Below are 72,089 nucleotides of genomic sequence, written 5' to 3'. Positions count from 1 at the left end.
TTATTTCTTCACCTCTTTAAAAATACAGCCGAAGGCGGCCATCCAGTGCTCTGGGTGCCTTGTCCATAGATTAAAGATCACAACCATAAACAAAGGCTACTCATATATGGGTCCACCTCAGCCCACACCTGCCTCAGCAGCTGGGAGGTGCTTTCCCACTTGGGCAGACAGGCGAGCTAGCATGCTAAAACCAGCAGTGTGGCCACTGCAGCTAAGGCTAGCCGCCAGAATAGAGATCCAGCGAGCCCAGGTGGGTTTGTACTCAGGCGGCGAGCCCCAGCTTCCGCACGCCACCCCCAGCTACATTGCTATTGGTCGCACTTTAGCTGGAGAACAGCTAGCATGCACCTGTCCACCCAAGCCGGGACGCACGCTCCCTGCTGCAGTGTAGACGTACCCAAAGTTGTTAGGAAACCAGGGAAGAAACTGTGTCTCATTATAAAAACGCCACAAAAGCAAGCAAAAGGCAATGGGATTTATCCTGGGGCCGATACGGTTGAAAGATTTCTCCAGTGCTAAAGAAAACGTCACCCTTTCAAGCCAGTGAGCTGGGAAGCCGATGGCATCGTGGTGGGGACAAGACTCCCAGCAAGGCCAACACAGATTAATTTCCCCTTTCCTTTGCGCCCCTTTCCCTCCCCTCCTCAATTCACTCAGGCGGCCCCTAGAATAGCTGGGGCGATGCTCTGAATTCAGTCTGGCCACAATTAGGCTGGGAGAGCCTCTTTCAAAGGCAGCGTGACAGGCTGCCCCAGGAACGGAGCTTAAGGGGGACAGAACCCTTTTTGTGAAAATGTAAAACAGTTTGGAACCAGGAAAGGAGGCTGAGGGTTGGTGCAGATTTATCCGCTCACACCAGACATACAGTACCACCCATCTCTGCATATGAATCACAATAACAGGCTTATCTGCAGCAAAGTTGAGACAAGGCCGCCTTTGTGAGAGTGGAAAGCCACTGCTGCAAAGTTATTACATTGCAGATATACCAGCCTTTTCCTTTTTCTTTTTGGCGGTGGGGGGGGAGCACCGAAATAGCAGCACCTAGACTGAAAATAAGGGCCCAGAGCCAGTGCTGGGGTAACCCCATGCTATCGCAGATGGAGTTACGCGGAGGATGACCATGGCCCAAATGGGGTGTTTTTGTTCCCGACTTGGGAACAGACGGGAAGAGGCGCTTGACATTCCTGGTTCACAATGACGTGGCCAGCCTCCGAAGAGATGCACATGGAAGCAGAACTGCCACTTCTGTCCACAACCCCTGTTCCCACCAAGACCCTGCAGCATGCTGGAGCCACTTCCAAATGCTCAGCGGGTGCTCCAGGGCCCCCAATCTCTCCCCCCGCACCGAAGCGCCTATTGGAGAGGCATGTCAGAGCTTCTGTTGAATCTCTAATGTCCCTCCTTGCCTTCCCACACGCAAGGCAGAGGAGCATTAGCGCTCCAGCAAGCTGCCCGGGAGCAAATTAGGCCAAGTTCCTTTTGGCAACAGGAAACCTTTTTACTTCTAATTACTTTAATCTTCCCCCTTCTTCCCCCCGCTTCAGAGAATCCAGCATTTCACTTCAAGTGACTCACAAAGGCAGCCACTGGGCCCTCTGGGCACATCAATTCCTCAATCTATTATTTTTGATTCAAAAACCGTGCAAATGAGGCAGTGGGTTTCCAATCAGGCCTGGCCGTGAGCTAATTGCCTTTAAGAAGGGAAACCTGAATATGCTAATAGAGGCAATAACGAAGCGACGATGCCCCCGGAATGAAAGCCAGCCCCTCGGCTCAACAATCCGCTGACTTTGAGACCCATCAATTAACAACAAGGAGGACAATTTATTAATGCGCTTTCCCCACACACGTACACCGCCCTTTGCACCTAATTACAGTTTGATACAAGAATATCCAAGGTCTGGGTGGGGGAACGATCCCCCTGCCCCAGATATTTGCTGCTTGAAGGAACATGGTCCATGCTCCGGAGCTTGGCCAGCACAAAGCACCTCCTGCTGTCTCCAGAGCAAGGAGTGGATGGGCCAGGGCCTGGTGCCTTTAGCTCTGAGGTCCCTGGTTTGAATCTGGTTCAATAGCAGTCAAGCCTGAAGGTGTGCATGAAATGGAGCAGCCGGGTCTGAGACTAGCTCCTAGTGGGCAAATGTCTGTATGGCACCCAAAACCCACCACTGGAAACCGAACTCTCCCCTACAGGGGTTGCCCATCCAGCGTATGGCTGAGGTACATGAAGAGGGGCTGGTGGGATAGGGGAAGAGAGCCCAAGGTTACAGTATAAATCCTGGTTCTGCTGCAAGAAACAGAGAGAGTCAAAACGTTTCCCTTGCTCACTTTGGTCTTGCAAACAGCAGGATTTAGCCCAGTACAGACACATCCCTCCTGGATGCAGAGTTAAGCGAGTTTGGTCCGCAGTGTCCACAAGTCAATGACCCCAGCGGAGGTCATGACCCGGAAGCTGCTTCTAATAACTGACTGTTCAGAGAGCGCAGGCAGGGGGTGTGGGCCAGAAAGCAACCAGTTTTCCTTTGCCAGCTATTTACCTTTAAGACCTGGAGGGATTTGGAGTGACAAAGAGGACAGAATCCTGACTCAGAGCCAATATTAACATTGCCATTTGGAGTAATTTCCACTTGAATCAGTTCTCCGAGGCCCGGTTATTAACCTTAGATAAGAGCCAAGCCGATTTCTGACACCGGCACAGCCACTTCGGATTTTCAAAAAGTTAATTGGTGTCATCTGCCAAACACAACAGCACAGCCTAAAGCGATTATCCCAGAGGAGGGAGATGAGCGGAGAGAGCACATTAGCCGGCAGCTCCAGCAGACCTGGGTTTGGACGCTGGTTTGTGTGGGATTGTCTCAGATCCTGTTTGTGTTCACGGTGAGAGCAGTTTGGCTTTACTGGCTGACACGCCGAGGACTGGGAGAGCAAGGGACGCTGCAGGTCAGTATTGAGGGGCGCTAGCAGAGGGGTGTGCAGGAAGAGAAGTCATACAGGTTTGGGTGTAGTGATGGAGTTGTAGGTTGGGGGGACCCCTCCGGCTAGGACTGAAATAGGGCGGTCAGGCATGAGGCGCATTGGCGTGACCGAGTGAGATCCCAAGACCAGGACTGGAGGAGCTGGGTGGGTTCCAAGGAGTGGAAGCACAAAGGGTTCGCACACGGAAACCAGGATGCAATGGCACAGCTGTGTGGAGTAACCGTGTCCACCATCTGCCCATGGTCTGCCCGGCTCTGTAGTTAGCCCCTCATTTCAATAAGCGCTGAAGCCCCAAAGCATTTGCAGAGTTGGATCCAATGGAGGGCCAGATCCCAATCTCATTTCTGCAGGTGAGTGAATCTGCTGAAGTCAGTGGGGTCAGTCTGGATTGTCACCCACGTGAATGAGATCAGAATGTGTCCCAGGGACACGCTGCAGAGACTGAACCTCGAAACAGTCACTGAAAGGGGAGATAAAGGGGTCACCCCCACTCCATGTGGTTGGGTACAACCCTTTCAAAGTGATCCTCATCTCCTTTGAGACATAACCTACCCCCCTTCATTCAACATTTGATTTACATTAAGATCATGCTAATTTTTATGACCCAGGCTGTGTAATTATGGGCAGTTCAACGCCCTGCAGGTTTGTAAGTGACTAACACAAGATTTTCCCTCTGAACCCAATACTTTGGAAAATCCAGTACGGCTGGCTGATTCCTCCTCCAACTCCGAACGCCACAGGCCTATGAGCCAAGCCCGCAAGGGCTGCCTTTTAATCTCAGGTTGTGAAGACAAGGAAGCCTTTATTCCCAAACGGCAGCATGGGTTCAGTGCTTTGTCTCTGGAGAGCACAGGGGATAGTCAATAGTAATAACATTTAACTCCTTTGGGAGGATTACGGTGTTTTCTTTCCAAGGCCGGAAGTCATGCTCATTTCCATAGAGTTGTTAAGGCCAGAGGGTTACTGGTGAATGCACATAACAGCATATGACTATGTATAGTGGGATATAAGAGACAATTAAAGGGGGCGTTTCTTTTCTTCTTAGAAGACATTAACTAAGTGGAAAGGTGACAGCCCTAGAGACTGGAGTCCTCGGTTTATCCATCCTAACCATGTGCCTCATTCCTGGTGTGGGGAAAACTCCGACGGGGCAGTAGGGGACATATCCCATCCATTCCCTGGGCTCTTTGTTGACCCTGCCAGTCAATTTGTGCCTATTTGAGTATGGTTTTCTGTGACATGCATACCTAGTTCTGGAAGGAACTGGACTGCAATCCAGCAGCTCATTTCACGCAAGCCCCCAGCCGTTCACATATTCCAAGGCATGAAGGGACCACTGTGACCATCTAGTCTGACCTCCTGTATAGCTCAGGCCAGAGACCTGCCCCACAATAACCCCTAGAGCAGATCTTCCAGAAAAACATCCCATCTTGATTTAAAAATTGTCAGTGATGGAGAAGAATCCACCATGACCCTTGCTTGGTAAATTGTTCCAATGGTTAATGACTAAGGCTGTGAGTCTGTCACGGAGGTCATGGAAGTCATGGATTCTGTGACTTCTGCAGCGGCCAGTGCAGCTGGCCACTGCTGGGACAGTCTCAGGCCACTGTGCCCCAACCCCAGCAACAGCAGGAGTTTGGGTGTGGAAGGGGGCTCAGGGCTGGGGTAGGGGATTGGAGAATGGGAGGGGGTGAGGGCTCCAGGCAGCACTTACCCCAAGGGGCTCCCCGGAAGTGGCGACATGTCCCTCGGCTCCTAGGCGGAGGCGTGGCCAGGCGGCTCTGTGCACTGCCTCCGCCCACAGGCACTGCCCCCCTGCCCACAGTTCCCATTGGCTGCTGTTACCAACCAATGGGAGCTGCAGAGCTGGCGCTCAGGGCGAGAACAGTGTGCGGAACCCCCCAGGCTGCGCCTCCACCTAGGAGCTGACGGACATGCTGGCTGCTTCCAGGACCAGTGCACAGAGCCAGGTAGGGAACCTGCCAGCCCTACCAAACTCCACCTCCCAGCAGCAGTGGGAGTCCCAGGCCGCACACCACCACCCCCCAGAGCACCCGCAGCACCCTCAGGCCGCCTTCCCCAGAGCACACACAGTGCCCCTGGGCAGCCGCCTACCCCCAGAGCACCCAAGATTTAGTCAGGGGTATATAGTACAAGTCATGGACAGGTCACGGGCTGTGAATTTTTGTTTAGTGCCCGTGACCTGTCCATGACTTTTACTAAAAATACCTGTGACTAAAACATAGCCTTATTAATGACACTCACTGTTAAAAATTTATATCTTATTTCCAGTCTGAATTTGTCTAGCTTCAACATCCAGCCATTGGATCATGTTATCCTTTCTCTGCTAGACTGAAGAGGCCATTATTAAATATTTGTTCCCTAGGTAGGTACGTACAGAGTATGATCAAGTCACCCTTTAACACGGAGGTTACGCTAATTAGATTGAGCTCTGGACCTCTATCAGAATCAGGCAGGTTTTCTAATCCTTCAGTCATTCTCGTGGCTCTTCTCTGAACCCTCTCTCCAGCCATCAGAGGGGACCTGCTTCAGGGGATGCTCTTTCAATCCCACACCGCCTGTTGGCTTGATACATTAGCTCCCCTCAATACCGGCTGGAGATAGATGCCTGTTCCACCTTGCAGGGCACTGAATCCTCCCACCTCCTCAGCCTTGTGCTATTTAGTATTGTAGGTAGGAAAGAAGAATCCAATTTATAGTCAGAAAGAGCCACCCTTTACAAGAGAGTTCTGATCCTGAATGGTGCTGTGTGCCCTCAACAACCACGGAAGCCAGGGGGAGATAAAGGCCCAGATCCTCAAAGGTATTTAGTTGCCTAATTCTCACTGGTTTCAACAGAAGTTAGGTGACTAAACATTTTTGAGGATGAGGGTCTAAGTCACTCAGGGTATGTCGACACATAACCCACGCACCTTCTGGGTGTGGTGTTCTGTCCCATTTAGCGGCACTGAGACCACTTAGAAACAGATTAATGACTAGAGAATTATGCACTAAACTCCAGAGGCCCCAGATTCAATCCCGCCTGCTGACGACCGCAGTCTGTCGGTATTACATACACAGCAAAGAAAAACCCACAGCTGGTCCGCGCCGTCTAGAACTATCGTAATACAATGAATCAATACAGTGAGAATGCCACTTAACTAGTGAGATCATTAAGAAAGTCAACCTAATACTTAGCCTGCAGCATTTCACTTCGTTAATTTAAAGATATTCTAAAAGTTACAGTAATGAAAAAGCAGCCAAACCCATTTTTTCCAGGAAAGCTGGTGTGATACACGAAACAGCTCAATTCATTCTTGTAAATAACAAAAGATTGGTTTACGGAACATGGTTTGTCAGCAAAACTACCATCATCTGCTTTCTGTACAAGGAGAAACCATGGAATGAAATATAAAAAAGAGCAGAGAAGATCATTCTTATGAGGGCATCATGGAAAACTTTTCATTCTGGTATTTTGGTGTCCAGATACCACGGTGATGGCCACACTAGAAGTAAGTAACATCGTTAATTCACATCGATGACTGGGAGGAACCCCAAGAGTGACTGTATGTTACACGTGTAGCCAGTACGTTTAGCCCATTGTGGATCCATTCTGGATGAACCTACTTAAGAAGAGTCAATCATAATTTTTTCCCCTCTGAAACCTTTTTAGCATTAAAAAGTGACCTTTAGAGAAAATTCATTTCTTTCCAAGGTTTCCAACAAATCAAACAATTTTCCGTTTTCAAATTTTTTCCTCCCTCTCCCTTTTCCTGACTTTGTCACTGAAAGAGGAACGGTGTGGAGGGGGAGAAGAAAGGCGGGGAGAGGTAAAAACAAAAAACCTAACCAATGGAAAAACCTAAGGTTTGGGTTTTTTAATTGAAAACTTACCGGGTTTGGCCAGACTTACAGTGAAGCACGTGCTTAACTCGAAGCACATATTTAAACATTTTGCTGGGCTGCGGAATGGTCAGCTCCAGCACAGCGAGGCTGATGTATCCCCACAGCGTGCTTCATTCCTTTGATTTGCATACAGCAGTTGTGTTTGATTTTTTTTTTGAGAGAGAGAGAGAAATACCCCCCAGAATCCTAGTGAAAGCGCAGGACTAAGTCTTAGAATTAAGGAAAGCGGGGTACAAAGAGGCCTCCCCACAGCAGTAATATTAACCCTTTGCTGACAGGAGGTGGGCACTGAAACTCCACCTGGGAAACCGCCAGGAGTTCATTATTAAGTGCACAGCTTAGGGATCGGCAGATTAGAGACGTTCTATGACGAGATAAAACACGGTAGCTGGACCCTGCGAGAACACTCTGTACCGATGCAGAGTTAGAGAAAGCAAGCAAAGCAGACCTTCCTAGCACCTACAGGTGTTTTAATAACAGCTATTAATTCATCCTTAGATTGTTATTAATAGTGCATGGAAACTCAACGCTCAGAGGGGTACAAAGCTAGGGACTCTAGTTTCTTCTTTCCTTCGTGTTTACAAAGGGAGATTTCTAAGGACTTGCAGAACTCAAACCGCAAAAGAATTATTATGTTTACGAGACGGAGAGATGCAGGGGCTGGGGTGAGAAGAGAATGGGACAAACAACCCCTTCCTATCCTCCTGGAATGAAATGTGTTGGCAAAGCCGCAATTAGAAATCCTTTTATTGATATTCCCTCCCCAGTGTCTCTTTGATTCACAAGTCCTTGTTGCCATCGGGGGCGGAGAGGAGACTCTGTGACAGGTGTCTTGCCTGTGACCCGGGTCAATTGAGGGCTCTGATCTCCAAATGACCCTTTCCATCAGTGAATATGTACAGCACTCAAACAGCTTGCAGATGAAGGGGCAACAGACTGGAGATGATTTATTCAGGAATTAAAGGTTCACTACCCCTCTTAAAGACTGATCCTCAAAACGGTCAGCCTTCATTGCACACAATTAAAGGGGTTAGCTACCCAAGCCTGCCATTATCCCTCTCCCTTAAATAAGAACAAAAAAACACCCCCAATTGCTCGAATATACAGTTTGGTGCCTAAAAGAGGAGCTCATCTCATCATAACTGCTCAGAACGGCAGCAACATGACTGGGGCTCATTGTTTAGGGTTCCCATGAGTTTTCCACCTGAGGCAAATCCAACCCTTGCCCCCCTCCATGGGACTGGGCAAGAGTGTCTCTGTGGAGATTCTCTCACCTCTCGTGGATTTTTTCTGCAGAAGGGGTTGGCCCGGGTCTGGATTTCTATTAAAGGAAGTTTTTCACTTAGCCCATGGGGAAGACAGTCCTGTCCTGCTCTACAATTAGACAAAAAAGCATTCCTGTAGGCCTGGCACCTGTATACTTTTTTAAAAGGGATGCTCACGGGGAGGTTAGGTCCAAAACCTCTGGGGGGTGGAGGTTGTGTTTGAAAACACAAGGTTTAGTTTGGTTTGTTTTATTAAATCATGCCTTGAAAAACAACACGGCATCGAAAATAGTCTTTGTCTAGATTTAAACAAGAGCTCAAGAGCCATTACAACATGGCATTAATCAGAAAGTGAAACTGACTAGGAACGAATATGTGCTGACTAATCTATTTCTACTATGCAAGTCTGTGAAATGCAGAAGGGGAAACACTCCACACACACACACACACACACACACACACACGTAAAAATTAAATTTTGACAAAATTTTCTTTCATTATTCAAAAGTATTGTTTAGCAAGACAAGCAGGGACTTTTAAAAAGTGCTTTGACTTTTAAATTGACAGCAGCCCTTTAAAGATCTCTTCCGTTCTACTCCACACTGATATGGCTTCAGCTGGAGTATTGTGTCCAGTTCTGGGCACCACATTTCAGGAAAGATGTGGACAAATTGGAGAAAGTCCAGAGAAGAGCAACAAAAATGATTAAAGATCTAGAAAACATGACCTATTAGGGAAGATGGAAAAAATTGGGTTTGTTTAGTCTGGAGAAGAGAAGACTGAGAGGGGACATGATAACAGTTTTCAAGTACATAAAAGGTTGTTACAAGGAGGAGGGAGAAAAATTGTTCTTCTTAACCTCTGAGAACAGGACAAGAAGCAATGGGCTTAAATTGCAGCAAAGGAGGTTTAGGTTGGATATTAGGAAAAACTTCCTGTCAGAGTAGTTAAGCACTGGAATACATTGCCCAGGGAGGTTGTGGAGTCTCCATCATCGGGGATTTTTAAGAGCAGGTTGGACAAACACCTGTCAGGGATGGTCTAGATAATACTTAGTCCTGCCTCAGTGCAGGGGACTGGACTAGATGACTTCTTGAAGTCCCTTCCAGCTCCATGATTCTAATCTCTAAGATCTCCAAATATAAAGGACTTTGTTCCTTTCTAGCAACTATTGTTGAACCTGTTATATCATTCAGCTCCAGCATTAGCTCCTGGCCTCACATCCCAACCTAAAGGCCTGATCCAATGCCCATTGGGGCAAGATTCCCCATTAACTTCATCAGGTTTTGGATTGAGACCTACGTGCATATCAGTTTGAGCCACTGGGCTCAACAAGGGAATACAGAGAGAGTTAGGGGCCCAATCCTGTGAGGTGCTGAGTGCCTCATCCCCAGATAAAGCCAAGGGGAGTTGAGGGTGCTCAGTATCAGTCAGGAGGTACTCAACACCTGATAGTTCCAGATCCAATGGGCCTGATCTTGCAATGCCCACAGAGAACCAACTGCAGGATTGGTGCTTAAGTCTCCAACTCAAAAATGCACTTGATCACATGCTTAACTGAAAGCACATGCTTAAAGTTAAGCACATATATAAGTACTTTGTCAAATCAGGGCCTTAGAGTGGATAAGTGCAAAGCTTGGGCTCTTAGCCGCTTTGTTCTTCTGGGTTATTAAAACTGAGATGATCAGTTTTACTGTTGGAGTGAAAACACTGGTTATGGAGACAAACAGCACAAACTCAATCCAAAGGTTCCTTTTCTTTTATAACACAGAAAGAAATCTGCTGGCTACAGCAGCTGCTAATTATCTATTCCCAGAGCAGTAAATTTGCCAGCAGCTATCCAGCTAGTAATCCAGCAGATTATTACACCTTTCAGAGGGATCAGCCTTTTAAACGTGTACTTCCTCAACTGGCATCTTGTGTTTTATGACTAGCTGAAGATACTTGACTTGCTGTCTGCAAGTGGTAAAACAAAAAATTACACCCTTCTGCAAACACAGAGGAGGTACCAGTGACAAATTTTATACCTCTGGTAACTGGGGTTTCTTGAGCATGCCAATAAATCAGGAAAATTTGCTTTTAAAACTCAACTGGGCTGCCAAGTTTGGGGCTTTGAATCATTGCAGCAAGTGTGGGAAAAGGAGCAGAATCAAGGCCTGTCATTGCAGAGGAGGCCACCAAACTGAACTAGGCAAATGGGATACCAGCCCAGGTGTGACCATACTCCTACAGCAGACATACAAGCATGTGAGCCACCATTACACTGGTTAACAACTGGCCATTAAAAAAAAAAAAAAAAGATGATCCCAGTTTGAATATTTCATACAGAGCACAGAGACGGTAGATTTTCAATCAAAGCAATTTAGGCCCAAAACTTAGGTTCTGCTAAAAGCAAACCCCTCAGACCAGGATAAACATTTCTATGAACTTTTTTCAATTCTTGGGCGGGGAAGGAAAGAAGGAATTCGGTTTTGATTTAAACATTCTCCTGCAGCGCTGGGCAACTGTACAAAACCCAGGAAGTGAAACTGACCACTCTTTGTTTCATTGCCCACGCTAAGAGGAATAAAAGCCATAAACAAACAACCTAAATGAGGAATGAAATGAAGGGGATGTGATATTTAACAGTTTTCATTGTTGACAATCTAACGTGTTATTTGTAATGAACACCAAAGGGATATTTATATTACGCACCTATAACACACACACAGGGATTTTCACTCCTTAACAGGAGTACATCAATCCTACATCACTCAGAACATTCTCTTCGCTACCTAAAAGAGTCCATCCTATGAAACACTAAGAGTCCGATTCTCAACCAAATCCTCAGCTGATAGTTTCAGAGCATCTCTTTGAAGTTAGAATTTCAGAATTGCATCTACACATCTTGCACCTTCCCCACTAAAGAACCCCACAATGCTGTACAAACCCTATACGCAGGGATTGCTTTACTCGCCTCTGAAATGGAGCTACTGCTGGGGTGGAACAGAAGAGTTCTAACAGTAGAAAACAGCTCTGGATAGACCTGAAATAGAATATTCTCTCCAGGTGGAAATGCAGCAGGCATTTTAGCTAGGCACTTTTAGTTACCCCAAGGAGAATTTGGCCAAGATGCTGGGGCATCTGCAGCTGTGTCCTCATGGCATTTTATAGGAGATAGTCAAGATCTGGTATTAAAATAATGAGGAACTGTATTTCATCTAGGAATTGGCACTTCGAACCACACAGATCTCCAAACACTGTGCTGGCACATTGGTTCTGGACTGACTTAGCGTGCGGTCCAACTCCCCCTGAAGTCAGTGAAAAAAAAGACTGCCATTGGCTCCAGTGGCTCCTACCTGGAAGGTCTCCAGCTGACTAAATCACGCCCTACACTGGGCTCTCGCACCTAACCAGTGGTAGAGGGAAGGTTGGGCTCACAGATTATAAAATACAAATGAAACCACAAAACTCTCATGGTTTTATGGTTCTCGCCTTCCTTCCTTTTGGATCTAATCCATCGGCCATGGGAAGATACTCCTGGACAACAACTGGCTTTGGATAAGACCCCCATGCATGAAATACACACAAATAGTAACGGGAGTTCTGTATGTGCCAATACCATATGGGAAGGCAGCTCGCCTAGGGAAGCGAGCATTTTTCACTTCCATGGTGGGTTTTTTTCCATAGATTCATAGATATTTGGGTCAGAAGGGACCATCATGATCATCTAGTCTGTGTTACATCTTGCATGAGCTTTCAATATCTATTATGTTTTGGAGAGGGGGGAAATTATCAACAATTCAGCAGTTTTGCCCGTTCAGTTCTCAGCTACTGCAGAAGAGATGAGATTCTACACGGACCACATCCTCTTTTCCACACTAAGGATATTCACACAGATATGCAGAATACCACCCCAGGAAAATCAATGACAAATGGATTTTGGAAAGCCACAGAGGGGACACATTTATTTTCCTTTTTAACACAACAGGAAGTCTTCAGATCATCCACCCACAAAACCTTTCAATCATAAAGGCGAAAATCACAGAGGGTAAATAAAACCCTGGATCTGGAGCATTACAAAATATTAAGGGTCTGTCTTATTTGCATATAAAGGGTTGAACTACTGAATATGACAAATGCAGTAGGTACACCATACAAAAGTAACTTCCAACACTGGGGGTAAATCATTCCCTTATATTCTCAATGTTCCTCTTCTGGAGCAGCTCCCTGACTTGCATATGACAACCTGACAAGCCAAGGTTCAGGCAAACTGGGGTGCTTAGAAAGTTGGGATGTTCCTAGGAACGGTTGTTGTGTTGGATTCTCATGCTCCATCTTGCCAGAGGGAAAACAGAAAGCGAGACAATTAAGCCAAGTGAACAGAAGATCTCTGGATACGCAATTTGGGCCATATTTGCAAAGGGATCTCTCCAGCATGCTGGTAAATTTTGAGCACGCCCCCACTGCAAGATGTGCAGTTGACAAGCCCAACCCAGCGCAGTCACCATTTAGGCATATGATAATGAAGAACAAATGGAAGGAAGGACGGATTCACACTTGTCTCGAGACCGTTCCCGTTTGTCTAGGAATTGACAGACCCTTTGATTTCTGCCCATTTCTCAAGTAGCAGATGCTGCGAAAGCCTCTGGATGAGTCCCCAGAGCTATGAATAATTTCCCTTTATTTGATCTCAGTAGAGGCTACCCCTGCTTGGCTTTTGATCAGCAGCTCTTACAAAGCCCAGCCTTGGACACCTGGCACCGCATCCAATGGAAGCCTCGGCTAGGGTGACTATTTTCTGGAATCTCCACCATAACAGCCTGTATCGACACTGGCCATGTGCACTCACCCAGACGGGAGAATCAGGTCTACCTAACTCTCCTGCAATGCAGCCCAATCATAGCCCACAGCCCCCTTTGTAAGACACCTCGCTCCTGACCTTCTCCCCCACTAGTCCAGTTCAGGGTGCCCCATACCCAGCTCTTCAATGCACCCGAGTCTTGACCTGCAGCACCCACCCTTCCTCTGGTATTCTAGTCCTGGGCTCGCTGCCCCCGCCCCAGCTCTGCGGCTGCCCCTCAGTTCAGACTTGCAACACTCCTGCCATTTCCATCCCTTAGTTTCACAGCAGCAGAGGCTGCCAAACACGTCAACCTGAGTTAAGCAAGAAAATCCCGCACACAGACCCGCACACCCATCAGGGCTGTGATGCTGAGGCCCCGTAGCTTGTCAAGAGGATGTGAACCCAGGACTCTGGCTGTATTAATGTACATTGCTTTCCCCTCCCCGGGTCTGGGAGAGGGACAGTCTGGAGGAGCCCACACAGTACCCCCTCCTTTCCACCTGGATACCGCCTTACAGAGGGATTTTCTGTGGGGTGTGGGAGCAGGTCATGAAGCAGACTCACTTCTACACATGCAGCATCATTCAACTCCCAGGGTGCTGGACCAAACCCAGGCAGGAAACAAGAAGGCCCAGACTTAGAGCTGTTTGGGAATTTTTTACTAAAAACTTTCCCCTCCCACTCCCGAAAAACACCAATTGGTCGAGACCAGAACGGCTGGCAGCCACGGGTCACTTTCGACAAGTCTCCTGACAAAGAAGTGGAGGAAAAGAAGAGTTCTGAATTCACCACAGGGCTTGTGTCAACCCTATCAGGACAAACCGGCTTGGCTTTTCGTTCCAAAATGACTTTCTGGTTAGAAATTTAAGTTAATTTGTATTTTAAAAGAGTTTCAAAAGGGAGTGAAATTGGAACAACTTCTTTTGATTGACCCAAATCAAAAAAACGTTCAGTCGGTCGATTCACAGACCCATTACAGATTCTCACTTTTTGGCCCAATTCAGGATAGGAAAACATTTCAAAAATCAGGAAAATTTGCACAGGACAGGAAAGCTATTTCCCGCCTAGCTTTCCTCATATTCCTGTAGCTCCAACTCCAGTGGCAACAGGGAATTTAACGTGACTCAACGTGCAACAGACACAAAATGCTGAGAGCCCTTTGCTATTGGCCAGCTTGCAGTGCCAGAGAGATCTCTCCAAAGCGAACAAGGGGAGATGAGGCCTCATACAGCCAGATTTCCCCAATAAACAATAACCTAGACAGCAGCAACAACAACAAATTTGAAGCTTGGGCCGCCTTCAAAGGTCCCCCACGCTGTGACGCATCGCGGATAATCCCAACACGTGGCCAGTATACAGATTTCTTCCAGTGGCACAAAACGGAAGCAGCTGCGGGAACTCCCTGTTATCTACGAGACACAACGGGAGAGGAACATCTGACTGGGATATTTGGCTCTGCGGGATGAATCTGCTCCATGAAATAAGAGCAGACTCCAGAGATGGGATAATTAATCTGGTGTGGAAAAGCTGTCAAGTTTGGTCAACCGATGAGGCCTTTTTATTTTATTTTTTTTGGGGTGGGCAACTGGATCCTTGATTGAATTAAGGGTTAAAAGCCTCTTCCTTCAGCAGGTTTTTTTTATTTCTTGAAGGGAAGCTGAGAGGAACTTCAGCTCCAATTCCGAGGGGCTGGGGAATAAGAAAACCTCAAAGCAAATCACCACCATGTGTGAGAGAACAGCGAGGATGGTTTAAAAGAAGCAGAAATATGGGACAGCTTTGTGGTCAGGCATAGGGCTGTACCCGTATTATATAGGATGGCCACCACATAGGACAAAACCAGTCTCAGTTATTCTCATCAGATTGAAGCGGATCAAGCTTCTGAGGAGAAGAACGGAGAGCATTGTTTGCTACAATACAATTTCATATCATCAAACCTGTGTCCCGAACCACTTTGCAAAGTTAAACAGAAGGAGCAAAGTTAAAAGCAAAAGGGAAAGGACGTTTTCAGCTTAGATTTGGAATGGCATGGAGAGTGGATGAGATGGGCTCTTCTAGGTGCCAGGAACTATGCTATCAAATGCGGTGAGAGCGAATGAAGGGATTGGAGAGAGGCTGGCACTAGACAACTGGAGGGAGAGGCTGTTAGCGAGGCAGTCTGGAGAGGGACACAGTGGGCCTGGTCAGACAACTGGCTCTCCCACTACTAGGAGATCTGCTAACTGTGTGGATCTACTGGGTGCACACCAGCAAAGAAGGTTCTGCTTCTGGGGTTTCAGCCATAAAAGGTCAATATCGAACTGGATCTAAAACAGCTGGGGCATCAGTGGAGGTAGTCTGAGGACAGGGGACCTTCTTTATACCCTTGGGAAGGTGTCCAGCTGTATATGGTTTATGGGACAGGCAGTGTGTTCCAGTGGATAGGCAACAGACCTGGAACCAGGAGACCTGGATTCTACTCCTCCATCTGCCACTGACCTGCTTGGGCCAGTCACTTCCCCTCTCTGTGCCTCAGTTTCCCCCTGTATTTGAAATCGGAATGCTTCAAGCTCCATGGCTGAATGTGTCCAACACACTGTGCTAAATATTATCACCACCCAGCACATGATGGAGCTCGCAGAGCTCACAGGAACAGGACTCGTTAGCTGCCCAAACAAGCCTCCTGCAGAAAATTCCAGTTGTTGTTTTATTACTGTTGTTATTAACTGGTTTGCATGACTCTGGCTTAGGTTCCAGCCCTATTTTCCTTCCTTCTTTTAAGTGGTTATTTACTAGCTGCTTTTCCCAGCGCAGTATTTCATCTGAGGCTATGCCTCCCCCACCCCAGTTTTAGTTAACATTACAGGATTTTCTTTTTTATAGCGTCAGATGTTTCCCATGCTATGAATTTCCCTGAGCTGGATCAGGTCTCCCATAAAGAGGGAGAGTTTCGTGTGTGCTTCGAACTGTGGCATTTCTTATTAAAAACTCTGAGGCGAACACAAGTTCAAAGGCTGGGTGCTGCACAGGAGTCATGAGCTTTACCATCAGCGGACGAAACAGTATCACGACACGAGTCTAGGCGATAATAAGGGAATCCTATGAAATAATTCCTACCAGCAGTAATAACTCTGTATAAGAACGGCTAAACGTGTGTCTGTGGCAGAGGATCAGTGTAAACGTGTGCTGATGAAACACGGCTCCTGATTACTTGCGGTCATTACCGTTCCGCAGGCACTTTTTGCAAACCTAGGGGAGTTAGGCGCAGAATCATGGCCACATTCCAAGCCGGGTAATTACTAGAGCTGAGCGGATTAATTTGTAACCCAATTAGTCATCGAGTTTCCACCTCTTTTTGTGCTCACGAGCAGACTGCAAAACTCTCCAATTTATTGATAACGCAAAGAGATTTGTGACTTTCGCCGCACTGCATGAACAGTGCACTGCAAATATTTCATGGGCCAACTCATCAGCCACTATGCATCAGCCTCATTCCACTGCAGCAACTGGAGCTACAGTGAGTTACAACTGCTGAGGATCTGGCTATAAGACAGGTCTCTACATATTTGGGTCAGAGGATTTTAATAAGAGAGAAAAACAAGTCTATTAATATTTCTCATGTATGTTTGGATACTGACCCTGCTGTGTCTTAGTATGGTTAGATCTGTGAACTGAAACCAAAGCGCAGTATGGCAAAGGGGTGGAAAATATTTTACACTATTTGAAAAGGTTTCAAGAGCCCATCAGACCAGGATCTTCCCATCCTGTTTCCAACCGCCATCATTATTTGATTTAGGGTCAAAAATAATGTAATGGGTCTTATATGTAACTATGTAATTATTCACCACCCTCGTCTCCTCTCATCGAACTGCTGTATCTCAGTGCTCCCTGACGAAGCTCTAAGTACAACTTTCCCCTCTCTACCCCTGTGCCTGCCTTGGGCTCCTTAAACATTCTAGGGAGCGTAAAGCTCAGAACAACTAACAGCGTCGATCTAGGATAAATCTCCTGTGTTGAGCTATGGAAAATGTATGAGCTGGTCCCAGCGACCGTCTGTCCCCAGCAGAGAGCAGACATCACAAAACCATAAGAGCCAAGCTCTGCCCTAATCATCTCTGTCTTGAGCTGGCAACATTTCTCTTGTATCTACCCAGGAGCACTGTTCAGCATAGCATGGCTGCTGCTGGGTCATTAATTAAAACCACTCTTCGGTGGGCGTCTTTGGAATCAGTGGTAACCCAGGGAGAGAAGTAATAAGGACTAAAGGAAAGAATGTCTTGGCCCTTGATAATTCTGTCTAGTCTTTTTATGGTGCTGGGCTGAATACACCCAGGGCTCCAGAACCTGCAGGGGTAGTGCTAGGTGGAGGAATTCATCTTCTAGCTGGCCTGGGTGGGGAGGACAAACTGAAAGGCATGTTTGTGGTTACCCTGAGCTCCTTTTAACAGGCATGACCCTGAAAGCCCTTACCAAGGCAGAACTCCCAGCGGCCTCAACCAAAGCCCGATCGGTCCTCCGGTGCTTTGTAGGGGAGTGTGCTTCGACTCAATGCTCGCTCACACACATTCAGCACCAGGGTCAGTTGACTTCAGTGAAGCTCCTCCAAATGGAGTGGGAGGGAGAGCGGTGTGGGGCCAGAGACCCAGCCCCTCTGCTAGGGCTGAGGAGAGCCACTCAGGTGAGGGACAGGAAAGACCGCCTTTGCACTCACTCAACTCTGGATCGTCCCCTGGCATCATGCTAAACATTGGCTGCCAGCAGCCCTTAAAGGTTCACACAGCGGCTAGGGACCAGTTGGATGTATGGGGGGCAGGGGCGCAGCAAGAATTTGGGGTGGTGGAGCAGTCTTTACAACACTGATTGTGCTGGCTTTGGGGACACGATCCTCCTGCAGCAGCTACCACGCACGCCAGGGGCTGGGCTAGTCTCCCCTGTGAATTAAAGCCAGGTTTAATTGGCTTGATGTAAAATGATGGTAGAATATAGCACAGAGGTTAGATTCCTGCCCTAACACCTGACCTTGCAACCATGCTGGGATCCCCCACGTGCCTGGCATCCCCATGGCCTGCCAAAAGAAAAACTCTGAGCCCATGGTGGCTTCTGGGCATTTGGCAGGAAGGGGATGCTGGAGTTAAGAAGCTCAGCAATTAATTCAGTAGGACTTGGACAGGAAAGTGTGCAGAACAGGTGTTTCTAGTGAGAGTGTCTAGACAACAGCAGGAGCTGATGGGGTTTGCTAGGGACAAGAAAGTGATGCAGAACTCAGCTCTTAACGCTGACTGAGCTTGGAAGGAAATGCCTCAGAACTGGCAGCAGGGGAATCCATGAAGCCTTTCCAGAAGCACCTGGTCCAGGAGGAGCAGGGTGGCCTGGGGTGTGTTCCAACGCCCCAGTTGTTTCCTGGTCGCAACAGCCCACCATTGCCATAGCAGGCAGGGTGCAAGTTAGGGCAGCCCTTAGGGCTCCTCTAATCCATGCCAAGGGCTGAACCAGGGAGCTTTTAGGTAAGAAGGCACAAGGCCCTGTGCTGGGCTCACACCCCATACGGCCGAAGATACTTTCAGTGTAGGCCCCACTCCAGCAGGTTCTGAGAACACAGCGTGTTGAGTCGCTTCGTACTTCTGTTCCACGTTCGATCTGAGTGGCGAGGAAACCCACAGCAGCAGAGGAAACCCAGGCCTTGGACTCACAGCCACTGTAATTCAAACCAGATCAGGAGCCGCCGTCTGCCTTTCGTCAGCAGCACGAGTTGAAAACCTGAGCCAGGCCAGCGTTCGCATTTGGCTGTAAACTCCGAAGAGGGCGGCCTGCCCTACCTGGCTGCAGAGATTTCAACAGGCCGGTTTGTGATTCATGGGAAATTGCTCCGAGGATGATAATTACACATCCCCTTCAGATCGCATAATCGCTTGTGGCTGTAGAAGGTGGGTCTAGCCAAATGGGATCAATAGCACGTCGTAAACCTTTGCATCAAGGGTGGAGGATGGCTTGCTCCAGCTCTGAGCTGGGGAGGAGCAGTGGAGTTCACAGCAGGTTTCCCATTAGGTTTGGAAGCTAGACTGCAGGAAATTTACCGCCGAGTCATACACGGCTTCATTCACCACTGCCTTACCCTGGCATGGAGCTGGAGTAACCGTGTTGACTTGGGTAGAGTCACACTGTGGGAGAAACCAGCAGTGAGCCAGCCCCATGTTACTGCCTTATAGGAAATGGACTCCCACTAGGAAAGGAACAATGCATCGGAGTAAAACACCTGACAGGGCAGGAATCTAAAGAGATGCTCAGATGCTTGCAGAACAGCACCATGAAATTCACCCCTGCACAAGAGGCTCACAGAACCCCAAACACAGGGCTAAGTGCTGCAGAAGCCCTGGGCCTGGGGTGAATTTTGCCTGTTTTGAGGGCAGGGTTCTGCCCAGCTCACAGGAGGCGGGATACAGGGGAGACGCGTTGGAGCTGCGGCCCTCCAGGTGGGATCCTGGCTGACTCAGAGTTCTCCTGGCATATGCACAAGCCTAGAGGATGCCACGTGCTCCCCACCCTGCCTGCTTCATGGGCTGAAACGAATGGACACGGGGCTGCACCCACCCATCCCCTGTATGCGCAGCTAGTGCCCATGTAGGTACTAGGACTATACTCTCCACGGGGATTTGGGCTAGCCCTGCAACAGTGGGTGTGGGGCATGGAGAGCATTCTTGTATTCCTCCCTCTCCCCCCCCCCACCCTCACCCCCAAACCCACCCTCACACCCTTGTGACGTGCAGCCAGAATGCAGCCCTGAGTTCCTGGAGCTCTCCCAGTCCGCTACGAGGGTCTGTTCAGGGTACAGTTATATTCCAAAAACAGTGCAGCTAGTTACTTGGATCTTCAGTTGTAATAGGTCCACCGCATTATCATGCCAGGGCTGGAGAACCAGAAATTGAAACTGACTATAAAAATCAAAGAGAAACTGACTGGCTAGTGTGCTTAACTAAGACACTGATCCAGACACTTGCCTCAGCTCCAGTAGGTGGAGTTCCTGCTGTGAGCAGAATGAGAGATCAGTTGATTTACTCCATACTTACACTGGTGCAACTGAGATCAGAATCCACCTTGGTCCTTAGCTGCCTGCCATCCGATATGGAGCAGATTGATGCTGCATTTCCATAGAGATATGTGTCCATGCCCATTCCCGCACTGCCTGCACCAGGAGAAGAGGAGGGCTCCTTCTCACTCACAGGGTGCTACTGATTAGTGCCACATGGGTCTCTCACTGTCATTGAGCAGGTCACGTGAGGGCAAGCACTGTGAATTAGGGGACTGCTCCCAGCTGGTTGAAGAATGGCTCCCAGGTGAGTTGAGGGCTTTAACCAGCTGATCCGTCCCCATTTAAAATTCTTTAAACAACTGTGCAGTACAAAAGCTTTGATTCTTGGCTAAGTTACCAGATAACAGATGTTCTCTCTGAAAGAGTATCGGAGGTCTCAGAGTATGTTAATGTCTACCCAACACTTCCACATTCGGCTGCCCCTGGATTTTGAATCCTGACCTACATTTTTGCCTAGACTCCCTGAAAACTTAAGAACTGTTCTGCAGAGGGAATTTTACTCTATTAAATTTTAAAACAGGGCAACACACGTTACAATCCCAGGCAGACTCCTGCCTCTGATTCAGAAGCCCCAGGTCCCTCTCTTAGAGTGCAGTGACATGGGGCACAGACCAAAGCCTCTGGTCATCTAATACCCAATGAAAGAACCATTGCACATTGCTGATTTTCATACTGAGTACAATTTATTTACAGAGAAGAAGTGGGATCTAGTGCTTAGAGCTGGGTTCAATTCATAGCTCACCCACTGATACATCATGTGATCTTAGGCCAGTCACTTAACAGAGATGCGTCAGTTTCCCCACCTATAAAAGTGGGGCTAATGATATTTACCCACCCCAAGGGCTACCAAGAGGCTTAATTAAGTGAGCCAGATTCTTTCCTGGTGTAAACTGATACAGCCCCTTTGACTGCAGTGGAATTACACTGACTTACACGGAGTAATAACCATCATATATTAATTAATTAATAACATGACCAAATGTTTGTAAAGCATGTTTAGAATTTCCAGTGACAGATGATATAGAGGAGCAAATTATGATGGAACCAGTTTAAAAAGCACTAAGCCATTGCTTAAAAAAATCAACTTTCAGTGCCAGCGAAAGAGTCACACTCATGTACAGAACATCACACAAAGATCTTGAGAAGCTACATTCACTTACACTGGCTGTTCTCTAGGGCAGGGCCCATCTTTTGATATGGATTTGTACAGCCCCTAACACAAAGGGTTTTGATACCACGATACGCAGAATAATAAAGGCTAGGTCTGTACTAGGCAAATAGGTTAAACATGCTAGCGAACCTGTTTTGACTAACGTGATTTGAAACAGGACCTTGCACCTAGTGTAGACAGAGCAGGTAGTATTTAAAAGAGGGTTAGAAGGTCAAAGTCAACCATAGCCTGGGAGGTAAGCGTAATCTTTAACAAGGCAAGAGCCTCGCGTTAGCCATTATAATAACTGCTTCTTGCATCACTGGCTGGTGATTTTCACACTCACAGGTGAAGGCTCACAGGTATCATGTGGAGCTGTTGTGAAATTGGCAATTGCATTTCAAGGGCATTTGTGCAAACTCTTTTCTAGCTTGGCTTCACCTATGTTAACACCCCTTGAGTTCTGACTTGAATTACAGGTTCAAATGAACCCAATGTCTCTCAGTCGAAGTCCTCCAAAGCCGCCTGGTTTCCACCTAAAAACCACAAATTAGTCCCAGCTTGTGAACCTGGGCCACGTTTGGGGTCTGTAATAAAGTCTTTGGGTTCGATCAGGAAAGTTTCCCATGTCAATTGTATGCCCTTTGGTGCAGGGACTGTGTCTTCCTATACATTTGTACAGTGCCTAGCACAATGGGGCCACTGCCCCGACTGGGACCTTTGAACACTAACACAGTAGAAATAATCATCAATAAACTCATGGGGAAGGGAAGTAGCACCCATGCCTGGATCCTCACTTCCCTTCTGGAGATGTGCACGATCAGGGAGGATGGCAATCCAGGACTGCAGCCACTCAGGCTCCATAGCCAACGTGGGGCTGGATCCAAAGCCTAGGGGAGTCAATGGAAAGTCTCCCAAACTACGTCTACACTACAGCTGGGAGCGTGTAGACAGACTCGCGCTGGCTCCTCTTGACCTAGGGTGTTAAAAATAGCCATGTGGGCGTCGTGGCACAGGCCGCAGCGTGAGCTCACCCTCCTCCAAGCCCGACAGACCCCCCCGGTCCAAGCTGCCGCCCATGCTATTTATCTCGAGTGGCACTAGCATAGGTCTGCCTACCCGGGCTAGGAGGTGCGCTTCCAGCTGCCGTGTAGACATACCCCCATTGAAGTCAGCGGGCTTCGGCTCAGGCCCTGGAAGCTGAAGGCGTGACTAATTCTTTCTCCGGTCCTGTGTCTCGTACAGACAGAGAGGGAGAACAGCCATGGGAGACACGCCTATTCAGGGAGAGTCAACAATCCTTTTAAACTGCTTTCCACAGCCACAAAGAGAGCCCTGAGCCCTTCAGGGGAATTAACCTTTCCAAGAACATTTCTGCATTCACACCACAAATGCGTCTTCTGTTTATCATGAAGACAGGAGCGCTAAGCAGGCTCCTTGTTTTGCCGCCAGCAGCTCTCTTTCTCCCTCTCATCCCGCTGTACCCATTAAAATTAGATGTTGACATCACATTCTGCAAATGAGTCCAAACTGCAGGTGGCAAGTTAGAATCAAATCTCGTTTCCTCCTTTAACCCTCGTGCCACCCCAGCCCAGCTCGCCATCCCGCAAGGTGAGCCGTCGTCCGTTTCAAGCGGCTCCGTTTGATGACAATGACAGATGGGTTTCCAGAGCTTTAATTTGGTTCCACTTGTCATTCTGCCTATTGATTGTGTGAATGGCTGGGGTGGGCAGGCTGGGCCTGAAGGGCGAGAGAGAACTCGGAAATTATGCAAAGCAGAGTATTTCTATCTACTGTAAATGACATAACCGCAGGCTTGGGAGGACAGAAAATAACTGACTGGAATTCAACAGGAAAGAAAACCCCATGATGATATTCACACGTTCGTCTGCAAAAGGGTACCTGGGCAGCAGGCCGTATGGGGACTGTCACCAATATGACCCATGGAAGAGTATTAAGCCTTGAGGGGGTGGGGGGGTTGGATCACCAAATGAATAAGGGAGAAGAGGAGGAGGATTCCAATACAAATCTGTGCCGTGGATCACAGGTCACTTGGCATTTCTCAGCCTAACTGAATCCCTCATTAGAACAGGTCTACCTCCCGCCCCCCCCAGAAAATCAAGCGGCTCCATTTGAACGTTACGTTATTCAGCATGTTAACATCCAGACTAACTGAGTCTGACGCACAGACCGCACAGATCAGAGCCGACAGGGCTCCTAAACGGCATTAAAAGATGCTACGTTATTTAATATTTTTGTGCCGTGGGCTTTAGGGGGCTTTGCTGCAGCACCAAACCCAGCAAAACAGACCCAAATCCACCCAAATCCACAGCCCTGAAGTCAGGGGGAGTTTGCCTTTGGAAAGCAGCATAAAAACTAAGTAAAGGCGGCAGGATCTGGCCCACAGGCTGGCGAGTGCTGATTTGGCAGTATAATCTGAGCTCAGCAGAACTTTGATGGCAGCCGACCTGACAACCCTCATGCCAGATTTAACAGCCAGCAGGTGAATGGTGTCATCTGCATCATTAGCACTTGGCTTGGGGGACCGGGGGACCTGACACCGAGCCCCTGCATGGTTCAGAGTAAGGAGCAGATGTCTGGCATGGGAACAGCATGAAGAGCAGAAGGCCATGTTGCCCCTGCAGGTGCAGGTGTGGTCAGAGGCAGCAGCAATTAGGATGTTCCATTACTCAAGGAGGGGGCCGGCGGAGATGGGAAAACCACGGCTGTGGTCTCAGCTGTGCAAAGCCTAAGGGTCTCGGAGGACAAATCCGATAGTGCATTTAGAACAGGGAGACAGCTCATCCATGTTTGCAAACCTCACCGGATCCTGTAGCCAGCTCTATGCTGGAGGTGGGAATGAAGTGACCCCGTCTTCCCTTTTCCCTGAGATTTCTTTTGACAGGACTCAAGTTATCGATTCCTGGGACACTGCCCACTTGGCCCTGGGTGGAACCTGCAGCCTGTTGTTGTCTCTCCCCCAGGCCTCCGGGTCCTCACACGCTGAACAAACCTGTCCAGGATAATAGGTTGACGGGACAGCAGCTCCAGGTAACAAGCTGAGCTCCCAGAGAGCCTGTTAGTCTCTAAGGTGCCACAAGTACTCCTTTTCTTTCTGTCCTTCACTGTGACCAAAAGGGAGGACATGGGGATTTGGCTCTGCACCCCGCAGGCAACCCATGTCCTCCCTGGCACTGGGTGTGCCTGAAGAGACTTGGAAAGGGAGTCAGCAAGAAAATGAAGCAGATGTGACCAAGCCTGCACCCTCCTGAGGCACCATCCTCCTGGGCAATGGGGCTCTCCGGACGAAGTGAGATGCTGGGCAAAGGCAGCTGAAAACCCTCATTCCAACGGCCAACGATGACTCGGGGCGGTTGCTGGAAGCTCGTTCTGCTCGCTTTGCTGGGGGGTGGCTGGGGGCAGGAGGACCCCTGAGCACAGTGTGCAGAGCGGCTGTCTTCTCCAGACCTGGGCTGTCAGGGGAGCAGTAACACTGCTTTAAAAGGGGAAATTTGACCTAGCGGGAGGAGTCAGCGTTCCTGGTTCTCGTCCCAGCTCCATAAGTAATTCCCTTAACTCCCTTTGTCTCCATTTCCCCATCTCTGAAGTGGGAGCTAACCCCGCTCCCCAGGCTCATGCAGAATGGGAGGGTTTGTGTAGACTTGAGTCTTTTGAATCCTCCAGTAGAAGATTCAGAATATTTGTCTATAACCCCCGAGGAATTCAAAATTATCGGTATCCCAGGACGCAACGGAGCCCCACATGACACTCCTGATCATTGAGGCCTCCAATTAGCAGCTGGGGCTGAATTAAGCCACTGAAGCACCCAATGGACTGGAAGGACCAAATCTGGCCCATATCGTATTTTGCAAACTCCTAAAAATGACCCAGCGGATAAGAATGCCTCTGGTAATTGAGGCTGGACTTGCCTGTTAATGAGATAAGAACAGTGCTTTAAAGCAAAATCCTTTTCTGTGGTGTTAATCCCCTTGCCTGCTCGTTAGCTTGGCACCTACTTGTCCCGAGATGCGCACTTCGGGGGTTTGTGTGTGGACAAGGGGAGTGTCGGGCACGGTCATGCCCTGGACACACGTGGAGTCAGCAGTCTAGATGTACTCTGTGAGATGAGAATCAGGCACCTGGTTTTTCGTCACTTTCAACTTCACAGGCCCGAGCACAATGCCCTTGGGTTTGATTTTCTAAGTCTGCCAGGGAAGTTTTGAATTTAAAAAGTCTCTTTTCATTGACACCCCTGGAACCGTTGGTGTAGAGTCCTTTCCACACCTCCTCCTAACTGCTCAGAAACAACAGCTTGCCTGGTGTGAGGCATCACCAGGGCTAACACCAGGCACATGTGGTTGCATCGATGTTCTAAGGCACACTGGGGCTTCTGGGAGTTAGGGAAGGGAATCTCCTTTTTTCTCCTCTCCCCCTTGGCCATGGAAGGTGGGTTTTTTGCAGGCAGAAAGCTGTTACCTCCCCATGGCAAGGCTCTCTGTGAGATGGAAATGGCATCACATTTCCCATAAAAATGGAAAAATTCCCATCTGTGTCAAATTTGCAGTTTTGCCTGGGGGAAGATAAGGAACAAATTTCACTCTTTTTACCATAAAAAACCCCCTTATTTGCGGGCAGAAAGCGCAATAACATTCCACCTTGGGCCACATCAGTGATGCAGTCACATGGACAAATAATGGCTGGTTTCAGAGTGTTATGCTCTCCCCAGCTTACCAGCCAGTGGCAAAAGTACCACCCAGCACCAGGCCTGCAACAAGAAGCGTCTCATGGGAGCTGCCCTAAAGGGAGATGAGAAAAAGCCAACGAGCACCACCGTGTATTTCCACAGCCGATTATTGCTGACGTGTGCCACATAGTTATTTTTCTTGACAACCTGTCCAGCCATTTCCATACCTCTGTATTACAGAAGCCCTTTGCACTTCCGTATTATCTGATAAATGCTTCCCCACTGACCGAGAATGCTACATGATCAGAAATCTGTCCAGATAGAGCTCATGAATACAACACAACTTCCTGCACTATCATGATTTTTGGATGCCTCCGAACATGCATGTGTCTCTTTCAGGGATGTAAGAAGTCATCTCGCCCACAGTGCCTGAAGCCCTAGAATCAGACCCAGCTGGCACCCACATTCAGCCCATACAATGCAGGCAGGAGCAGGCTTGACACATCCGCCTGTTCACAAAGCCATTCCTCTGATTCCCGCACACAGAAACACAGCAGAGATGCTAGGAAGCTTTTTTCAGATCTGGGGCATGTTTCCGTATCTGGCACCATTCTGGCCACCGCAGCTCCAGCTGAGTTGGAATCATTTGCTGCTAACAGCTCCCGAAGCTTCTATTAGACAATCCTTTTCCAAAGGCCACGGCTCCCCGGGTCGGGTTTTACGGGTGCCATTAACATTTCTGCAGAGGGTAGTTTTCCAGTTCATTAGTGTCTCTGACTTGCTTGGAAGTGGTCAGTCCAGGAAAATAATCTGTCTCTCTCCCTCCCGCCCCGCATCCTTACTTCCATGCACCCTGCCACTTACTCACCGTTATGCGGGAGTCTTCACTTCCTGTCCTAAACTTGTGCTGTGTTGCCGTGAGCTGTTAGACACCGTCACTTTTAAAAACATATTTAACAGGTCGGGGGGCAGGAAATTGTTTCATACTGGGCTTATTAAAAACACTTTCAGCTTCCCTATGTTATTAGTGGTGGCGGTGGTTTTTTTGTCAGCATGACACCCCAGTACATGCTCCTAGGGTAGACTCCCTGCATCAGTTTAAACCATGACTTGCACACCACAGCACACCCACACTAGGCTTTACATCAGCTGTACGGGTGCACGAACACTGGTGCAAAAACCAAATCTATAGTGTAGACATGGCCTCCGCTTATGAAATGCTATGGGGAAGATTTTCCAAAGTGCCTAAAAGATTTAGGAGCACAAGTCAGCAGGACATATGCTCCTAAATGCACGAGGCTCTTTTGAAAACCTGCCCCTAAACCGTTTTCTTTTCACCACTTGTTTAAACTCTTTGCATTTCACGCAGCTGGGAGGATGAAATCAAGTTTTGTTTCACTTTCAAGCTCTCAGACACCAGCATGATGCTGCAATGTGTGGCCTGCAAACCCAGCAGAATGGGGATTGTTCCAGTTCCAATTAAAATACAATTCACTGAAATTGTAAACATAAACCCATAAAAACCTTTCCATTGAACTGAACTCCCTTTTTACAGAACCGAAATTCACCTGGCAATGGCCCTTTAAACAGCTGCCATGTTGCACTCCAGAGGTGGCTGCATTTCAGTAGCAGATGAGCAGTTTCTGTAGTTTAAGGGGATGACCCAGCACCTTTTGAATAGTTTTTATGTACTTCAATGGGCTTTAGATCAGCCCCTCATGGCTTTGAAGCCCTTCAGGGTGAGCATACTATGGAAACACAAGGTACTGTTATTATTACAATCACGTCTCAAAGCTTTTCTCTACAGATGCCCTGAACTTGCTAAGTCAGGATGGGAAACCCTGACCATCCCAGCCAGGACCACCCAGTTCCTTCTGGGGCTTGGTAAGCAGCCCCCTGGCATGTCAGGAATAATTCCAGGAAACTTCCCATGTGCTCTCCTCTGGCTTATTTCCTTTGGCAGCTGGTTACAATAGAAAACAGTCGATGGACATGCCGCAAGCCACTGACCCTCCTGCTAGAAAAGAAAAAAGGGGGGAGGGAGACAAAGGAAAGAGAAGCACCTGCTTTCCGGAGGACTCACTGTGGTTCGTCCTTCCTTCTGCCCAGATCTTAAGCACCAATAAGTAATTACAGCCTGGCCAGACACAACAAGGATTTGAAAGGACCCCAAAGCCCTGATGCTACAGTTCTCCTCCCTGTGAACTCTGGGCTGAGCCTCTCTATGTAACTTTAGCCTTTGAGGAAACTCAGTGGCTGTGCTTCCCCCAAACCGCCTTCTTCGGAAGGAAACCATCAAATGCCCATCAGCATCAAAGCATGTTCTAGCAACATGTCGTTAGTGGGGATTCAAACAAACGGTTATCAGTCCATCTGCCCAGCATCTGGAATGAGGGCTGGGAAAAGGGAATGGGGGAACAGCGGCTGGCCAGTTCTAGCCAACGTTCTGAGCATGGTATAAAACGGTGAGGCCCAACATCCAACAAACTGAACCTTCCCAAGCTCTCTCCACAACCAGCTCTCTCACATCATCCCTTGCAGGCTTGGAAGGACAACTCGGCCACGCAGTAAGGCCTGGTGGGCAATGCATCTTAGCTTTGGTGAAACTAATTCCACCGGCAAGGAGCCCTTAACAAGAACGTCCGGACTCCAGTTCCCTCGCTGGCTGGCACAGCCACTCCATCTCCATGGATTTATAGAGAGGTAACATGATATGATGTCCAGACACATCATGGGAAACCAGCTTATCCCAATTACAACTGCCTACAACACATTTATGCTACTGGTTTCCACTGTGTTCTCAGGCCATCTCCTCCTAATTCCACTCCGCCTCTTGGGAGGGGTGGGATGAGGAGCCCTACCTGAGATCCTGCCTGAATCTCTCTTCACTTGGTCTCCACATATAATACCATCTCCAGTGAGATCAAAGGAAGTATAAAAGACCACCCAAAAGTTACAGAATGGACATGCTGCTGGACCTGATGGTATTCCACCTGAGCTGCTCAAAGGTGCTCACTATTCCAAGGCATCAGCCTCCATCCGCTGTTCTTAAGAGCATGGACATCAGGCAAAGTACAAGCAGAATAGAAAGATGGTATCATAGGGTCCCTGAACAAGGGCAAAGGATCTCAAACTGTGTGTGGCAACTACGGGCCAATCTTGATGGGGTAACAAGCCTTGTGGATGGGGGAAAGCGGTAGATGTGGTATATCTTGTCTTTAATAAAGCTTTGGTACTGTCTCACATGACCTTCTCATAAACAAACTAGGGAAATGCATCCTAGATGGAGCTACTGTAAGGTGGGTGCAAAACTGATTGGAAAACCATTCCCAGAGAGTAGTTATCAGTGGTTCACAGTCATGCTGGAAGGGCATAATGAGTGGGGTCGCGCAGGGATCAGTTCTGGGTCTGGTTCTATTCAATATCTTCATCAGTGATTTAGATAATGGTCTAGAGAGTACACTTATAAAGTTGACAGATGATACTAAGCTGGGAAGGGTTACAAGTGCTTTGGAGGATAAGATTAAAATTTAAAATGATCTGGACAAACTGGAGAAATAGTCTGAAGTAAATAGGATGAAATTCAATACGGACAAATGCAAAGTACTCCACTTAGAAAGGAACAATCAGTTGCACACATACAAAATGGGAAATGACTGCCTAGGAAGGAGTACTGAGGAAAGGGATCTGGGGGACATAGTGGATCACAAGCTAAATATAAGTCAACATTGTAACACTGTTGCAAAAAAAGCAAACATCATTCTGGGCTGTATTAGCGGAGTGTTGTAAGCAAGACACAAGAAGTAATTCTTCTGCTCTAGTCCACGCTGATATGGCCTCATCAGGAGTATTGTGTCCAGTTCTGGGTGCCGCATTTCAGGAAGAATGTGGACAAATTGGAGAAAGTCCAGAGAAGAGCAACAAAAATGATCAAAGGTCTAGAAAACATGACCTAAGAGGGAAGATGGAAAAAATTGGGTTTGTTTAGTCTGGAGAAGAGAAGACTGAGAGGGGACATGATAACAGTTTTCAAGTACAAAAGTATAAAAGGTTGTTACAAGGAGGAGGGAGAAAAATTGTTGTTCTTAACCTCTGAGGATAGGAGAAGAAGCAATGGGCTTAAATTGCAGCAAGGGAGGTTTAGGTTGGACATTAGGAAAAACTTCCTGTCAGGGTGGTTGAGCACTGGAATAAATTGCCTAGGGAGGTTGTGGAATCTCCACCACTGGAGATTTTTAGGAGCAGGTTGGACAAACACCTGTCAGGGATGGCCTAGATAATACTTAGTCCTGCCATGAGTGCAGGGGCCCGGACTAGATGACCTCTTGAGGTCCCTTCCAGTCCTATGATTCTATGATTCATTGTAATTAGTCCCCAGAGAGGTCTTTGCTCATGTTCTGCTTGGTAGGATGCAGCCATTCTTTAACACACAATCGGGGTTCACTGTTGGGCGGTCAACAATCCCTGGCTTTTGGCTGAGATGCACTGAGAATTTAACCACCCGTTTCATGAGGCAAATATCAACATAAAAGCAGCTCCTGATTCAGTCAACAGGCCAGCCCTCTGGCTCACACTTAAAGGAGTTTGCTAAATCTTTGCTAAATTGATGCGTGACCTTCACATCAGTACCGGTGCAAGTGTGCTTGACGATTCGCAGCTTTTGCTGCATTTCTACACAGCCTCAAGTGTGCGGCAGGGATGTATTCCCTCCCCAGTGCTATTCTGTTGACTGGATATCAGGGCTTGCCGTTCTACATGTCAGAATCAAGGCTGGTCAAGAAGTGTTAACCAACGAAGAATATGCCAACAACACTACCTTGCTTGTGAACAAGTAAGAGAATTTCAGACCCGTCCAGGCTGCAAGCAGAGTTCAGACGGTCACAGCAAACCAGACGCTGGACGATTAATGGGACCCCCTGTGCTAGCTACTGTACAGGCATGGAAAAAAAGGACGGTCCCTGCCCCCAAAGAGTTTACAATCTAAGAGGTAAACAAAGAGCCAGATTTGCAAACCTCTCCCGCACTGGTGAGCATTTACTCACACGGGTCACCCTGATGTCAACGGAACTATTTCTGTGAGTAACTACTCACCCGTATGAGAAAGGGTGGCAGTCCCGCTCAAATGCAGGAGGTGATGGGCATGATCTAACATTAGATAGGCAGATTAGCCAGATACAGGCCCACACCAGACCATCAAACCTCAACCACCCCATGTCCTGGAAGTATGAAATTGGGACCTGGAACGGAATTTTCCACATGGCTCCTGTCTTGGTAAGGGGCCAGACCACAACACTGGATCCAAAGAACATTCAGACTTTGCAGTTGTTCCAAATGCAGAGCAGGGTTTGAGTTTTCCAGGTTTGAGACATCTCTAAAAATTGGATCTCTGCGCAGGATCTCCTAGAACCTCTGCGCAAGTCTCCTTAGTCTGAAAAGACCCCTTCAGGATCAATTAAAAGACAGTGAGAGACAAACTGATTCCAGCCGTGACTATACCCAAGCAAAACCTTCTCTTCAAGTTCAAATAGTTGGGTTAAATTTTTCACGTTTGCTGCAGCCTCTGCCCACCAGATTCCACCCGGGAGTGCTCACTGGCCGTTCTTTGCGAGAGTGCCTGTTAGGCGAAGTTTCAAGCACAAGTCTGCAGACTCAAGGCAATGGCGGTGCCGGAGAGGGGGGAGGAGGTTGTGTCAGAAAAGCAGCGAACTTCCGAGGGGCTTCAGACCACAAGTCTGAAGATCTTGAGGTTCCTCCATCGCTACTAAAAGCCCAGGCACATAAATAAGATTTTGGCTATTTTTTTTTCTTTTTTTGCTTTAATGCCTGATATCATAGAATTTTAACTGGATGATTCCACTACCCTCCTTCCCCAAAACCTCATGTGCCAGCAACATCTTCAGTGCAACTTCCTTAGAGCCAATGAAATTACACCATGGTTGAATTTGGCCCCTGATCTAAAAACACTCACAAGATACATTAATTGCCATCATTTTGATATCAGGATGGAGACTTGCTCTGCTTTTATTAGGGAGGTGGCTTCTGAGAAATCAGAGACTCCTATGTTAATCCTGAGACCACCAAGGAACTGGAAAGAAATGTTTGTCTGCCCTCAAGAATCACTTACTCGTTTAAGTGGGAGACTCATTCCATAAATGCTGGGGATTAGTACTGAGTATTTAATTCAAAAGCAACCAGGCCCCCAAGGAACAGGATATGTTGGCTTGGAAGGATTAAATTTTAATCGGTAAACATCAATTTCACCATCCTCACACAAGCGGAGGAAAAAATATTTCCATTGATAATAATCAAAATTTAGAGAGAGGAAAAGTCAGAAAAATGCTTTCATGAGAACTTAATATTTGATGTAAGGGTATTTACTTGGTATATTTTGACATGTGATGTTGACAATTTGTGTTTTAGTGGTTATCAAGCTTTAACTTTTTGAATCTCAACATCTACTGACATTCATTATTGTCTGTTTCCCCCCACAACTTCCTGCAATAGTGAAAATTTAAAATCAGTAAAAAATTTAAAATATCCTTTAACACAAGCATCTATATTATCCATCAAAATGATAAAAAACAAACAATCAAATTCTGCCAAGCCTATGTATGCTGTACACAAAAATCACTTCACCCACTGCTGAAATACAACCGTCTCTGGAGGGGAACGTAGCAGCTATTTAATAGGGCACATCAATTCAGGGCAAGAAGAATACAGAATGAACACCTTGCAAAAATGAAACTACCAGGAACCATGAAGTGTGACCAGAATTAGAATCTGGTGAGGCTGGACTGACACTCCTAATTCTAATATTTAAAAAACGTGACAGGATCTTCAAAAGATCTTCAAAAGGGGTCAAATTTTCAAAAGCACCTAATGGACCTAAAAGCGTAAGTGCCTTAAAAGACAATGTGGACTTAGGTTCCTAAATCACTGAGGCACATTTGAAAATTTGCTCCCAGAAGAGACGATGACCTGGCTTGACATCTCAGCTGAAGGACAGCAGGAGAGTTAGCTTCAGAGAGGTCTCTCTGTGAAGAGGTCAAGGTAGCTCTAGTCTAAGGTCTGGAGGAGATAGGTCCACCTCACAAGAAACACCAACTGCACTGATCCCATCTCCCCAACCCCAGAGACATCAAGGACTGAATGGGCATTGGACAATGAATGAACCTCTCACCTGCCTGATCAGGGCTGAGACACACTGACTAGGCAGAGTGGCAGCAGGGTGACCAGATAGCAAGTGTGAAAAATCGGGATGGGGCTAATAGGTGCCTATATAAGATAAAGCCCCGAATATCGGGACTGTCCCTATAAAATCAGGGCATCTGGTCACCCTACATGGGAGAAACTGTACTATTATACTGACAAACAAGAGGGCTTCAGCCTACAACACTCTCAAGGAGGAGTGTTTCATTAGCACTAAATTCATTTTTAAACAGATAATAAAACGCAAGGGAGAGTGAAAATGAACCTCGACAGAGTTTAAAAGTACAAAACACTAGAAGGATACGGATACATAGTAAGGGCTGGGTTTTGTTTTTTGTGGGGGAGGGAGGGAAGGTCAAGTTGGGAAATTGCATGCATAAAATGAGGATGCAACTGTACACCTCCCGTGAGTGTACCTGCAAACTGGATATATGCAATGCCCACCATCAGCCATCTGCACAGAAACTCCAACCACGTGCAAACACAACCACAGTAACTGTTTCAGAGTAGCAGCCGTGTTAGTCTGCATTCGCAAAAAGAAAAGGAGTACTTGTGGCACCTTAGAGACTAACCAATTTAGTCTCACGAAAGCTTATGCTCAAATAAATTGGTTAGTCTCTAAGGTGCCACAAGTCCTCCTTTTCTTTTCACAGTAACTGTGTTGGCAAACTGGGCAAGAATGTTGCACACTTGCTTGCATGCCCTACGTTCTAAATAATTTGGCCCGAATGGTCAGACCACATTCTCTGCAGTTATTCAGTTCTGTAAGCTACCAGAACCCTGCACAGAGAAACACTGCTATGGTTTGGAGTAACGTTTTTTTGGATACAGACTAACATGGCTACCCCCTGATTTTTATGTAAGCTGCAACATACAAAATTGAATTCCAGCATTTTATTGTGTAGATTTATTTACATCATCATTTGTAGTTGGTAGTATTTATCGTTATTTATTTGCATTAAGTAAGAGCCTGAGTCATGGGCCAGGACCTCAGTGCGCTGGGGGCTGTACGCAAACACAAAATTGAAAGATGGTCCCTCTCCCAAACCCCAACTGGGATCAGGGCCCCATTGTTCTGGGCACTACAGACACGTAGTAAGGAAGGGTTCTTACCCCAAACAGCTTGTAAATCTAAAACAGACAAGACAGAATTATTATCCCCATGTTACAGATGGAAGAGAACTGAGGCACAGAGAGATTAAGTGACTTGCGCAAGATTATACAGCAAGAGCAGTGGAACTGGGAATTAAGTGTACATCTCCCGAGTCCCAGCCCAGTGCTTTACCCACAAGCCCACCCTTCCTCCCAGCAGGTACACCCAGCTAGTATAGTTCTAGCCAAACAGTCCACACTGGAATTGGGCTATCTCTGGGCATCCAACAGGGGAAAGAATTTCAGCTTCATCCTCCATTGCTCCTTTCCCAGCAAAAACCAGAGCAAAGCAGGTAAGCATGCACGGGCTCTGCTTCTCATTCACTGATTGCGACTGATCTATTTGCACCAAAGCCCCGCCTCAGCAGCAACGCCAGGAACTGCAAGCCTTCGAAAAGAAACATCCTTCTTCTCTCTCCTGCGAGATGAATGGGTCCCCCTTTTTCCATCTCCCCCACCCCGAGCCATTCCCAAGAACCTTGTAGTTTTCTCTCCTAAATTTATCAGCAGTAAAACGTTTCCATGTGCTAGTCCACGCCAACTCGGAAAACACAGAGAGTAAATTACAGCTGGTGATTTGGATGATGTTTGTGGTTTGGTCCCTGCTTTAGGTTATAGGCTCTGGGATGGGTTTGGGAGAAGTATGCCAGGAGAAATACTAATAGATCCAGACGAATGGCCGGGCCAAGAAAGAAAATAACCCCGCCTTGGCTCGTTCGGGTCCCTAGAGGTGTCCTTGATCCTGACTGCAGCAGCTGGAGGAGGTGCTGGAATTAAAGCGTATAATTTGTTACTTTTGGTGCAAGCATCTAGACAACAAGGGAGAACAACCCCAAAGAGCCCACTAGCACGCTGGAGCAGGATTATGACTGATGCCTGAATTAAACTTTTATTATTATCCCCGTGCTGCAGAGGAAGGAGAGCTGAGGCACAGAGAGATTAAGTGATTTGCCCCAAGTTATACAGGGCAGAGCTGGAATTGACCTTAGATCTCCTGCAGCCTTTATCCCTGGCCCCACTCTTCCTCCCGATGGTGCGTCGGCATTTTTACACCCATGAGTTTCTCTGTTTTATTTATCAGAGCAAACACAATGCTGGTGAAAGGAGCCAGACTAGCTGCCCTAGACTGAATTCCTTTGTCTAGCTACCAGACGGGGGCACTTCAGGCAATGCAAACTCCCCACACCCACCACTGCCATTTCACTCAGGGACGCATACAAGAAAAGAGCGAGGAGTTCCCTCTCCACGGCCCATTCAGTCTTTGCTCAGACTGCCCAGCAAGGGAGTAGACTGGAGAGAATTGTGAAGCACACAACTATGTCTCCAAGAAATAACCTGAGGCCACTGACTCATGTCACAAAAACCACAAACATCCAGATGGTGATGACTTTTGGTCCCAAACCCCCTCTTCTCTGAATCCCTTGGGTGGCTCCCATCCCTTGCCTTTCCTTTCCTTCCTGCTAACTGCTTCTCAGACAATCAATCCCATGCAGAATTATGGAAGGAGGGGCTTTCAGATCATCTGAACCATTGAACTCCAAGGAGTGACATCAATTTACTCCTGCTCAGGATCTGGTCCAGAAAACATAGGGGAGGAGTAGAAATGGTTACAATTTACGAAAGCAAAACCTGTTGCACCTTTTCCTTTACTTTTTAATCGTGCTGGGCATGAAGAGACCAACTATCAGTGCACGAGAAACTATCATCTGGCATGCTAAGGTAATGCACCTTTCTTAGCAAAGGGACTCGCCATGCTGGGGTACCAGCTGGCAAATTCGCTTCAAGGTGACCCCTTTATTCAGATGACATCATTTCTGTGTCTTGGGGTGTATTCCGTATAGTCACCTTGACAGGCCTTGTGGTTCCAGGATCATTCAGATTTAGGCTATGACTAAACTACAATTTATGTCGGCATAATTTATGTCGCTCAGGGGTGTGAATAAGCCACTCCCCGAGTGACATAAGTTACACCGACCTACGCGCTGGTGTGGACAGTGCATGTCTCTCCCGCGAGCACAGCGACCGCCTCTCGCGGAGGTGGTTTGATGATGCCGACAGGAGAGCTCTCTCCCGTCGGCATAGAGCATCTTCACCAGATGTGCTGCCAAAAACCAAGAATTCCATTATGCACAAGATGTCAGTGTTGCAGCACTTGTTTTCATGCCCCACCAGAACAAAAACGAGACCTTCTGAGACTTCTTATGGAAGAGAGAGACCCACCCACACTAGAACACCCACTAGCCCAGTGGGAGATGGAAGACACAGGTTCTGCCTTATTTGAACCTAGGTTTCCCACGTCCCAGGGGTGTGCTAACGACTGGCATCTCTCTCTCTCTCTCTCTCTTATTTTGACCAGAAATCACATGGACCCTAGAACCTTCCTGACAAAAGTTTTGGCTAAATCAATAAATGTCTGCAAAAATTGTTTGTCTGTAATGAATCAGCTTTTTCCGATGGGAAAACATTTCATTGATAACTCTGAGCTGCCCTCGAGATCTACAATTATGGTGTTAAACCAAGAACCACCAGCAGGGTGGTGACTGGCACGGCAGCGCAAAGGGCTGAGTCGGTGAATTCCTGGATCACAAGGATATGGCGAGACTCAGCCTCGCCAAAGGGTTGGCTACGAGGCTGTCTCACCCCACAGCAGCACGCTCGTGGGCAGAGCGTGACGGCTGGGAGCATGGACGTGTCCTGGGGCTGCCAGGGATGAGCTGCAGGCTTTGGCTGGCAAAGGAAAGTGGGCAAGTTTGAGGTTAGGGCTTGAAGCTGCTCCCTGCTAAAAACAACTGCAGTGAGTAAAGTGGAACATGGCTCTTTGGTGGATAATCACACGTCCGACTCTGCTAGCAGGCGGGGCCAGGTCCAGCCTTATTTAACATCTTCATCAACGTATAGAAGATAAAGATGTCTCCAGGGTTCCTTCCCCTTAGGTGTCCCCTACGCTTCCTTCCCCCGGGCATCCCAGAGGCTCTGGGCACGGCCCCAGCACTCATCCAGATCCCTGCTCTATGACGTCTGGAGGGTTTTCCCACTCCAGTTCCAGTCCTCTGGCTGGGCCCCAGACAGTCCACCCCTCCTGGGGCTGTCCAAGCACAGAAAACCCACCCCAAAGCTGGGTAAACGTTCTCTGCCTTCAGAGGGCATTTGTCAGGCTGGGTCACTAAGTGGCGTTCACATGTCACTAGAGAGGAATAGTCCCCTCTCAGGGTGAGTCACCATTGGGCCCTCCCTTCCTTCTGGCTGTCGGGCAGGGGTTGTGCTGGAGCTCCTGCCTTGAGCCCCCTCTCACCAGGAGCTGAGCACTGGGGACCTGCTCTCCTTCCTGGCCCACCAGCGGCTGAGCTGGTTTTCTCCCTTTTAAGCTCCAGCCTGCAATGCCAACATCTCTCAGAGGTGTAATGGGGCAGGACCACTGGAGCACATGTTAGCCCATTAACCCCACGCCACCTGGTGTGGGGTTTGTGTATCCCAAGAGTGGGCAAACTTTTTGGCCCGAGGGCCACATCTGGGTGAGGAAATTGCATGCAAGGCCATGAATGTAGGGCTGGGGCAGAGGGTTGGGGTGCAGGAGGGAGTGCTGGGTGTGGGAAGGGGTGCGGTGTGCAGGAAGGCGCTCAGGGCAGGGGGTTGGGGTGCAGGAGGGGTGCGGGATGTGGCAGGAGGCTCAGGGCAGGGAGTTGGGGTTCAGGAAGGGTTCGGGGTGCGGGCTCTGGCCTGGCGCTGCTTGCCTGGAGCGGCTCAGGGGTGGCAGCGGTGCGCAGTGAGGCTAAGGCAGGCTCCCTGCCTGCCCTGGCCCCGCACCGTTCCCGGAAGCAGCCGGCACCACGTCCCTGCGGCCCCTGGGGTCGGGGGGGGAAGCCAGAGGACTCCAAGCGCTGCCCTCGCCTGCAGGTACCTCCCCCAAAGCTCCCATTGGCCGCGGTTCCCCATTCCCGGCCAATGGGAGCTGCGGGGGGCGGTGCCTGAAGGCGAGGGCAGTGCACAGAGCCCTCTGCCCCCGCCCCCCCCGACCAATCCCCCAGGGGCCGCAGGGACGTGCTGCTGGCTGCTTCCAGGTATGGTGCGGGGCCCATGGCGATAGGGGGTGGCAATCTCACGGGCCAGATCCAAAGCCCTGATGGGCCGGATCTGGCCCATGAGCCGTAGTTTGCCCATCCCTGCTATATCCCATCACAGGAGGAAACAGCAAGGCCATGCAACAGGCTGATGATCATACACTGGCAGGCACTGCAAAAACCAGTGAGGACCCAGATGTAACCCAGAGTGACCCAGAGACATGGGCATGAAATAACAAAGTGCTATGCTGCTTGGGTGGGGAAGTGCAAGGGGGGGGAATGAAATGAATCTTCGGGGAGACCGAGGGGCCCGGCTGAGGTTGGACTGCACTGTCAAAGGCTGATGAGCTGTGTCAGCACTTCCCCGGTGGATCCTAGTTGCTGCTGCAGAAATTTTTATTTTATTATTTAAAAAAAAAAAAAAAAGTTTCTAGCCCCCTTCTGGCGACAGAGATAGAGGGCAGGTCTGTACTTCAAACGCTGCATCGATGCAGCTTCACTGCTGTAGTACTGAAGGGAAGATGCTCCTATGCCGACAGGGGAGCTGCTCCCATTGGTGTCATTAATCCACCTCCCCGAGGGCAGTAGCTATACTGGCGGGAGAAGCTCTCCCAATGACCTAGCGCGGTCCACATGTGGGATTAGGTCGGTATAACTACCTTGCTCGGGGGGGTGGATTTTCACACCCCTGAGCGACACAGTTACACAGGTGTACGTTCCTAGCGCAGATCTGGCCAAAGTCTCACTGTGAACTGACACCGTGTCATCTTCTCACATCTGCTGGCAGACAGACAGAAACAATAACTCCCTAGAGAGGTGTGAACTGGGACCATTTGTCTCTATGGGACATTTGCACTGGAGCCGAACGATGACAGGCTCGACGTTATCTTTCGTTAACTATTTCAATGCTGACGACTTCAACAGAAACATCTAGGATTGTCATCAGATCTGGAGAGAACAGGGTCAGCCACACACGGTCGCAGCACACCGGGGTGTGGATTCTGGCACTGTGTAGTCAGCATGAAACAGAGTGCCCCGTGATTTCGCTCCACAGATCCCATTGCACGTAAGTACGTTTGTGCTTGTACGTGTACACACACAGTTGTGTACACGTGCGAGTAAAACAATTAAACCACCAGACACTAATTTGAAAATATTTCCTGCATGCTACTTGTCTTGTCTTAGCATTTTTAACTAAATACTTGGACACTACAGGGGCAGACGGGTGGATGGAGCTAGACAGACAAACAGATCAATCCACTCATTTGGTAACTGAGCCACAAACTGACACCACTCCTGGCCTCAGACCGTTGCTCACCCTTTTGGTCCAAAGCAGGGAAGACATGGCTGCTTTGTAAGACCTGGAGAAGATGCTCTGGAGTGGTGGTTAAGGTCAGCCAGCTCATTTTGGGGAGCAGGGACCCAGAGGCAGGTTGAGAACATGTTGATCCAAGCTGACACCCAGGTATGGGAGCAAATAAAAAAGGAAAGGAGAATGCAGAGGTGGGGGAATATCGAAGGAAGCCTCCGTTGTATAAAGCCCTGCCTTGCCAGCTCAGGGTACTGCGTGATCGAAACAACACAGCGTAAAGAAACAGAGCAGTGTGACAAGAAAACACAAGCAATCGTCGATCTCCAGAGCCAAGCACAAACTGTGCCAGACAGACTGGAGAGGCACAGCATGGCTATGATTAAACGGACCCATTCCAACAGATCAACACTCGAGAGCACTGTTCCCTCTAAGCTTTGCGCGCACACACAGATCCGAAACAACGCGCACACAACAATTTGCACAGAAGAAATTTTTTGCACACACGGCCTGTCAAAAATTAGAGGGAACATTTCTCGAGAGCCACTCAAACATGGCAGAAAAATCAATTCTGTTTAATCGTTAGATCATCAAACTGCAGATGACGTAGAAGGCAGCCACCCCACCCCGTGCCTCAGAATACAGGCCGAATAACAGCACAAAAGACACTTTATATATATATTCCCTGCCCCCTCCGGTAATAAACGTAGCAGGCAGATTTTTCCGCTTCGCTATTAGGTTACTGTAGGCTGGCGAGGGGAGTGGAGATCAGGTCTCCTTATTTTGTACAAAGATGGCAAAGAATCCCTGCAACTGATGCTGGAAATTAAACAGAGAGATTCTTGATTCCTGCTCGAACAGTACAGCCACTTCTGGTAAGTTTCATTCCACTGAAAGGGAAACCCCGCTCAGCTCCAGACAGCCCAGTAGTCCCATCACTCCTTGCATGGCAGAAAGAAGCAGCACCAAACCCCATTTGGGTTCTTTAGGAGGAGTCGCCAGTTCCAGCTGGCAGCGTCTGATCAGCGGCCAAGAAACAGCTTTGGGAAGGAGAAGACTTGATCACCGGGATTTTAGGGTGAGTTTCTGAACTACAGCTCGAGTGAGAAATAACTAGGCTGCACTCAGGATGGGTGAAGTGGGTCAACCAAAATAGAAGCCACCCTAGAACTTGAAGAAATCCTCCAAATTAGCCATTTTTGCAAGGTTTGGAAGGGGCCAGCAGCTCCAAAAATTCTTCTTAAAACAATGCTAAAAAACCCCCAGTTTTTACTCATAAAAAAATGACCTGGAATTTGCCTAAAAGTAAAGCACTGAAAGTAGGACGTTCCCTAGATTGGGGCCTCTTGGAAGTATTTGGTCTCCAGATTACCAAGTCTCCATATACAGGTCACAGGTATTACCAGGCTGAGCGACTTTAATCCCCAATCTGAACACCCAACTAGGAAACTTGCAATAATTCTTTGCTCCCACAAGGGGATTTGATCATCCCTCCTGGCTCACGCGAGCAGTGGTTGATGGTTTCCCTAAGAACAAGCATAATGAAGGGTCGTCGAGATGAAAAAGCACTCGAGAGACCACAGTTTTGGATACACAAAGCATAACAGTGCAACTTGGCCTGCTCTCCACTAATACCCAGCCGCTGAAAAGAGCAACAAAGAGAAGTCACAGAAATCACCCCAGATGTCACAAGGAGAGTAATATGCATGGGAATCTTATACATGGGACACACACAATTAGTTTGACAGCTGGCCATCTCCAGCCACAGCCCTGCTTGCAACTATGGCAAAGTCAAGTGAAAAGCTTGTCAGTACCTGGCCGTTCAAAGAGGTCGACACTCTGGTGTTAAGATGGCTGGGCTCCATCTGAGATACGAAAGCGTGTTTGCAAACAGCAGATGGTCTTACCCAGTATACCAAACAGGCTATGAGATCTGGGCACCACGGCAGGAACGAAGAATGGAGGTGAAGCCAAAGGGCTGAACATTCTAGGTTTATACCCATTATTTTTTGTTTTTAATAGATATTATTGAGCCAGGTCTCACTGGGTATAACGAGGAATTTACCTTAATTAAAAAGGTAACTCCCACAAACTCTCACTGCCTTCGAGATGCAAGACTCTCTGTTTTTCTTAGTTCAAAAAAATGCAGAGAATATTTTTTCCATTAAACCTGCCTTTTTAAACCGGCTTCCCTTCCTGGATCTACTAACCAACCTTCCCTTAGAGAAACGTGACCCCTCCGTCCGGCCACTTCATACCTACTGCTCTTAATGCGTTTCAGAGTAACAAGATGCCTGGAGAGGAGACAGTTCAGGCAACTGGCTCTAGGAGATGGTGTCTTTCATTTCTAGGCTGCCAGTATGTGTTAGGGGGCTTATTCCTTCACCCACTTACTTCCCTGGTCCTTCTCGCAGGAACAGAGAGCAACAATACCCGAAGTCCAAAGGTGCAAACAATTCGATGTTTATTGCGGTGAACTTCCAGCAAGCATTCCAGTTTCCTTCCTTAGTGTCCCCCTTCCCAGCTCTGACACCACAGAGCCTTACACCTGTGTCCCTGTTCCCATTCCTGCCCTTAGCCAAACACGATTCCAATTCCCCCACCCACATTTCCTGTTCCCATTTTCCCCCCCACCCACCCACACTTCCTGATTGACTGCAGACTACATAGTAAAACTTGAGTTCTTCTGAGCTATACCTTAACCAATCATTTTCCTGAAATTTAACTAACCAATCCTAATATATTGTAACATGATTATTTAACCAATTATATCCCACCACCTTAATTAGTTTACCCCCAGCAAAATTAATTATACAGCAGACAGAAACAATCACAGAACCAGACAGAGATTATGCAGACAAACAATAGGGAAATGGGGACTACAGTGATAGAACAAACACAGAAATGAGGATTTCACATCCCAGCTATTGATAAGTGAGTTCTTGCCAGACAGGATGCTATCAAACTAAGTTTCCTTTTACATTTTCTAGGCACTTCCCTTTCTCTGGAGGTGACAGGCACTATCAGGACAGGATTGTATGCCTAACAGCCCAATAGCACCTTATTTCAATGTGACTAGTTTGGAATGTGAGGAGGTGACCGGTCGCTTCCCAGCTTATGGCTGCCTCGCCAAAGGCCTTAGCCTAAGCACAGGGCCTCAGACTGTCACGGTGAGAGAAGGCCCTTACACCAGCAGACAGTGATTTTGATTCTTTCTTTTATACCCCTAGAACTAGCCAAGTGATAAGAATACACCTAAATTAGAGTATAGGCCTTTACAGACAGGCCTGAATATCTGTATCCTAACAGTATGAACCCAGCCCAGGTTTCTAAGCTGACCTAAAGTCATTACTGTCCGATGGCTCTTTTGTGACCTTTGTGGAAAAAGTCGGTGTCTCTGATCTGGCGCCTAGAAGTCAGGGGCGCACACCACAAAATCTCCTCCGCCACCCTGGCAGTTGAGTTACTATGCTACCTGCACACAAGTACTTAATGCTGTGAGCTGGTCATCACCATGTTATTGTTAATTCACTGCACCATGGCCATTACGGTGCCGAGAACTCTTCAGGTGGACTTCTTTTCATTGTTGTTTAACTCTGAAGACATCTTAAAAATGCAATAGCCCCCTTTGCTAGAATCTCAATAGATAGAGGCCTTGAATGGACCGTGGAGACTGACTTCCCTGGCAGCGTCTCTCTCCAGGCTGGGGTGGGTCATGCCGGCAGATCACTGTGACTGCCTCTCGTGGGTCCAGTCCAGCTCCAGTGAAATCAATGGAAGCCTTTCCATTAACTTCCCCGATTCTGACAAAGTCTTCTGCAAGGGCACAAGAGGCACGCTCAGGATTTCTCTGGGATGCACATCATCCCGGGGGTGGGGTGGGGGTGGCAGGAAGTGAAGACAGGTGGCGAGACTTGGGACTGGCTCATGGAACACAATATTAGGGTAATATGCTGTATCCTATAAAGGAAGGCACAGAAGCAGGTTTTGTCAGACCAGATCAGCCCATAGTTCCATCAAGCTCAGGACACAGTTCCTGGCAGTGGCTAACATCCATGATTCCTGGAAAGGCAATTATGCACAAGGCCAACTGTACAACGTTGTGCAATTGGAAGCATCTAGTTTTCATTGGCAGATGAAGCAACCGGTGCTGCCTTCCTGCATCCCCACAAAGCAGCTAACCTGCCAGCCTCCTGCCGGCTTGCAACAGATGCGGTTTACAGAGAAAAAAAACCAGACTGACCTGCTGCCACTGCAGAAATAGTGTTGCCCGCCTTACCCACTGGAGTGAGACTGGAAATGCTGACCAACGGGCTTTGAATGCAGACGCCTTAGAGCAATGGAGAAGAGAAGGAGCGAGTGACAGAGAACAGGGAAGAACGTGGAGACGTCGGTGCCTTTGCCCCATGCATCTCTCCAAACATTTCACTGATGAACATCAGTTCTGCTCAGATGGTGCCATTTCACATACAGGGCCAGATTCTCAGCAGGCATCAGTTCCTTCAAAGTCAATGCAGCTGTGCTGATTTACGCCAGCAGAGGATCTGGTGCCCAGGACCATACATTAGGAGGCTTTCTGAGATTTTGAAGGAAAGAACAAAACCGCTGCCACTTTCCCCTGAAAGCTTCCCACGCTCCTGAAATGTGTTGAGAGACGGGTTTAATTAAAGCAGCACAGCCTCCTAGTGCCAATATAAAGGTTCCCCTTATAAATTATTCCTATAAATGGACAGAAATGAGCTCTCCTGGTATAAGCACTTTTACACCGGTGTAACTGTGGGGTTGGACTGATTTTATCATATCCCTACAAAATCCCACCGCTCACCAGAGTTAAATCGGCACAAAAACTGCAGACAAGGCCTTCTCATGGGCCAGATCCACAGCTCGGGTCAATCAGCATTGCTCCCTTGAAGTTAACGAAGCTGCACAGATTTACACCAGCTCAAAACGTGGCCTTGTATTCATAGGCGGCACAAGCCCAGACAGAACCCTTTGTTTATACACTCACATAACACTGATCTGTTTGCTCCTGGTTCCCTTTCACAACAGCACCACAAACGATGGGAAACGGAAGAGTTTTCACACAGTTTTCATCCAGCGCACAGCGCAAGTTCAGTGTTTCGGGGATCAGCCCTCAGCTATCAGGGTCTACCTAACCCCTGCATCTCATAGGAAGGATTCGAAGAAATTCTTCTCAGAGCACAGGGCATTTGCCTTGGGACCACACCGTTCTTTCTTTTCATGTGTGGGTAATAAAAGCAACATCTTGGGACATTTGGTGAGTATTAAATGGTCAGTCACCAAGAGGCTCTCCTTGCAATGCACACTCAGCTAATTATAAAGCTGTCCAGCAAGCCTGGGAATTTCATCTGGGGTTTAAAAACACTAAGTATATTGGGAGCTTGCTCTGTACATTAGGTGGGGTGGTGAGTTACAACTCAGTACAAGTTTCAGAGTAACAGCCGTGTTAGTCTGTATTCGCAAAAAGAAAAGGAGGACTTGTGGCACCTTAGAGACTAACCAATTTATTTGAGCATAAGCTTTTGGTGCATCCGATGAAGTGAGCTGTAGCTCACGAAAGCTCATGCTCAAATAAATTGGTTAGTCTCTAAGGTGCCACAAGTCCTCCTTTTCTTTTTGCGAACTCAGTACAAGTATTTCCAAGAGCCCCATTTTACATTACTTGTGGGATCTTCTTACAGTCCCCATGAGAAAGGCGGGAACTCTTCTCTTTCAGATAGCAGGTCTCCTTTTTTTATGGGAAGTCCTGGAGGGCAATTTAAAAAGATTCTCCTTTAGCCCAAATGATGGAGGCCTAGGCTTTTGGAGAGGGAGGATCAGAGTTTTCTCCCAGCTGCTGCTAAATCCCCAGTGGCCACAACTGTGACAGCCGGAGTCTTTGGTAAATTTGGTTTTGCCCTCATGCTTTCAGGGAGGTTAAATCAGCCAGCAACGGATACATGGCAGCCGACATTAGGCCACATCTGTGCCAGGCCTGCAGACTCAGGTGTTTACAGTGAGAAAATCCTACAGATAGTGGAAATGGAGCTTTTTACATTCAAGAAACCAGCACAGTTCTGGATCCCCACCAAACTGCATACTGAGGAAATTGAGAGCATATGTCAAATTAATCCAGGGTTGATTTTCATCAGAGTTTGCAAAAACTATGATAGGAACTCGCAGGCAGGATTCTAGATTTCAGCCTTTCCTGCGTGCAATGCAGAGCAGAGCAAATTGCATTTTAAATGGCTCTTAACCTGCAGCGTGATCTAAACAGCGAAGGTTAGACACACACAGGCAGGATGACAGAGTACCTGTTGTAGCAAGAGGAGACTTAACCCCCGGAGGGGAACACAAGTAAAACAGATTGCAAATTAGAGCCGGGGAATAACAGATGTTTTGCAATTTCGAAAAGTAAACAAAAAAATTGTTTGGGGTCGAACAAAATGTTTTATCTTGATTTCGGCCATTTTTAAACATTTTTGATTTTTTTAAAAAATTAAAATTAAAAGACATTTTTAAACTAAAACTTGCTTAAGCCCAGAAATGAAAACATTTAGATCTTTTCAGAATTTGAGGGTTTTTTTTAAACAAATAATTCAGAGAAATCAACATGAATTTACAAACTGTTTCGGTGTTGCTGAGTCTCCATTTTATTTATTTATTTATTTATTTGCCAAAAAAAAGTTTGGCCAAAAAATTTTGCTAGCTCTGCTGCAGATCCTCTTTTTGAGAGATGGAGCCATCAATCCAACAACTCCCTAACAATGGGGTCAGATGAATTGTGACCCAGTTCTGAACCTTGCCCTGTCTTAGTTTTGACAGGCAAAATCCACCACTGATTTTTGCCCATCTCTAAAAGTTGAACGATATTCCTCCAGACCCGAGATTTCACGCTGGGTGTATCACTGGTATCGAGGAGCTTCAGTAGGAGCTATAAAGATGTCTTTTTCCCAGATGCCTGGCTGGTGGGTTTTGCTCCCACACTCAGGTCAACCTGATCACCATTCTCCAGGTCAGGAAGGAATCCCAACCCCCCCCCTCCCCCGCCCCCGTCGCATATCAGATTGGCAGAGACTTTGGTGTTTTTTCACCTTCTGCTGCAGCATAGAGAGCAGGTCACTTTCTAGCATCATCTGGGCACAGCTCACCTAGCCAACTTCCTGCCATTTCAGGGGCCTCAAGCACCAGTGCACCTCTCTCGCTCTCTCCTCTCCTGTGCTGTGACACACAATGGTTTAGTCTCCTGAGTCCAAATGCAAGTGTCTGGGCTCAGTGCAGGAGAAACTAAGGAGGCCTGGGATGTGCAGGAGGTCGGATTACATGGTCATGTTCCTTCTGACCTTAAACTCGACAAGGCATCATGGTCTAGTCCGAGGGGCATTGGATTGGGCATCAGAGACTGGATTCGATTCCTGGCTCGGCCACTGACCAGTTGCCCACCTGGAAATGCTGCCCTTTAAGAGAAGAGAGGAGATGGGCGATGTCTCAGCTCTTAACAATTACACTATTTATACACGCTGCCTGCATCCCCCTGGCTCAGTTTGCTGAACTCATCCCTTCCACTCCTTCACTCTGCAACTCACGCTCTACTTGCGGATTAAATGGATCCATTTTTCTCTCTGGGCGGTAGCAGGGCGTTCCCACCACTGACGTTCACCGAGCACATTTTCCTCATCATGGCTTTTGGAGCAGGACAGTTGGCTCCCTTCCAAATCTCATCCAGGCTCTTCCCCAAACAGACCTAGCAGACAGTTCCAAAGCGAGGCGGTTAGAGCTGATCCGTCCATCGGTTTTCCAGCCAGGAGTTGAAATCTCAACATTTCCAGTTGGCCCAGTCATAGGCACAGCATAAGGAAATGATTTCGGTGTTCAAAAAAAAACAGCAACCCACATCCACTGCACACAGTCAGGAGCTGAGCAGCGCTTGTGTAAAATGGGTGCCAGGAGACTATAAAGCTCCCATTTTTAATGGCAGCCAACTGGAATCCAGAGCACGCACGTCAGAACCATTTCAAAGGGAAAAGGCACACACACACACACACGCACGCTGTGAAAGCTTCTCGGCATTTTCATGACAACGACGTGCCCGTGATTCATGGGAGCTGCCACTGAATAGCTCTCAGCACTGAGCCCCGAGCACCAACTCCTGTTGACAGTGGCAGAGCCTTGGAGTTTCCCTCCTGAATCTGGGGATGGGTCCAAAACAGACTTGGGATCAGAGGATTGGATTTAGTGGGGGGGAATGGTGTTAATGCTCTTTTGTGTTGGAGGTGGGTTTTTTTTAAAAGAGGGGGCGGGATGTGGTGTGGGCTGGATCGAATGAAAACAATCCAATGGGCTCCCCCACCCCGGACACCTATCGAAATCGATTTCTTGGGGCTTCTGCTGGCCACTGTGGAAGCCAGACATTTTTCTTTTTGTTTTAAATTGAATCTGGGTTCTCAGATGGGAGGAAGGTAACACAATTTGAAAGGTTTCAGAGTAGCAGCCGTGTTAGTCTGTATTCGCAAAAAGAAAAGGAGGACTTGTGGCACCTTAGAGACTAACCAATTTATCTGAGCATAAGCTTTCGTGAGCTACAGCTCCCTTCATCGGATGCCATTACAGGGGATGGGTGGCTACTGTGTTATAGCATCCCTCTCTGCACTCCCGTTACTAATGCTTTACCTCCTCGAGCACCTGTCATCGGGGATTTCAAAGCATTCTCCAAACCTTAACTGCCGAACCATCATGCCACACCTGTGAGGGAGGGAATTATATCTGGATGTTTATAGCTGGGGAAACCGAAGCACAGAGAGGCTACGTGACAAGAATTCAGTGGCAGATCCAGGGGCCCCGACTCCCTCTCTCCTGTACAAGCGTTACGGCTATTCATTATTTGTAATACGGTAGCACCTAGATGCACCAACCGAGATGGAGTCCCTGTTGTGCAAGGCACTGTACGGACACACAGGGAGCGACAGCTGCTGCACTGAAAAGCTCACAGACTTGACAGACAAGGGTAAGGGACTTGCCCAGGCCATATAACAGGTCAGTGGCAGAGCTGGGAAGAGAAAACCAGGATCTCGTGACTCTAGTCCAGTGCTTTGTCCACTAGGTGCTTAATCCTGCTGTGTGTGGAAGACCTTCACCTCCTACTGTTTACTGGCCTATGGATCATACCCCATCCCTACAGGCGAAGATCTCTCAGTATTTCCATTGTAATAGACCCTTATTTTCCGTCACCGAGAGGAACACTGTTAGACTGTCAACGGGTATGATCTCTCAGGGCATGTCCGCAATACAAAAGCTACGCTCGTAGCCCAGAGGAGTTATGTGCATGCCAAAGGAAGAGACTGTACTTATCAGATCGAATTGGCAAACTGCAGCTCCACACAGCATACAAAGCATGCATTAAAGTCCTGGGCAGTAAGTGTTAGCACGGACTTTGCAGAAACTCTCACAACTGACCAGCAGTGGCCAGCTCTTGGTGAAGAGAGGAGATGAGAACATTTACCAGAATGTCTGATTAACATTAATGCTGCTCAAGTCCCCAACTGCTGTCAATCAACAGAGATCCAGAACAATACAACTATGACAACTGAGGATCTGTCCCTACACACACACACAGTTTGACTGTGTTGTGCTTTAGGAACTGAGATCAGAAAAATCACTTTAAGGAAAACTGCTTTTTCCTCCTCTGTCAATAATTTTTTTAAAACAACATTTAATGCATGTCAGGGTTGAGTTTTTTTATAGATATGCTAAAAAATTTTAGATCAGAAAATATTTTGAGTAAAATATTCTCTTCCTCACAGCCTTAAATGCCTCACCAAAATCCATGTGAAGTATTACTTTCCAATCCCTTATGGCAATGGGATACTTTAAGGTCAGTTAAATTTATTCTTCACTCAAGATTTTTTTCAGTTCCCTGCATATTCTAAACTGATTTTTCCTCTTTAACCCAGCTATGTTACAAAAAAAAAACAAAAACTTTCCCTCTCTTTTCTGAAAAGAAAAAATGAAGTTGTCAAAACCATTCTGGCCTGCGTTGTGCAGGAGGTCAGACTAGATGATCATAATGGTCCCTTCTGACCTAAATATCTATGAATCTATGAATCTAAAAAGAAGAGAAATTAATCAGAAACAGGTTCTCACGTTTTCCAACTCACTACACTTTATACTTGTTACCAAAAAAACATTGACAATCTCTCCCGTTCCCTGAATCCCTCGATGTTTAGAATGCTACACAGAGTTGTGCTCGGAATAAAAGAATTAATCTGAATATTTGAATTTATTTTTCCTATTTGCCATTTCATGTCCCACAGAATAAATGTTATACATGAGGAGGGGGGCTAAGCTGAGTGAGAACAGAAAGCTAGCCCTTCAAAATCTGAAGTTTGTTAATTTTTGTCCATGCTGGGGGTTTCCAATGTACCGGAATAAGAACTTACTTTTTTATAGTGCTTTTCACCTTGAAGGAAGCCACAGACTTTTATTAACATTATATACAGAAAATACTTCATTCGATTCTGAAGTACAGCCACCTCTAGAGTGAAAAATGGCAGCTCTTTTTAACAACACGTAAGCAGGAGCCAATCCTGCAGACCTTACCGTATCTATTGGTGTTGACAAGAGTGGTCCCTTAAGTGGCAGAATGTTATCACTCCAAATGGAATTTGGCCAGGACAAAACAGCTAACATCTTACAGAAAGTGTTATGTAATAATAGTTTCTGTTCCTAAGAATTAGTGAAATATTCACAATGAAATTAAGGACTTTGCATTTTGGTGTTTATTCACAAAAACAACCCCACTTTGCCCCAAACCCGCCCCAAATTATAGGTGTCCTACTCAAAAACTGCCCTGTTTTCAACCAGAACCACCAACACTCATGAAATTCAAAATCTCATCTGGAAAAAGATCCATTTCCACATTAAAAAAAAAATCGGTATCTACCCACGTTTCAACGAAAAAATGAACAGTTCACAAAAACCAAAATGTGGGGGGCTTAAAATGGAATGAAAATGCACACACCATAGCACGACATTTCACCAAAATAGTTTTGCTCCGCCACGAATAGCCAGGAGCACTTCCCTGCTCTGCCAGGGACACTCTGCGTGACCTTGGGCAGGACACTTAGCCGTTGTGTGCCTCGGTTCCCCAGCTGTCCGATGAGGATAATACTTTCCTATCTCTCAGGGGTGGGTGGCAAGGATAAATACATTAAAGATTGTCATCCACAGATCTCAAAGTGTTCCACAAACGCTATATGAGAGCTAGGTATTATTAATTATTATATATACACTCCTGCAGGAGACTCGCTCCTCGCTGTATGCTAGCATCCTCAAGTCCATTCCCAGTCCAGGAAAGAATTCAAGTAAATGCTTAAGTTTAGATCTATATTCAGGACAGTACGTAACCACACAGTTACCTTTAACCATGCGCTTGAATCTCAGTGACTTCAGTGGGACTTTAGATTGTGCTTAAATGCTGCCCCAAATAAAGATGCTGTCCTGAATTGGAGTTCAAATGAGTCACCAACACTACTTCCCTCAACAAACAGGGTGCTCTTTGGAGGATTGGCTGGGACTGGGGGAACCTCAAAAGGGTCAGAATTCAAGTTTAGTTGGGCTAAAGGATGAATCTGATGTTTTTCTGAATGATCTGAGCCTCCCAAGTGTGCAGAACTGGTCTGGAAATCTCATGAGAACAGGATTTCTAACATTTCCACTTCCAGTCCACCTAGTCCACGGTATTTTGGCACTTCCAGCTGGTCTTGGAAACGTAAAGAGAAAACTGGCTTCTCCGAACATTTCAGAGCCTCCCAGAAGGTTTTGTGCGGGTTTGGTTCTTAAAAAACAGGTGCAAATTTAGAGGGCAGGGCTATTTTTCTTTTAATCCAAATCAATCTGCCCAACCCCATTTCAGACCATGCCAAAACCTGCCCAGCTTGTGACAACTGACAAGTTCGCATCCCGAGGTGCTATGCAGCTGCAGGCTTGCTACACCCATGCTCTCCTTTTATACTTTGGAATAACACATTTCGCCAGAGTTGGCCCTTACTAGCGTCTCACTGTGGTTTGCAGCGTGTTTGCACAATATCCTTGCCTTTCCGTACCTCAGGTGTGGAATATTTGGTTAAATAAAATACATTCCTATTTACTGCATGGAAAATTAAAATTTCTGGGACTTGGCTAGGACAATACACATATTAGACTAATAAAAAAAAAAAGGAAAAACACTTCTTTGTGCAGAGCTCTGTGACAGGAGGTGATGACTTTGGCTTCATTATGGACTGGACAGGTGTCCATCTCACAACAGCCAGCTCTGTAATTAGCCTTCTTGGGCAATCTCAATGAATGCATTGGCATGGAAACTGGAATATCCCTTCTTCCTTAACAGTGTTTCTTTCAGGCCAAGACGAAGGGACATTGGCAGGGGGCGGGAAGCTGGCAATACAGCAGGCCCATGCTGTAGCTGTTCTATGGATAACACCACGGAGTTATGGGGACAGATTCCAGACTTACCAGTCAGCCCCCTTGCATTAGCACAAACTCATATTTCAAAGTATCTTGGGCTCTAAACAGAAACTGTTGGTCTGGAGTGTTCAATAGGATGAACTGCATGGGGTGCAATATACTCTTGATCAGTGGTTCTTAACCTGGGATGCATGCACTCCCTGGGGGTGCGAGACGCCCCTTCTGGGGGTGCGAGACATGCCAGATTTTTTTTAGAAGGTAAATCATCAAAAACACAAATTAAGCACAGGCATGTAAGTACAACTACTTTGTTTCATCAAACCTATGTGTTTATTAACACGATACATTTTGAAACGATTATTGTAATGTACCATCAAAAAATATATCTTGGTTTAAAGAACTGACCGACTTCAACTATTTTTGATAAGGGGCGCAAGAACATATTTTGAGAACCAAAGGGGTGCAGGCTGCAGTAAAGGTTAAGAACCATTGCTCTAGATCCACCATGAGTATAACCATCATTTACATTTCTGTACCGCAGTGCCCTTGCCTTCATCCCGAAGTCCCTCACAAAACATATATCCCAGTATAACACAGAAATACAGCCATCTCTCGAGTGGAGAGCGGTAGCCAACAGACAGGATCTCCATTTTTAAGTACTCACACAGAAGAGACTCAACCACAGGGCCAATGGCTTAGCACTCAGGGTAGCTATTGTAGATTGAAAGAATGCAGGTTCAAGTGGCCAGATTCTTAGGGTGACCAGATGTCCCAATTTTATAGGGACAGTCCTGATATTTTGGGCTTTTTCTTATATAGGCTCCTATTACCGCCCACCCCCGTCCCGATTTTTCACATTTGCTATCTGGTCATGCTACAGATTCTGATCACGCTTACTCCGGTTTTACACTGGTGAGCCTACATTGATTTCAATGGCATGACTCCATTTCTTCTGGTCCCAATCTCACTTTCACCAGTCTCAATCAGATATAGCAGGCCAAGTGAGATCAGAACCGAACCCTGTGAGTCTAAACCTTGCAGACGATTGCTCAGGGTGAAACTACAGAACATTCCCCTACGGCATGCACTAATTGGAGCCAGAGGCAATGTTCACACCACAGAAGATGCCAGTTTATCAGTGGCGCTTCAAAAGCACCCCTCACCCTAGAATGTGGGTGCCGTTCTTATCAGAATCCATCTCCTGCTTCCCAGAGGATGCTGAGCTTTATATATATTGACAATGCCTCAAATTTCTGAAGCTGATGAAAAATCCCTACTAAGATCTCTACCTAGTAGCCAAAAGATTAATGCTAACAACCAGGAGCCTATCCCAAGTACAGAGGAACAGAATGTGGGTTCCTGTGATCTTGCTCCATAGAGCAAATATCTTACAAATTGTTAAACAAATTCTCCGTATTTGTAGCCATCTGGCCTGCATTTCACCATCTACATGTTTCAACATATGTTGCTTTTATCCCCTCCCACCACCCCCAGCTTTCCCTCTGTTCTCTGAACACAGGCGCGTCATCCCTTTCACCCTCACTCTCAGAACTGGCTCCATGCTAATCCTGTAAAAGTGTTGGGTACATTTTAGCCCTTGTAACAAATGGACCCACTTGCTCAAGCCATTCTCACCAACAAGGGCAGTTTTCCAGCATTGGTGACAAAGAGGAAAAGGGTCTTTGCTAAGCAATAAAGCTGCTCTTGTTGGCCCATCATGTGGAATTTTTGAGTCAGACACACTGAGGACCAGATCCTCCATTGGCATAAATCAGCATCTCTCCATTGAAGCCAATAGAGCTTTGTCAATTTACACCACAGAGGATCCATGCCTTGAGGTCCACTCAAGTTGCAAGGTCATGGAGAATGAGGCTATTTTCCTATAGTTCTGTTCATGGTAACCGCTGGAAATACACATCAAAGTAAGCAGACCCTTTCCCAAAACACTGTTCAGAAGCACTAAGAACATCACAAACCAATTTCCGAGCAAGCAGCACTATTCAAAAGACCCACAATTCCTACCCCAAGGATCAGTCAGACCTCAAAGACTCAGACTTCAAGGCCAGAAGGGACCATCTTCTCTGACCTCTCGCACATTGCAGGCCACAGAACCTCACACACCCACTCCTGAGGTAGGCCCCTAGCCCCTGGCTGAGTTAATGAAGTCTTCAAATCTTAATTTAAAGACTTCAAGTTACAGAGAATCCAACATTTACTCAGCAAATGGTCACAGAATCATAGAATCATAGAATATCAGGGTTGGAAGGGACCTCAGGAGGTCATCTAGTCCAACCCCCTGCTCAAAGCAGGACCAATCCCCAATTAAATCATCCCAGCCAGGGCTTTGTCAAGCCTGACCTTAAAAACTTCTAAGGAAGGAGATTCTACCACCTCCCTAGGTAACGCATTCCAGTGTTTCACCACCCTCCTAGTGAAAAAGTTTTTCCTAATATCCAACCTAAACCTCCCCCACTGCAACTTGAGACCATTACTCCTTGTCCTGTCCTCTTCTACCACTGAGAATAGTCTAGAACCATCCTCTCTGGAACCACCTCTCAGGTAGTTGAAAGCAGCTATCAAATCCCCCCTCATTCTTCTCTTCTGCAGACTAAACAATCCCAGTTCCCTCAGCCTCTCCTCATAAGTCATGTGTTCCAGACCCCTAATCATTTTTGTTGCCCTTCGCTGGATTCTTTCCAATTTATCCACATCCTTCTTGTAGTGTGGTGCCCAAAACTGGACACAGTACTCCAGATGAGGCCTCATCAATGTCGAATAGAGGGGGACGATCACGTCCCCCGATCTGCTCGCTATGCCCCTACTTATACATCCCAAAATGCCATTGGCCTTCTTGGCAACAAGGGCACACTGCTGACTCATGTCCAGCTTCTCGTCCACTGTCACCCCTAGGTCCTTTTCCGCAGAACTGCTGCCTAGCCATTCGGTCCCTAGTCTGTAGCTGTGCATTGGGTTCTTCCGTCCTAAGTGCAGGACCCTGCACTTATCCTTATTGAACCTCATCAGATTTCTTTTGGCCCAATCCTTCAATTTGTCTAGGTCCCTCTGTATCCTATCCCTGCCCTCCAGCGTATCTACCACTCCTCCATGCTCCACACTGCAGAAGGCAGCAAACCCTCCCCTTTTTCCCCTCCGCCAGGGTCTCTTCCAGTCTGACCAGGACGAAAATTCCTTCCCAACCCCAAATATGATGATCAGTTAGACCCTGAGCACGTGGACAAGACCCACCAGCCAGACACCAGGAAAAGAATTCACCGTAATAACTCAGAGCCTTCCACTGTAGTGTCGCATCTCCAGCTGTTGGAGATATTTGCTACCAGCAGTTGCAGATGGGCCACATGCCATTGTAGGTAACCTCATCACACCATCCCCTCCATAAACTTATCAAGCTCAGTCATAAAACAAGTCTAGTTTTTTGCCCCTGCTGCTCCCCTTGAAAAGCTGTTCCAGAACTTCACTCCTCTGTTGGTTAAAAGCCGTCCAATTTCAAGCCTAAGCTTATTGATGGACAGTTTATATCCATTTGTTCTTGTGCCGGTATTGGTCCTTATCTTAAATAACTCCTCTCCCTCCCAGGTGTTTATCCCTCTGATGTATTTGTAAAGAGCAATCATATCGCTCCATAGCCTTCACTTGGTTAGGCTAAACAAGCTAAGCTCCTTAATTCCCCTCTCATAAGGTAGCTTCTCCATTCCCCTGACCATCCTAGTAGCCCTTCTCTGTACCTGTTCCAGTTTGAATTCATCTTTCTTAAACATGGGAGGCCAGAACTGCACACACTACTCCAGAGGAGGTCTCACCAGTGCCTTGTATAATGGTAATAAGGCCAGGCCTTGATTCAGCGCCATTCTACCATGATTATTCTCCTCTCTCTCTCTCCTTTCCTCACTGGTCTTGTTTCCTGCTGTGAATTTTTCTCTAGCAGAACACTCAGTTCATTTGATGGTGCCATGAATCTATAGCGGCAAATAACAGATGCAAAGGTGACTTGCTAAACTCTAAACGGGCAACACAGGAACCTTCTGCTCCAAAAACACAAGCTCCTGCCGCTAAAGTTAACAGACATCTACACTGGGTGCTAATAACCGGTTGCTCATATCCTCTTTGCAGGTCTCTAGAGGCTGCCAAGAGTGAGTGGACAGCAGTGATAAGTATTGACACAGCCATGTTACACAGAACAAGACAAAGGCATCTAGGGAAGAGAGTGAAAAGCAAAGGATTTTACTTCACATCTACGTTTTCCCCCCAATATGCTAGGCCAACAGGAAGATACAGGTGCTAAGCATCTCTGAAAAATCAGCTCAGCTATCTAGGGATATTTAGGTCCCTAAATCTAGGCACCCAGGGTTTGAAAACACCGGTCTTGAATCCTTTCCCAGCCCGGGGATCGCAGCTTCCCTGCAAAATGACTCTCTCCTCTTAGCCATCCCTGGTAAAGCGCTTGTGTCAGACGCCCAGCTGGACACTTAACACTGGGATTGACGCGGCCTCTCATTCAATTTTCATGAGGCCTGTGGAACCTTGCTTCAAAGAGAACTGGGGAGCCTGGAGCGTAAGGGCAGCTCCACAATGGGACAGGGAGTGTATTACACTTAATTACACACTGTTCATGGTCTTAAGTATCAGACCAAGTGTTACCAGATGTGTTCGGATCTCTCCAAGTGAGCTGCACGCCTGAATGCCTGTTTGGATATTTAATAGGTCAGTATCTTGGGTGTTAGGGTCAGGGCTGGATTTCATATGCAGATGTGACAAATCTTTTCTCCTCTTCCGATAGCCTTTTAATAACAGCATAAATCATCAGACACTTCTCAGGTGGCTGTATAAGTTACTCATTAGTGTATTTAAACAGGTTTATCGGGGACCTCTTTCTATGCCACCGTACGAAGCTGTCGGGACAACAGACCTGCCTGCTGAGAACGCCGAGTCTGGGACTTTGCATACACCATACTTCATATTAAAAAAAACCCAAAACAGATCTCCACATTACACCAGTGTGCTTCAGATGTGTTATAGCAGGGCAAGAGAAACACGAGTAACTGATACAGGAAGGCTAAAAAAGGCTGGAGCAGTCTATTCCTAATGTGTGCCTTGCTGCTTGCAGTGTTTGGATTGCAACTGGGAATTTAACAGGATGCTCAGACAGAGGCAAAGAAATCAGCTCAAAGGAGAATAAAGGAACATCACTAGTCTGGCATCAATTCTGATGACCTCCTGAGGTCCCTTCCAACCCTGAGATTCTATGATTCTGAGATGACAACCTTTTTAGTTGTGCTTTAAAGCATTCTTGCCTTCCCCACATGGTAACCAAGAAACTACCATTTAGCGTGTACAAGGCCGACAAAGACAGACCAGGTCATCCCCTACACAAGAGAAGCCCACACACGGGATGGGAAACCCATGTCAGGCCATCACTGTTTGCTCCCCAAAGAACAAGAGGGGCCCCCTAAAACCAGCAGACCTTGGGAGAGCCACGCAGGTCAGTGAGATTTCTGTAGAAGCTCAGTGCCTCCATGTAGCTTCTGTGGTAGCCTGGCCTCTTCGAGTACGTCCACACTGCATCCCAACCCAGGTAGACAGACACACGCTAGCTCCGCTCGAGCTAGAGCGTGAAAAACAGCATCATGGATGTTGCAGCCCAGACCGGAGCAGCCATCCGAGGATGGACCTGGTGGGGTCAGGCAGGCAGGCTTGTACTAGGGTTGCAAATCCGTGCTGGTGCTTGAGCCACAACATCCCCCCGGCCATTTTGAGCGCCGTAGCTCAAGCAGAGCTAACGCATGTGTCTGTCTTGGCGGGCTGCAAGGTAGACGTAACTGTTAGGACGGGGCGCAGCTCCCATTTATGCTCGACTGCCCCAACTGTCAACAGATTTTTTTGCACAGAACATTTTGAGTTTTGCCAACCCGGCCAGGGGCCAGGCCCCAAAAGACCATGAGACTGGCTTAAAAATCATGGAGTATTTTTTTTTAAATTAGAAATATGGGATATTTTTATTAGCCTTCTAATTTCTGAGCCTTTAGAGTTGACACTTTCTGGGAAACATGTTTTTTTAAAAGAAGTGACAGTGGAGATCCTCCCATTATAACATGACTTCAGGATCTGGGGCTTTAAGATAAACAACAAATATCATGAGACTCATCATACAATTGCAGGAGTTTGCACTGCTGCATATCACACAGCTTATGTTTTGAACATTAATTCTAATTGTGACATTAAGAGAATTATCTCTTGTTTAAACAATCCCAGTGGAACGCTGCAGACTTTTACCCTCAGAATTCTTCCCAAAGAGTGTGTTTTTACTTCTCACTTCTTTGGAAATGAATATGATTCCTCATTTCATTTAAACGGAAATGTATTTTTCACTCTGAGAAACACAGGGTGCATTACACGCTGTCGTAGGTCTAATTCACTGGCCAGGAATGTCATGTCCATCAGAGACCAGGTAACATCAGCTCCATGTTTGAACATTCATGGTCAGACTGTGGAACTCTTTACCAGTGGCAACGTGTGGGATGGGGCATGCAGGGTCACATGGCTCTCCAGATTTGCTGCTTGGCTTGTACTGAGCACACTCAGTAACACTGCTGAAGCCAGCTGCCCTCACGCTGCACCCCGCCCCCACTATCAGCGGGGGCAGGTTGTTTCTGCCCTTTACCCACACTGATGCAGGCTCACTCATTCACACAAGGGTTCCTCAATTGGGTCACGAACGTTAAAAACGCAGAACTGAAATCAGCTGGCTGCCAATTACAGACATTGCTGGAAAATAAACTGGGACCTAATATTTTCATTTATTTTCAATTAACCCGTCAGTAGAAAAAAGGTTTAGTGGAGCTATCGGGAGGTTTAACGCTAAATGTGGAATTGACTCACTGACATATTTGGTCATGTTACACATTCAATAATTCACTCTTTGCAAATTACTTCTGAAAGTGTAGGACCCTGATCTTGCAAAGCCTCACTCCAATGATTAGACTTTATTCTGTTAAGTCACATGAGTAAAGGCTGCAGAATCCGGCCCTTAATCATTTTCTTAGTATACTCAAAACCAAACGAATTTGAAGTTCTAACACATAGCCCTGGTATCTGCCTTATAACAAGATCAGAATCAAGTCAAAACATATCCCTAGGTGAAGAGAGAGCTGGATTACATTGGACCACCAAGTTTCTCTTTCATTTGTGTGTTAGGAAATTAACCAGAGCACCAAACTCCAAGACTGTCCAGACTGATTATGACAACCCATTGGGACTCTGTGACTTCAAACAACTTCGGCAGCTGCTTCTTTGCTTTGCTTTGCCAAATGAATTGTGATATTATCTTTTATTATTATTATTGACCTTGTGCCAGAGTCTGATTCCAGTTGTTCTAGTGTTAATCCAGAGCCACTACACTGAAATCAGTGGGGTTACTCCAGATATACACCAGTGTAAATGAGAACAGAATCTGGTTCCTTAGGGTATGTCTACACAGCAGATGGGAGGTGTAATTCCCAGCAGGGATAGACACACACACACTCGCTCTGCTTGAACATGGCCACAGCACCATGGGAATTTGGGTTAGCTGCTGGAGTACGTACCTGGGCTCCATCAGGATTGTGCTCGGGTAGCTGGCCTTAGCTGCTGCCCATGCTGCCAGGGCCATACAGCAAATGACAGTTGTTAGCTCAAGCAGAGCTAGGGCATGTATGTCTGACCAAGCTGGGAATTACACCTCCCAGCTGCTGTGTTAGCCGTACCTGGAAATACAATGCACCAGATCTTCAGCTGGTGTAAATCAACAGAGCTGTACTGAAATCAATGGAAAGATTGCATGGCACCAGCTGAGGATTGGACCCAGTTTTTCCACCACAGAAGTCACTCCCATTTGGGCTTGGATTGGACCCTTAAAATCTGGGATAGGGGATGTTGGCTTCTCAGTCAGGATTAAGCAATGGCCAAGGCACTGGATACTTCCTATTTAAGGAACAAACTCAGGGCTGTAGAAATAGGGATGGAAGCGTTCTGACTATGAAAGCAGGATGGAAGAAGACTGTGTTCGGGTAACACAGGAACTGACTCAAAACCAACCTCAACAGCCATCTGCTATTTTGAGGTTTCAAGCCTTTCAGACAAATACTTGTTCAGTCTGTTCCTGATGCCTTTGCATTTTCATAATGCGGCTGGGACCAGGAGCAGATGTGCTGAAATATCAGAAAAAAATAAAAGCATGGTTTTTTGGTATTTCTAGATGGATCTGGTATAATACCAGAAATCTCTCCAGAACACCTCATATCTCAGGAGACCACCTTTTTTGACTATCAGACCCAGGAGGTTCAGAAAAGGTTTGGATAATCATCCAAACAGAGGTCTGTGGAGGTTCTCCAATTACTTGGCTTAAAGTAGCCCAGACAGGTTCTGAGATGAGTGAGACCAGAGACAGAACTAGGGCTGGAAAAAAGCTTGAGTTTAAAAAAGACCTGCCAATTAATTAAAAAGCAGGAAATGCTGCGTCAGCCAACAATGGTTTTTCACTGAGTACAAGAGTCACTTTTAACTAATAACGTTAAAGAGGTAAAAGCAGAGACCTGAGATGCTCTGCACTGAGCTTATTGAAATTAAAGAAAATCAGAAAGGGGGGAAATGCGCTATACAAAAGTGAGCAGAGATCTACCACCAGCATCTGCTGCAAGATTAATTGGGCACTTGCAAAGCACTGTGGGTAGCAATATGCAAATAAATAAGTATGTCCAGTGTTCCACTCGACCTCAGAATCTTCTGTGCCCTTTTAAGCAGTTCTGGTTGTAACAAAAAACTATGTGGGTGGAACCTGAAGTCACAGCAAGGAGTTGTCAGCAGTACAGGACCATCGACTGGTTGAATTGGATTGGGTGGTGGTACATGCAGAGAACAAACTATTTAACACCCAGGGTAGAAAATATGATCATCCCCTGTTTAAACTGTGGGGTCGAGCACTGTCCCTTAGAATGGGACTCAATCCAGTTGACACCGTCTACACCGGCAGAATATTTCCAACACCCATTCAGCAATGCTCTAGCCGGGAGACTCGATCTCTATGTTTGTCCTCCAATGTTGTACTCATGTCACAGAGGAAGAGACAGGAAAAGGAGGTGAGCAATACCGTCAATTATTACCAAACAGTGCCTCATTCTGTAACAAAGCCTGACTAGCAGCCAGTAAGATTGACCTTCCCTCAATCCAAGCCATATTGCAGAAAGCAAATATATATCTGAGTGTGTAAAAACATACAGGTCCACACTGGGCAACATGTCTTTTTTATTTCTGTGAAATCCCATACACATTAATGATGCTTTGTAAATATTAAATAAGTAATAACTTCAGTCGCTACCTCCGACTAAAGTCCCAGCAGGTTCACCGTAAATCCTGACAAACAAGTCAGACCTCGTTACGGAAACACCAGGGGCCAAATTCTGCTCTTAGCTGTACTATTGTGAATAAGTAGTACAACTTGCCAAGAGGATTGACACCCATGTAGCTGAAATCAAAATATGGCTCATTCTGTTCAACGTAATATAGGGTTAGAGCAGTTGAGCATGATCCTCACCTGCAACTGTGGACACCACATACGATCTCAGGGTAGACACAGTCTTCTTTATTCCCTGTCTGCCTAGACCATGGGCCCTCATCCTGGATTGAGGTACAGTGAACCTCAGAGTTATGAACACCAGAGTTACGAACTGACCAGTCAACCGCACACCTCCTTTGGAACCGGAATCAGGCAGCAGCAGAGGACACACGCGCACAAACACACACACACAAGCGAGTACATTACAGCACTGTGTTAAACGTAAACTACTACCAAAAAAAGGAAAGCAGCATTTTTTTCTGCATGGTAAAGCTCCAGAGCTGTATTAAGTCACTGTCCAGTTTTGAGCTTTTGAAAGAACCATCATAACGGTTTGTTCAGAGTTACAAACAAACAGCCTCCATACCAAGTATCAGAGGGGTAGCCATGTTAGTCTGGATCTCGTTGTTCCCATTCCTGTTCTTAACTCTGAGGTTCTACTGTACCTGGATTCTACCATAGCTGAAATGAATAATCAATTTGTGCTTGTGCAACACGAGCGCATTCTGATCTGGTAACATTTTACACCCCTGTTGCACAGGCATAAGTGACAAAACCATGTGGAAGTCCGGGGAGACCAGGCCCTCCGTCACGAACTTTCGTTTCCCTTTTAGTAACCAATAACCATTCTGCATCCTGCCTGTTCACCTGCTGCATTTCATTCACTTGGACACAAAATAAAAATCGATTGACCAGCCAGGCAAAGTGAAACAATTTCACTCTGAATATTAGCCCAAGCAGATGTAGGTTTTTCCCTCATGCTTCGGTCTACAACACGGCAGGCGAATGTTTAAATCTACCCCCCAAAAAGCTTTTCATTGAAACGAGCATTTCTTTCCTTCAACAAAACCAAAATTCTGAGCCTAACTGACTTGGCAGCGGCCCTTGCATTTTTCTCACCGTCTGTGTGGCTTTGGAACATGACTTTCTGACATATAAAAGCGGCCAGAGGAAGCAGCATACGTTCTCATTTGGAGAGAATAATCTCCCCCGCTTATGCCAAAAGCTCAGTGGCTCAAATGCAGCCCCAGCACACACACCCCACTGAGTTGTCACTTCAGGGAAGGGACTTGGCAGGCAAACGCGAGCAAGGTTAGGACAGTCCATGAAAAGGTTTGCGTTGCCATCAATAACCCAGGAGACCTCAGCATGCCACTTTTGTTGAGCAGGCTGTGTCGATGGACGGCATTTTATTGGCAGCCTATTCAGTCCCTTGCCAATGGCTCCATCCCAAACCCTAAGCATCAATTGACAAGTGTAAGTAATGAGGGACTGCGTACTGACACGCTGGAGAGCTCCTAGTCGAGCACCTGATCAATGACACCTTCTTCATATTCCTTTAACAGCCCACTCTGTGCACCCGGTAATTGGGGAACTGCTTTCACTTCCATCATTATTGACAGTTCCTCCATCGGGCGTTGACACACAACTTGTCACTAGGAATTACAGTGCGACTTCAAGACACAGGGCAAGATTAGCAACAACCACACGGCATTGGGGTGTTCGAATAATCCAGCACCGGAAGCTATCGGGGTGCAATCAGCCATTTGAAAAGTGCACATTTATACAACTGAACGGAAGGACAGGCTAACTTCTGCACCCCTACAACCTCCCCAGCAGATGCACTTAAAGAGAGATGCGTGTTGCATGATGCACGTTAGATAAGGCGGCATGTTGCTAAAAGCACGAAGGAAAACAAAATGAGCCTACCAGTTGCCATAAGTAATATTGCCTCGAGGAAGTTAAAAACTACGTCACGGTACACATGTCTTAGGCATGCCAGAGCAGGACAGGGTCTGTTCAGAGCCAGTCAGGGGAGAGGGCATAGGGGAGGAGGGGAAGGTAGAGTAATCACAAATCCAAAGTTGTAAACTCTCTATTGGCGCAGCACTGCCCAGTGGTTAGAAACAGAGCTCAGAAAACAAGTATCTTTTGCTAGTCCCAGCTCCGCCACTGACTCTGCATGTGACCTTGGGCAAGTCACTTTAGCTTCTTTGTGCTTCTATTTCCCTCTATCTGTGAAAGGGGAGAGTATCTGCCAACCTCACAGGAGGACTGCAGGACTGAGTTAATGTTTGTAGAGTGTTCTGGGATAAGGGTCACTTCTGGTGCAAGGGGCCAGAGAAGGCTGACTGTTAAAGTCACGTAGGGGTCAATTCTGCCCTCAGCCCCCAGCTCAAGTGAGCAGGTTGTGTGATGGCGAAATCCACCAGGGTCAGAAGGAATCCAGGGTGGGGAATGGCCAGTGGATCAACCATCCCAGCCCCAGGGCTATCCCCAGCTAAGAGCTCCATCATTCAGAATACTGGGGTTTAGGGAGCTCTCACAGCTCAGCCGCAAGGGCAGAGTTCAGACACCATGGGTGGGCTCCCAGAATGCTGCCTACCCCCATGCACCAGCAGCAAACCTGCGGCAGCCAGGTCCCTACACAGAACACAAGAAGCTGGGGAGAGAAGGAAACATGATTTGGCCTCCAGGGACCGTATCTGTCAGATTTCTTGTGCCTTCCCATCAATCACCAGAGACTCCTTTTTGCACAATATGGTGCATGTCCAAAACACCTGCTAATTCACCAGCTGAACTACCAAATGAGTACAAATGGTGGCAGGTTAGGAGACTGCTAATTCTTCATTATAGCTGCAAATACACCTGCTGCATATGCATGCAAGAACGCAAACGCACACACGCGGCGTATTTATGGGTCTAAGTAGTAAATCAATACCAGAATGGTCAGTACTTCCAACAGCAAGGACGCTTAACAAGGTCACATTCTTATTCTCTCCAGACTAATGAGTGAAGATTACTAATAAGACCCTAGTGACAAGTGACTACATTAATGTAATTCTCTCCTGCTTGTAATCAATGTTCTGTGTTAAAATTCACAGCTATTTTTGATGCCTGAAATCACTTGTCTCTCCCCCTCCCTCCCCCAACACCAGCTCCTTTCGATCAGCTGTTTCAAATAAAGAATTTTACATTTATGATGTCCTGTTGGTGCCGAGATTTCTTCACTTCGGAACATCTTCAGTACTACGGCTTGACAAAGAGAGGCAAATATTTGCAGTGAATATTTAAATCGAATTTGACAGTGTGTTTTGATTACAAGATGTTTGCAGCCCTTTCACCTTTGCTGTCCGTGAACATTTGTGTATTGAGGCTTTCCTAGCCCAGCTACTCACAAAAAGCAAATGTTCAATGAGAATATTTGCAGGGAGCAAATTTGATTATATTATTCAAAATGCAAAATTCGGGCCGCCTTGATTAGTTATATCAGTCACATGGCATTGGGCCTTGTTCCCTGATTGGACAATTTAGCTAAATAACACACACCACACAAATAAAAGATTACACGGCAGGGCTAATCTTCCTGTGCTGTGTTTGTATGGCAACCAACACAGTAGGGTCCTGGTCCACAGCGCGGGGTTCATGGGTGTGACAGTAACACAAATCACAAATAATAATTATTTAATTGATAGTCATGATGTGCAATTCACCATTTGAAATTTGCAGCCTGAAATTCCATTCCACATACCACTTTAAAAAAGTCCCACTTAAACCTTCAAAATAAGTTAGTCAGACACGTGGCAGGAGTTAGTTGCTGAAGTTACAGAGCAAAGTGTACACCGAATTGTAACAGTCCCCATTTGCATTTCGGACAATCTGCAGACCAAGAACTATTCACCAAAGGGAGTAGCGAATAATTCTGAATTGCTGACACCTTTCAGATATGTGTGTTCATAAGCAATTTACTACCAGGAAAAAAAAACAAGCCACAATTTGTCAAACCACCTTATTTGATGTGAATTATTCACCCAGGTTCATTAGCTCAAAATGAGGGTTTGCAATTTTTGTGTAATGGGTTAGCATATTATACCTTCTAACATGGACAGTTTGGGGACCACAGAATCATAGAGCGGGGTGGCTAAAGTGAAATGAATGGGGAAATTGCAGCTCTTGAACCCTACACTGCTTGCGGGACCCTAACACGGGGTTCTGGCCCACAGACCCCTCTGAGCCCGGTATGCAAGGATCATTCAGTCAGAGCCACGGACTGATGGGGCACCGCAAGCTGAGACCCACAGCAGATATGAGCCCCAAACTGAAGTTGAGGAAAGCTGCTATCTATTTCCAGTGCACCCCAGGGGGTTCCTAGAAAATTGTCAATGTGACGCTCCCTGCCACAAGCGGAACGAAGTTTGGGCACCGCTATTGTAAAATCCTCTGTTGGGCATGAGCTTGATGTAACTGGTACATGCAGCCAAAATAGAGCATGATCCAGCAAACCCATACTCATGAGACCACCGCAAGGTGTCCCACTGAAGCCAATGGTTCATGGTAGTAAGGCCTGTGGTGCTTGGCAGTAAACGTTTCCTGGAGCACGTCCGTAGATCTTTTAGAAAATAAAGGCTCACTTTAAAATAAGATCACAGCGTTAAAACCTGACCTAGGAACCTGAGACAAGAGGACAGATTCACACCACTGACTTCACTGGAGCTACTCCAGATTTACACCATAACACAGAGCAGGATTTGGTCCATAACCTCTCTAAGTTTTGAAGCTTTCAAAATTAAAACCCTAAACCCATTTGATGGCTGCCTTCCCTGGCCCCTTCTTCCTCCCATTCCCATCTCACCTCCTTCTCCCACAAGCCAAATATCTACAAAGGAAGTGAATTCTAAAGAGTTTGTGACATTCACCATCTACAGTTCCTTTTTATCCCTAGCCTGATGTGGTTCAGAACCAAGAGACCTTCCTGTTGGATTAATGCACGTCACACCATTTCAAAATAGTGGCCATGAACGAAGCTGCAAAAGTTAGGGAGGGAATTGCAGGAAGGAAAGTTAGAGAATCAAAGCAGCTTTGGAACCTAAAGCAAGTTGGGGGGTTTTCTTAAAAATCCCTTCCCTTGTGTGACCCCCATTTTTGGTTTCATTTTAGGAGATGGGGAATGGAGACTGTGAAGAGAAAAAGAGGAAGGAGGGATTGGGATTTGATACTCTTGCTTTGTATGGTACATAGAGGCTGACTGCAAGGAGGTGGAGAGACTCAGCAGAAATATTCAGATGCAATCAGAAAGGTCTTTTCTTCAGTATGTATTATAACAAAACAACAACAACAACAATAATCCCTACCTCTTCTATACTGCTTTTCATCAGTTGATCTCAAAGTGCTTTAACACGGGAGGGCAGGATCAACTGAGGCACAGAGCAGTCACCCAGCAGGCCAGTGGCAGAGCCAGGAATAAAACCCAGGTCTCCCAAGTCCCTCCCATGAGGACATGCGGTGCGCCACACTGCTTAATGTTAAGCATGTGAGTAAATTCCCCTTGACTTCATGGGGATCTAATCATATTCTTAAGGTTAAGCACATACATAAGTGCTTTGCTGGAATCGGGGCCAGAATGATCAGTACCTTGTAGGGTCAGTGAGCAACGGAAGTGAAAAGGGGAAACTCTCCTGCTTGGGGCTCAGCATGGCCCTTAGACCCTGGCCGTGAAACCCAAACTCCCTTCTCCCCACTGCCTCCCAAGCTATCCGCTTATAGCCTTTCCCCTGAGCACCCATGCAAGGGAGCAGGGTAGCTGATCTGCAGTTAACCCCTTGACTCTTTAAAGATTTGCCATCAGAGACAACTCTTATGTGGCAGCTTCTGCTTTGGGCAGGCCATCCTTTTGCAGAGGGAGCAGGGAAGAATCAGTCCGTTGCTGATGAGCTTTGTAAGCAGATGGATTTTGAAAGCTCTTTGAAAAGCCATTTAGAGCTAAATCCGGGTATTAAACCAGGCCTTTCATTAGCCAAGTTTTCAATCCCCACCCAAGCTTAATACAGTGAAGAGTTTTGAAAGGGTCAGGAATAAGCTTTTAAGCATGTTCTCCAATTAACTTTTGTGCTTCTCTCCACAACTTCCTCTGAGCAGCCCACTTCCTTCGCAGGGTGACTATAATTACTGTTTTAAAAATCTTTGAACAGTCTTAACTAACAGATTCCATTTGCATTTAGGCAGCATCCACCTCCATTAGCCTTTTCCACTTTCCTGTCATTATTTACTTGTAAAAGCTGTCTAGAGAGAAAAAAAAACACGGTATTTTCAAGAATAAGTCGGGTCGCTGCTAAGAAAGGCGTTATTGTCTTTCAGGACAATCGCAATTACTTCATGTTATCAGATACAATGTGCATGATCATACACTGGATATATCAATTTAAAATCATCAAGTCAAGAAGAGCAATGTATCATCCCCCTTTACAGCAGCAATGTTGCATTGTATCTATCCACGTAACAATTAAGAAGCTGGATTTTCAGAACAGCTGAGTACCCCAAATCCCCGTTGATGTTCAACAGGAGCTGCAGGTGCTCAGAACTTCTGATAATCAGCCCCGACTTTTCTTTTAATACGACTTTTAAATAGTCCTTTTTCTTAAAGGGACACAGGACAAATCTGATCCAGAATTAATATTTTGTATTAAAAAAAGCTTTCAAAGAGTTTAAGACCAATATTTCTGTGATGGCCTTTAAGCTAATGAAAACAGTTTATAAATAAAGGTAGTGTTTGCAATTCAGACAATGCCGCGCTGCATGAATGCATGAAAATCAGACAGAGAAAATGACTAGAAGAAAAGTGAAACTGGCTAGTTTATTGTCATTGTCCAAATAGAGAAATGCAGCAAGTAAACAAAGAGCATAAATTGCAAAGAGTAAATTAGAATTTTTTTTAGTTCTTTCCGTTTTAATAATCTAATCTATAACATAGCTAAGATTTTAATAAATATATTAACTGTAACCTTGATTTGATTGTCATAGCAGAAAAATCATGACACTCCACAACATGCAAAATTCACAAATGCATAGAAAATATGAGCAAATGTCACAGTGGCACATTGTTTTGTGTTGAATGTAATTTATTTTGCAATGACAATTATTTAAAACTGTTCCATAATAATTAAGCTAACAGCAGTGCTGTAGCTTTTGCTATTTTTTATAGTAGAGTTTCACAATGTTTGAGGTTTTTCTTAAAACTTCAGACCCTGGAGTCACGTAAATACACAAGAATCTGAGTTTTCATATAAAAACAGTAAGTTTTAATCCTTGTGGTTGCAGAGATAAGCTTGAAAACCTGAAGTCCAAAGGTTCAAAAGCCAGAAGGCAAATATAAAAAGAATTCCAAGTGTATTATTTGTTAAATCTCATGATTACATGATTTCTTGGGGCCTGGCTCACGATTTGTGAATGCTTAGGGTCGGCAATACTGTTTTGAACCATTTAAAACCCCATGTCACTCCCCAAAGCTTCACTACATTGAAAATTTGTTTAAAAAAAATAATTAAACGTCTTGCGCAGCTGATTGCAAAGAACATAACTTGCTCCATCCTAAGAGTGAGAGCTTTTATCAGGAAGACCATAGCTAATAGCAACACGCAGCCTTAATCAGTTTTAACCTGATGGTGTCTATTTAACAACACAGAGAATAAATGGGCCTAATTCCTTTGCAGTTGCACCAGTCTAATGGTGTGATCTAAAGTCTGTTGAAGTGAGTGAAGAGAATTTCATCGACTTCTGTGGGGTTTGGACTGGGGCCAAAACCAGAAGCCACCCCATTAAAGTCAACAGCGTCACACTAGTGTGAAATTGATGTACATGAGATCAGAATCAGGCCCTTTGCCTCAGAGCTGATTATGCTTTAGTTGCAAAGAGTTTTCAAAACAGCAACAGCATAGTCCATCTCAGTCATCATGAATAATGCCTGCCCTGTGATCATCTTAAACATTTTCAAACGTTTCTTCTCCATCCTAGCAGCAGTAAAAGCTATTTTTAATCCCACTTGAAAGCAGTTTGCAAAATGCCAAAAAACTGCATGTCCTGCATCCCGACAGATTGCTTCATAACTACTGTCTAGGCCAAATGACCCAGAGAGGGCCCAATCCTGCAAACACTCATGCATGTGAGGCTCATTTCGCTTGGTGTCTGCAGAGCACAGGGCTAAATGTTATGTAACTAACAGCAAGCTAAGAACACAAAAGGGTTGCTATCCAGGTGAGATAATTTTACTATTTCAGCTGAAAGAAAGTTAAATAGTTATTCTACAGACCCAGACAATTTAAGGTGCAAAGCTTAATATTTCTTAATGAGGGGCTAGCCTGATTGACTTTTCTGTCTTTTTGTTTGTGTTTTATATATTTTTTGGATTGTTGTGACCCGATGTGAGGGGTTTGGAGGTCGTGAAGACAGACATTGCTTCTGACATTTTAAAAAATGGGATAAGAAAATGATAACTAAGAAGTGTGCTCCAGAACTCAATTTGTAGGAAGACACTGTGAAAGGAAGACTGCTCTCAAACTTTGAGGATTTGGAAGTTAGTTCATTAGGAAACCAGATTAGCCTTTGTCAACGAATAAAGATAATGCATTAAAGTCAAGCTCCTTGGATGTTTTGTCATCTGATTCCATGTTTATTTTGTAAGATTTCTTTGTCTCTCCCCACCTATATATTACTTAAATGCTTCTGTGAAAAGCTTTCCTCAAGCAAGGACATGAGTTTCATGCCAAAATGCATCTTGGCGATCACTAGGAAGTGAAAATGTCCATTTATTTAACGGATCCTGCTATAGGATGTCTTGATCTGTCTGCACAAATCACAACACGTGCAAAAACCCTTGAGGCATCCACTTAACTCTGCTTTTCAACTGCCAATAACATTCTCAGCTAATGTCAAAAGAGCAACACTGGAATCACAGCAGTCTTTTTGTGTATCTTTTCCACGCCCGCGCAAAGACTTAAGGACAACAAGGTTTACAGATAAGAAAGCCTGCCCCAAGAATCCCTGTCTCCCAGCTCCCTTATAAGATTGTTACTTGCCTCTAACAGTGAGACAGAAGAAATGCTTGCAGATGGCAAGGTTTAACTGCCTCTAGTCCCATTCTACACACACACAAGTGTGTACACAAACAATATTAATAATTAGCTCCTCCTTTTGGCCTGTGTGTACTGTTTTTGAACAACGGAAAATTAAGAAATACAAAGTTTGGAGGGAGAGGCTCAAATAAATTCAGCAGGTTTAAATTGTTTTATTAAATTGATGGAGACCTAAGGGCACAAGTACTATGCATAACCTCTCTGCGCTACAGCACGGTCCACAGATCAAGCATTTATATTCGTCCACAAGGGCCTGCCAGCTGTTACCATTGCATACACGCAGCCATGACTGTGTGGCTTTGTTATTTATGCCAAAAAAAATTAATGAAGTATGCATTTTTTTAAGTTCCTATAAAAATCTGATGTGGGCCAACATCCGCGGTGTGAAATTTTGTGGCACAAGAGGCTAATCTTTCAGCAGCTGCATTTTCAGTGTTTGTCAGAGGCAACAAACATGTGATGAGTTATCTAGTGCTTTGGCACAGCACCGCACTTATCCTGCCTCTATAAAACTGTGTTCCTTTAGGTATCAAAATACAGGCTGCGGGACGGAGCGGATCGTCAATAAGATGAGGAAATAGAAAATGCACTGCTAGTTATTCGGTTGACAATGAACTGGCTAGTCTGTGCTGTTGCATTCTGCAGGGCTTCAGTGCAGGGAAACTGCTCTTTGCATCAGCGGATTTTAAAAACCTTAACGACCCAGAAGTCCCTGCTATCTAACATAATGTCCCTAAAGATCTAGTCATTCCATTGAAAGTTCCCTCAATTACCCAAAACCCCCATTATCCAAACTTTTCCATACTCTCCCTGTGACACTAGAATCGTTGAGGCCGTTCTGTGAAGCAAGGAACTGGGAGATTTTAGAGAATCCGTTTAAGTTATAGCTGCCATGAGGACAAATTAAGATCTAACAATCTGAACGAAAAATCTCAGCACTAGTAACAAACAAACAAAAAAATCAAATGCAACATTTTAGATCCCTCCCCCCCCAAAAAAATCCCTAGTTATACAATTAGAGATGAGCAATTTCTGCTGTATGTTAAATCAGCCACAGCCTTTTACAGCTAGAAATTCTCCACATAAAAGTTTTATTGAATTGAAATATTCTGCAGTTCTTTCTATCCGGTCCCTTTCAATACAGGTTGTGGCCCTGATTCTGATCCCGTTTACATGGCAAGTACAGACTAACTGCATTGGGCCAGATAGTCTGCTGATGTAAATAGGCAGAGCTCCAGTGAAATGAAGGCGTTATGTCAATGCATTACAGTAGCTGAGGCCCTTTACTTCAGTAGAGTTAGGGGATACATGCACCAATCCAAATGTAAATCCAAATCCAAGTGCAGAACTGCCCCCATGTCTTCATGGTTAGCTAGCATCCCTAAAAATATTCCTGCTAGAATTCTAAAAATCACTTGTCAACTTATGTCTTCATGCAATTTGAAGTATTTACATTTTCCCTTTTCTTTATTTCCATAAAGCAGAGAAATAACTACACAGAGAGACAATAAAGTGCT

This window comes from Eretmochelys imbricata, chromosome 10 (assembly GCF_965152235.1).
Source record: "Eretmochelys imbricata isolate rEreImb1 chromosome 10, rEreImb1.hap1, whole genome shotgun sequence".
Taxonomy (NCBI): Eukaryota; Metazoa; Chordata; order Testudines; family Cheloniidae; genus Eretmochelys; species Eretmochelys imbricata.
This window is presented reverse-complemented; position numbering follows the sequence as displayed.